This window comes from Peromyscus leucopus, unplaced genomic scaffold, assembly GCF_004664715.2.
Source record: "Peromyscus leucopus breed LL Stock unplaced genomic scaffold, UCI_PerLeu_2.1 scaffold_188, whole genome shotgun sequence".
Taxonomy (NCBI): domain Eukaryota; kingdom Metazoa; phylum Chordata; class Mammalia; order Rodentia; family Cricetidae; genus Peromyscus; species Peromyscus leucopus.
Genome location: NW_023505061.1, coordinates 524781 through 596869, shown reverse-complemented (window position 1 = coordinate 596869; position 72089 = coordinate 524781). Strand labels below are relative to the sequence as shown.

General features: G+C 40.7%; 1 protein-coding gene across 1 annotated transcript; it reads right to left on the bottom strand.

The window, feature by feature from the left end:
• Positions 1–36161: 36161 nt before the first annotated feature.
• Positions 36162–41572, bottom strand: LOC114691997 (protein LRATD1). Its single transcript, XM_028867606.2, has 2 exons — positions 41282–41572; positions 36162–40231 (listed from the first exon to the last, which is right to left on the bottom strand). The coding sequence occupies exon 2, from the start codon at positions 40193–40195 to the stop codon at positions 39317–39319; it is 879 nt and encodes a 292-aa protein (XP_028723439.1). The 5' UTR covers positions 40196–40231; positions 41282–41572; the 3' UTR covers positions 36162–39316.
• Positions 41573–72089: the final 30517 nt, after the last annotated feature.

Here is a 72089-nt window from a genome sequence, read left to right as displayed (position 1 = left end):
AATAAGATGTTGTATATACCTTGCTACACTCAGCCCTTAATGAAATGCCTTCCATCAAAATCCCTCCCCTCATGGCTCATTGAACCCATGAAAGGAGACAGAAAGAGCATTCTTTATTTATATCATGGCTTCCAGTTTTAGTGTTTTTATGGGATTCTTGAGTGTGCAAATGATTGGGTATCTGTTTCTTGTACTTTCTCTTGGGCTCTTTTCCTTCTGTTTGTTTGGTTTGTCCAATTCTGATGTGTTAGATTTTGTTACTTCTTATTTTCTTTTATTATTATCCTATAAGAAGCCACTTATTTTCTGATGCTAGAGAATGGAAGTGGATCCAGTTGGGAGAGGATCAGAAAGAACTGAGAAGAGTAGAGGGAGGGGACACCATAATCAGAATATATTTAAATAGAATTCTATTTTCAATGAAAAAATCTATTTCAATTAAAAAAACATAAAAAATAATTTAAAATGTCCAGTTGGGGGAAAAAGACATTGTCTACAGGGCTGCTGCTTTTTCTCAGGGCTGAGGGGGCAGTGTCTGTTTCATGTCTCTTTCCTGAATTCCAACCTCTGACTGGCAGCCTTTTGGTATTCCTGGGCATGCATCAGCAGAAAGCTTGTCTCTACCTTCAACTTCATTCGGTTGCTCTCCTTGCCTGTGAATCTGCCTGTACATCTACACTTTTCCCTCTCTATATGAATACCAAACAAGTTGCATTGAGCTTCTATTAATGACCTTATCTGGATTTGCTGGAGGGGTGGGGGCGGGGAGGAGGCTATTGCCAAGTAAGATAATAGATATCCAGAGGTTAGGACTTTACAGCCAGCCATAGCCTGGATCCTTGAGTGAAAATACTGTGGAATATGGCCACAGTCAACCCAGACTGGATATGAATTTGAACAAAACTGGAAATCTTTGCTGTCAAGTTAGGTATTGTTTATTGCCCCAACAAAACAAATAACAAAGACCCCTGTGGTGTGATTATGAACATGAACTAGATCAGGTACTTGGTAGAGTCTCATGACTTGCTTATCTCCATTCGGAACGGAGGAATAGGGTGGATTTCTTCTCCAGTACCTCCTGTTTCACAATAGAATCATACTTCCTGTTGCTGAGATCCTCAGATGATTGAGAAGGAAAAGCACCAGCTCGTGTGACAGAAGGTTCTTCCTATCCTGGATTCACCACTGCTTGATTTTAAACTATGTTTTCCTCCCTCTGGTTCAAGTTCCCCATCACCAAGCTAAGGCCCCATGCCACTCAGTCGTTCGTTGCTCACATCCACCACTGGTGGTTGGGTGAGATCTCCCTAATTTGGCTTCGACTCACTTAGCTGCTCAATGTGTGGCTCTCCTGGGCATGTTGCTTTCTGAAGGGCAGCTGTGTCTGAATAGCTAATGGATGTAATCAAAGAGGCAGTAAATACTGCCTCATGAGATAGGGCTGTGTCAACGGAAAGGAGTTTCATTTTGGAAATCTCCATCCCAGAAATGAGTGGAATTGTCTCTTTGAGTCAGAAGTAGCCCCAGTGATTGGCATTTATCTGAAGAACAACGTGCTTGTGTAGAAGTGTCCAAGCGTGGGCTGTTCTCACAGAAAATGGGCAGCCTTAGAGCATTCAGCCCAAGAGCCACCTGGAGCCATTTCAGTCCTGATTCCCATGACCTTTATGACCTTCGAAACAACTTCATATCGGAAGCTGCAATTTGTCCATCTGAAAGTGATCTTTAAAACGGTTTGTAGGGATCACTGGAGCTCAGTTACATGGCATGGTTGTGAAATTTTAAATAGTGCAAATGTAATTTTTAGATGGTGTCAGTGCCCTGAAGAGTTACCTTTTTGAGTAAGGTACAGTTTTAATCCCAGTTCCCTTACCTAGCTGAGAAAAATCACTTAATGCCTAAGAGCTCAAGTTTACTCATATATAAAAATGGGCACACTGGGTAATAAGTGAGCTTGCCACAGATAATGTCATCAGAACTCTTTATACCTAACTGATCATGCACCTTCTACATCCAGTGACTTTGGTAGACTGACTCTAAGTCATACATAAAACTAAATCTCAGACATTTTCAAGCTTCTGGTTTAATGATGAAGGGAAGTGAAAATGTAAAGAAAATGAAATGTCTCCTTCAAGGTCTCACAGCTAGAAATGCAAAGACATTTGAGGCAGGTGCCCTGTTAACCTCTGTTGATAATCTTTCCACCCCACTATCTTCCTGTGAACATACTTTGTTTGTTCTAAAAATAGTAAAACAAAAGTGTCATGGTTGGACATAAAACTTTCCACCAGTGAGCTCATTTGTATGATCACTTGGTACTTAGATGGAGGCAGTCATCTGAAGAGCTTCTGGCACCTTTACGAGATGCAGCGTAGCTGAGGAAATCGGTCACTGGGAGCCAGGCCTTGAGGGTAAGAGGCATAGCCCTGCCTCAGGCTTTAGTCTCTCTCTCCTTGTGTATCTGCTTCGATGGGAACAGATAACTTTATCCACTTTCTGCTGCAGCTGTGAGCTATTCCCCATCATGTTGGTTTCTGTAGAATGACCTGTGCCCTCCGCCCTTCAGCTGGATAGACATCATGCCTTCCCTCATGTGCCTTCTTTGTCAATCATTGTGACTAGGCCATAATCTCCTTACATCGTTTTCTAATTCAACTCAGTTCATGGAGAGCTTATCTTGGTTCTCCTTTAAGTCTTGGCAAATACTATACTTTATTTATTAATATACACATACTTTATCACAGAGAAAATAGCTTCTGCTTTGTGTTCCTTTCCACTTGAAGTTTATTTCTTGGACTTTGAAACATTGAGAAGATATATATTGCCTTTATATTTAGCAAGGAGATTTGGTGGGAAATGAGGAAGTTGCCCCTGACTAGGGAAATTTTTTACAGGGACTATCACCATTATTTTATGCTCTCTAGTGTCACTGCTAGTCACTCTACCCCAACTCAACTCATTACATCCTGAAAAATTCATGAGTTTTTATGGGACACTCCAGAATTTTGCTATAGAGTCTTTAATTTAGAAGTATGTGTCAGACAGTAATACTATATTCACTCTTTTCTCCCCAGTGTGTCCTGCTGGCTCATGTGAAAAGAGCTTCCAGTTTGGGAAGCCTAGGAGAAGATACCTATCATTTTATTCACTTCCTCTGTTATCGCCAGGAGAAATGAGGCTAACCTGATTAAACTCAACCTAGAAATAGGCCATCACCTGAAAAAATTCTTTCATTTTTTCTCTTGCCTATGGAAATACATATGTCTCCAGTTTCTCTATCCATATGATAATCATCTAAGAAAATGCTCTTTGCTAGGTGGAGGATCCTAGATTCTCTGAAAGGTGCATGTGGGGACCAAGTGAGTAAATTTAGCTATAAAGGATGGAATGGGGAGAGCTCCTCACAGGAAAAAACAGAACAAAACACAAAACAAACAAAACAAGAAAACAGGCTGTACCATATGGAGGGCATTCGATCCAGATCAATTTTCTTCTGGTTCAATTTGATCAGTAATTGAACTGATATTTTTATCTTGACTCCTGTTTATGGTTTTTTGGGTAGTTCCAATGAGTGTAGATATGCCCCAAATTAGGTACTCCATCCTCCCCTTTTGCACTGAAAAATATGAGGAAAGAGAGAAAGCTTCCAAATCTACTGAGCTCGGATCATGAATGATTTCCCAGACATTCCAAATCATCCGTGTTAGGAAGTTATGACATTCTGTTAGCAGGAAGTGTAGATAGACACCGAAGGGCAGTCTGTATGTTTTAGATACACACCTTGAAGGGTCCTGCTCTGGTGTAAGTATCAGTTCTGAACAGCCCAGTCTCATTTCTTGGGTGACACAAGGCTCTGGTTCAGGGCCCACAGGACCTTGTGTATTCATCCTCTGTAGCTCTAGGCATTCTTTAGTGCAATGGGAAACTAGTCTCTCCTCCTGAGACTTCTGTGCCCCTGGCATTTATATGCAAAAGATGATGTTTTTTTTTAATATAAATCTAATCAATGTGCAAACAAAGTGCAGGGGCAATTGTATTAATAAATAGAGGATGGAGAGGACAAGTGTTATGAAAGAGACCGCTAAGGCATAAATTTCTTACTTAATGAGAAAGATTGTAGCACAATGGTCCAATAAGGATCACAATGTGGAAATCAAGTACAGAAACTCAAGCGGCTCATTATTCTCATTTACTTAAACAATGTTAGATTTTTTTCCCCTCATTTAAGGATCCAGTCATGGTAATTCAACTTTTATATTTTCTTGTCAACTTCAGCCTTTCCTATTTCCTGCATCTTATGTTTTCTTCAGTATACAAACAGAATAAGTGATTTTATAATGTGTTAAAGAATGAAGCTTTAAAAACTATGATTACATGGAAAAAGTAGGACCTAGGAAAAGGTGTAACTCCCCAAAGCACCAGTTATTATTCTAGAGTTATTATTGTCTAGATTATTATTTATTATTATTATTATATTATTATTATTATTATCTAGAATTAGTCATGAACTAGAGCCCCTCTGGTTGGCTGTGCAAGGGAAATGCTTATTTCTTGTTTTGGGGGTTGTTTTATGGTACAGATGTGACTGAAACACCTCTCCCTCCATATTTTTTTGTTCCTGCCTTTGCCTAAGAACAAGTCCACAAATCTGTGGATAGGACCTGGCCTAGCTGACCAAGTTTCTACCAGCCTGTGAATTTTCTGTCCATGTTTGTGTCTTAGCTGTTCTATCCATACACACACGATCATTTGCTCAAGAAAGTCTAGCCCAGATTCATAGAGAGACCAGACATTGTCGTGTGAAGTTGCCGGGACAGTGAGGAGTCAGAAAACTGTATTGGGTACAGGGAAGTGACGTTGGGTTGCCGTCAACACAAAGCGGGGATAATTAGGGATAGTCTGACCTAAACGTATAATCCAAAATAGCACAGGCTAAAGCAGTGATACAAGTGGAGCCTGGGTTCTTTCAAGGAATGACTCCACAAGCTTATAAGACAAGCTCATAGATACTACTTATTTATTGCTATTTGTTTTTCTACTGTGTGTTATCTTTATGAAGTTAACACAAAATTTACTCTCCGAGCCTTACTTTGCCATTTTTATCTGATGCCTCCTACTCATCAAATCTGTAGATCTTAGCCAACTGCCCTGACCTGCTATAGCTGCATGAGCAAACTGATGAGCAAATACTTTTTTTTTTTCCAAATCTCACAAAATTATATAGCTGTAAGGTTGAATTTCTATTAAAAGCATTTTGGAAAATACCTAGAATTTTTTTAAAAAAAAAATATAAATTTAGATTTTTTTTTGGTATAATTTGCAATGTCCCAGTTTTAATGAACAACATTTCACATTTGTGTAGGACCAAACTCTTGACAGTGTATTTTCTAATTTATCATTCTTTTTTTTGTCTAATTGAAGTCAAAAAGGGTCCATGGACATGGACGTAGTAGGAGCAGGAGGCTCTTTTTACTCTTTCTCTTGAAGATGGACAGAGACCTCTCCAGACGAGGGAAACAGCTTGTAAACAACACCTTTCACTTTTGGAGTGTAACTTCACTAGCCATCTCTAGCCAGCCATGGCATCTGGGTGCTCACATGGTGAGGTGCTGGGTGTCACACAGTGACGTTGTGGTTGCTTAATCAGTGAGTGTTGGGTGCTCACAGAGTGAGTGCTGGGGTAGAGAAAGGAAGATGTGATTAGTGGGTGAATTGTCCATTGAGTCTTTGCTTCTTTTCAAAAAAATTAAAGAAATCAATACGAGTATCAAAGGTCTTAATTTTTTCCCCCCATAAGCATTAAAAGGCCTAGCCTCAAGGTTTATAGGTAATCAGCTAAAGAAAACTCTGGATAGTTGCAAATAAATTCTTTCTAAAAATGTATTTACATTTATTTATTCTCTGTCTCTGTGTCTGTCTATCTGTCTGTCTGTCTGTCTGTCTGTCTCTCTCTCTCTTCTCTTTGTGTGTGTGTGTGTGGTGTGTGTGTGTGTGTGTGTGTGTGTGTGTGTGTGTACATGTCATGGCATGCGTACAAAGTTCAGAGGACACCTTGCAGAAGTGGATTCTCTCCTGTCAACATGTATGTTCTAGGGATCCAGCACATGTCTTGGGACTAACTCTTTTAACTGCAGAGCTGACTCCCTGGCCTAATACATTCTTAATAAGCTCTCCCCCGAAGAAACTATGTTGCTTATTATCTCTTCTCCTGATGGTATAACACTAGCCATAAATGAAAACTAACAATAACAATGAAAAAATAATACTACTTAAAAGTAAAACCCAAACAGTTCCTGCTTAAATGAAACAAAAATACAATATGCTTATTAAAAACATAATAAAAAACTCCTGGGCAAAGTAGAGAATATGGAAAAGACTATATTTAGAATGAAAAGAATAATATGGAATAATTTCTTTACTGAAAAGACCAAACACAATGAAAACAAATTGAGTTAATTAAGCACAAAATTTAGGAAGTTTTATTATGAGTAGGAACAATAAAAAAATAAAGAAAATGTCAGAGAAGGCCAACACATATAGAAGCTAAGAAACTTATAAGCCAAAGAGAAGAATGGATAAACTGAAAATATCATTTTATTGATTGAGGCAGCCAAAGTGGTACTGTGCTAATATGTGTGGGAATTAAACATAATCAAATGTGTGTGTGTGTGTGTGTGTGTGTGTGTGTGTGTGTGTGTAAACAGAAAGGATCAAATGTATTCCAAGAATGAAAAAAAACCCTAAATAAAACATGAAATAAAAAAGGACTGAGAAATTATGCTGCTGAATGGTAACAGGTCCTGATAATTTTGTGCATTCTATTTTTTCATAGAATGATTCTATGACTGTATGGGGGTCTCAACTGGGGTTGTCATCTCTGCTAGTTCAAAAATTCAAGAGTAGGAAAATTTTGAGGGTGACAGGTAGCAGAGGGGAAATTCTCAAACATATCAGGGAGAATCCACCAGCAGAAAAAAGCTTTTATTAGGGGTGAAGAGACACACACACACCATGGGAGGAGGTAGGGAGAGAAAAAAAGAGAGGGAGATACACAGACAGACAGATGACAGACAGACTATCTGTTAAGCAGAGCTTGGAAACAGGAGCCTGAAACAGCTATTCTCTCCTTGAGGCCTGAAGTTTTCACAGTCTCTCAAGGGTCTTCCTTCCCTAGTTTGGAGATGGTCAATTTAAACAAAGACCGCATGACTGGTTGACCTATAACTGTTGTCTAAATGGGTCCTGAATTGGCCTTGAGCTTGGTACCCTGGTCTACCAGCATAGTGTTGGTTCTGCTGGTGGAGCAAAAGATATTGACCACAACTTTAAGTAAAAGTAACCACAGCTTTTGTCTAAGATCAGGAGGGTGAGGAAGAAGTCAGCCAGCCGTCTTGGAAACTGGCCATCATTATTATCTAGTCATAGCCCTTCTTCCTAGGTGGCTGCCTATCAAGACTCTAAATCTTCTTCCCTCAACAAACATGCTATTGGAATTATTGCTAGGTACAGGAAAACTAGAAAATACCACACATTGGTTTCACCCAAACCTGATAAGTATAGAACAGTGAAGCCATGAGTCACCTGTACTTTTGAAAATAAACAAGAAAGAAAAAGAAACGAAAAACATTTAAGTAATGCCAAGAAACTGACACCTAAAATCACTTTTAAAGATCAGTGTAATGTGACCACATGGTTGTATTATTATAATAAAAATCTTACATGAAATTGGTTGTATTATTTTTAGTATATCTAATTCATAGATTGAAAAAGAAATATTTGTCAGTCATTTAAGGAGGCTAAAAAGTCATTTAATGGCATTAATGTTCCATTTCAGATTAATGAGTAAAAGTAAACAACCCCTCCTAACAATGTGCAGCAAACTGGGACTATAAGGACATTTCTTCAATATTATAAAGAATATGTAAAAATAAAAAAACTAATTGCATATCACTTGATTCATTAGAGACATTTCCATTAAAATTGGGAGTAGGTTAGGCTTCACAAGCTCATTATCACAGTATTTCAAGAAGCCGCAAGTTAAAAAAAAAAAAAAAATCCACCAAGTCCTCTGAAACCTAGAGGATCTGTATGCGGGACAGTGGTCATGATGTCCCTAACTTCCAATGTCTCATATTCAGTTAATTTAACCTTTCACCACTTCAATTTAGTTCTTTGTAGACATCCTGACGCCATCAGAATAATAAATAATTTGAGAATGCCCTGTCCTGTGCCTGTTTATTGCTATTCCTGCCTAGAAGAAAAGACATGAGTAGTAGATGACCGATCACCATCCTGTGCTATCCTCTTTGTCCAGTACAGTTTTAACCAGTTTGCTGTAAGCCTTTTTGTTTTTAAAATCTGTAAAATGAGAGTATGGGTCACCAGTTGGAATGTTCTTATTCTGGATCACGACAATTTATCTGTAAAAGCCCTTTGTTCTCATAGTTGGCATGGCCCAACTTGCCTCTTAGTTTGACAAATCTTAGATAATTCAGTCACATATGATAAATAAGCATTTCCATGATTAGCTGTGATATCCAGTTCCCAAGGAGAGCCTAGTATCCGGAATATTCAAGAGACCCAGCCACCTTCTGGAATAAATATATTGATCTTAGTAATATGCTTGATTTTGAAAAAGTAAACTGCTTATATAGCTATTAGATATTACTAGGTAAAAGTTATAGGGTTGTCTTGCCCGGCCCTGGCGTGAGAGTTTGTGCTAGTCTCAATATTATATCTTCGTATGCCATGTTCAGTTGATATCCCTGGAACGCCTGTTCCTTTCTGAATGGAAATGTAGAGGAGTGGATCTGGGGGAGACATGAAAGTTGGAAAACTGAGAGGAGTGAAAGTTGGGGGAAACTGAGGCCAGGATGTATTGTATGAGAGAAGAATAAAAAAAAAAGTTAGAGGGGAAAAAATTAACCTATAGGCCATCAAACAACAGCAATGATGAAACTAATGTTAATGGGCTGGAGAGATGGCTCAGAAGTTAGAGTATTGGCTGCTTCTTCTGGAGGACCTGGTTCAAGTCCCATCACCCACATGGCAGCTCACACCTGTCTGTAACTCCAGTTGTGTGAGATCTGACATTCTTCACACCAAGGTATATAAAATAAATTTAAATTATTTTTAAAAATTAATGTTATGGAAACCGAAATACCCAGAAATAATAAGAAACATGTAGAAACATGAGAAGACTAAGATGTTTGCCTGAGGACACAGAAGACACGGGATGACTAGATAGCCACTTCATTCCCTTGGTTGAGAAAATGAAAGATTGAAATTAGTTTTTATTTAATTGTATTCCAACTTTAAGAATCCAGTGTGTTGCGTTTTATGGCCTCAGAATTGTTCTCAGAAGGATTAAGAGCAAAGGAAGTTTCAAGACTGAAGATATCTTGATTACTTCTTAACATAATAGCCAAAACTATGCACTGTTATTGTCTCATAATGGCAGACAAAAGTTGGTTAAACTGAGGTAGTTTGTTAAACGGTCTTTTGAGAAAGGATAGACAGATTTTGGAGACACCATCATGAAATTATATAGAAGGTGTAGGGGGAAAGTCACGGACAGTGGGCATCCTTATACTAGAAAAAAAAGTGAACGAGCATTCTGGAAATGAGATTTGGAGGAGTGGAAGAAAAGGAATGCCCACAGTAGCCAAACTCTTCCAGGGGACAAATTAATCCAAAGCCACGTGTCCAGGAAGCAGAGGCAATTAACACTGCCAATCAAACACCCTCCCTCCTCTATCCCCTAAACCTAACCAGAAATGAGGGAGCAAAACAGCCCTTCACCATCCCTAGGAGATTGCCTGTAGGAGATAGATCATACTGAACAAAGTAGCTAGATTCTGAGAGTAATTCCTGCATGGCAACGGACATTATCTCACAACATGCCAAAAGCTGACAATGGACCTGAAGGTAGTCTACAAATATCCTCTCACAGCTATTGATCCAACCATATTCATTGAAGTACCTATTTGATGTACAAGGGCATTAGTATGGTATAAATCAATAAGGAAGGCAAGATTATTGGATAAATGCATTAGAAAATAGTAGCACTTTGGAAAAATTAGATTAGAGCTTTTGCAGGACTGTGCAAATGGAACTCATTTGGCACCCAGCTTGGCTTCTGGTTTATGTCACAGTGAGAGGAAGCTTAAGCCCACTGGGCTGTGCAGCCCAGGGTTTCAAAGCAGATTCTGGAGCCCGACAGTTTGAAGAGCAGTTTTAGCTGTCATCCATCAGCCCTATGATATTAGGAATTACTTAGCCTCTCTGTTCCCCAGTTTTCTTACATGCAAAGTGAGAAGGATATTATTATATATTCTCATAAAGGTGTTGTGAAAATTAAATTATCTGTCTACAAAAAGCACTTAAAATAATGCATCACATAGTTTCTGCTATCATTAGAATCTTAGACTTGATTTTTGTCCTGTAGATATAATTATGTATCAGAGAGTGGAATGTTAACTATGTGGACAGCTGGGTCTTGGGGAAGGGCTACTGCTGTGGGGGGCTATACCACATCCCCGGTTGGAGCAGTGGAGGGTTTCTCAGAATGCACCCATAGCGTTGATTTGAAGATATCTTGTTCTTGATTATGTAGTATCCAAAATGGGCTCCTTGGTCCTTTTGTTGAGTCAATAACTTCTCTTAAACTCTGCAAAAGGGTCCTTCTAGCATAAGCTAGTTAAAATATATTGGCTGTTTGACTAGTGTAGATCCTTGTCTCCTGCCAGACAGGTAAGTACCTGATTATCAAAACAAAGTAATTTAAGTAAACAACAAAACAAAACAAAACTAACCCCCAACAAACAAAAACAACTAAAAGGACACTTATGAGATGAGATCTTAATGGCCCCAGCTTGGGAAAAAGTAAAAGAACTGTCCATTTAGGGAAAGAAAATCCTTAAAGATGTTATTTCATTGTTTCTATGTTAAGTATCATTCCAGGAATCAAAATGCACACAACCATTCAAGAAGAGAATTTCAAGAAGGTAGGTAGCTGTACTCTTAAAAATTAGAATTTATATAAATTATTATAAAGTGCAAAGTTGTAGCATAATGAATCAGGAAGACACTAACAGATACTTTGTGTGAAGCAATGATGTAAAGCTTACATTTACTAGTAACAGTAACTCAGCAACAAACAAAAACAAAGAATCATTTTTTTTTCTTGGCCAGGCCTTGGCCAGAAATAAAATAAAACATTAAAGAATTTATCTTCAAGTCAGGAGCAAAGTAGTGATGGACTGTGCCCATTCCCTGTTGGTGAGAATATAGATTGGCGAAATCAATCTGGCAGAAGATTTGGTAATATTTACTGAAGCTTTATGCGTCCCACTCCTGGCTCTGAAAGCTGTGCTTCAAGCTGTGGCTGGAACATGGAAAACAGCTTGAAAACAAATTCTATTTTCAGGCAATTGCCCTCAGCCACTCCCTGACTATTCCTGACTGCCTGCTCCCTGCAAATCTCTCCAACCACCAACCCCCAGCTCCAAGCCCGGATTGTGGATTTGAGAGGGTTTGAAACCTGGCTAGTGCCAAACTGTTCAAACTTCTTTGGTTGTCAGATTGTATGTGCATTTTTTTTTTACCCAAACATTGTCATTTCCCCATGTCACTTTTACATCTAGATCCAGACACCTCACCCCACCTCATCTTGCACATGCTCAGTTTTGCCATGTCTAGCTCTGACTAGCTCCAGCCAGACTGCTCCCTTGCATTCTCTCCTCATCCTTCCCTGCTAAAGATTTGAACACCCCCCAATTGCATCCAAAGTTAATTCAGTTTTGTTGAACAAGAAAACTTACAAACAAGCTTTATAATCAGCACGATCAAAGGTTACTAACTGATAAATTGTGTTTTTCTTTATTTGCTATTATTGCTGTGGCTGAACCTGTTAGGTGTTGCTCTTGTTAGCTACTTTCAAAAACATAATTTCTCTGACTGCATCTTCTGGAGCTTTGATATAAACTTGCTAGGTGATTACTATTCTCTTTCAACAGTTTTGGATCCTTCCTTTTCCAGGGAAAGTATAATTCTTTTCTTCTTGTTTAAGAATCAGTTGAATTTTGTAAATCATGGCTTCAGCAATTTCAGATCTTCCTACCTACTTCCCCTCTAAATTTTGGAGAAAATTTGAATTGTCTTTAAAGAAAAATTAGAAAGGGTACTTTTTGTATTCCTTCCCTGTTCTTTGCTGTGACTCCACTTAATACAGGTCATTTTGTAATAGTTAATTCTCTGTAGAAATCAAAATGAATTTTGAAAGAGATAGTGAGTGGGTTAGATTAAATGGTAAGTATAGACAGCCATCTGACTTTCTCATTTCAGCACCTGTAATAGCCTTTCTGAAGTATTTGAATTGACTGTCCTGGGGGAGACATGGCAGTTGGGTATTTATCTGAAGATTGCCTACTTATGAAATTCAAATAGAATAACAATCCCTCAGAGTGACATACTTTACTTTCTTAAATGTCTGTCTCACCCACACATATACATGGTAACACACACACACACACACCACACACACACACACACACACACACACACCTCCCCATGGTTAAAGTTTCCTTAACTTTACCAAATGTTCTTATTTATTACAGAAATCAGACCAGATGCCTGATGGTCTTAATATCCACTAAGTTTAACTTGAATCAACAAAGCAAGACAAAGAAAAGGAACTGTTAATATATTGCACAGCCAGACAATACAAAATATGTTTGCTCATTAGAGTTAGAAGGATATTAAGTTTACAAACAAATGTTTGTTTAGTATTGTCTATGTATCACTCACTGAAGGCATTAATAAAACTACGGACAATCAGCATGCTAGGATAGAAAGAAGGAGTTATGAACTGCAATAGAGTAATGTCACTTTTGTGATGGTCAGTGTTGCTAGGTATGGGTAGGATGGAGCAGGCAGTTACCAACACCTGTGAGAATTCAATGGGGCTTTATAAAGGACATTTGATGTTGAATATAGATAGACAAGAAAATCCAAAAAGCTAAAGGAAAAGTTTACTGAAGATGACAATCTAGAGGGTGAAAATGGCAAGGTCAGGGCAGAATTAAAATTTCTGGGTGTTAAAGTAATATTGGACCTCTTGAATAGTTAAGTTGATTGACAGCCAAAATGTGTACACATTTTTATCCAGCATCATTCTTAGAGAATATCTCAAAGAAGGAATGCGGAAGAAGTGAAGAAAAAATGTTGTGGGCTATTTATGTCATGTCTTTATAATATTAACATATAAGAAACACTGCCAAGGTCTGACTAGAAGTCTATAAACAGATTTAATTATTGTAAAGCATTTAAATTGCATTTTCATTAGATACAAAAACAATTACCCAACATAAATCTGAAACAATGTGCCTTAACAGTTATAATTGTGTGAAGCACAAAAACAAAAGAATTAAAATAAGACTCAATTCTAAAAATGCCACAGCAGGAAATCAGATCATGTTATTTAAATTTTTATGAGGTTTTAAATTCAATAATACCTCTTTCTAAAAGACCATACTCCACAAAAAATAAAATAAAATAAAAAGGGAACCCAGGTGTAGAGAACTTTAAGCTACTCTGCTTGAACTGAACTTGTATCTGAGTTTAAACTTCTCATTTGATATGAAGTCTAGGAACTCAAGCTGGCCTTGCAGGAAAAGTAGATATGAGAAAATCAGAATTTAAATGAAGTGAGTTTTAGTCACAGTATAAAATCATGATAGTTTTTTTGCTGATGCAGAGGTTGGTGTCCTGCTAATTTGAATAAGGGTTCATCAAGATGGCTTTGCTAGTTTGCTATAAGACACTGGTCAGTCCTTCATCTTATTGGCTGAGAAGTTAAAAAGAATTCAAGCTATAATTCAGTTATAGCTAATGCCTCCTTACTAACCAGTTTCTCTTTGAAGCTGTGGTAAGAACGATCTTCATCTTGCTTAGTCTACCACCTTGGGCTGATAAGATTCATGCAGAGTCTTTCTAACTGGAAATCTAGGACCACCCGTGGGACCGCACCAACAATCACTAGGATGCATAGAGGAAGCTCATCCTCGGATGCGGAGAAGCCTTGACAGACTTTTTTTTTTTAAACAGTATTTTTGTTCTTCTGTTGAATTTTTAATCTCTGTATTTTGCATGACATCCACAGCTTGCTCCAGTGAATAATGTCAGGATTTCACAGAGAATCAACATAATCTCTTCCTGTATAACTAATAAACATAAAGTTCTACACTTGTCTTGTTCTTGGCACCACTGTTCTCACAGATTTTACCATTAAACTGTCTGCAGGACTCCTACTCTACCATTAGCTTGCACTAAAATCACCAACTCTTTTTAAGTAACATTAAAAAAAAAAAAAAACCTTTTACATTCATCACTCTATTGCTTGTCTACCCATCCCTATTCCTTCTTCCAGACAACGGATTCCATGTGGTCGTCTGGCCTAGTATAACAGGTCCTTCATAAAAACTCCTGGAGGATGGGTTTGCTAGTGACGGATCTGACCAAATCCATTTCATCTTCATTCACGACATGCATCTTTGCTGGATAAAACTTCAAAAGCTTCAGCAATTTATAATCTGCCTCCCTTTGCTTCCTGTCACTGCTCTCTCTACGTTTATTGCCCAGTCGTTATTCTTATTCTAAACACACTGTATCTTTTATTTTACCCCAAGTTGCCTTCATGATTTTTCTGAAAATTGGTTATGATATGCCTAGATATGGATATGACTTTCTTCATGTTCATCTTCTGTGAGCCTCCCAGACATTTCTGTGGTTTACAATTTTTGTCAATTGGAAATTTTTCGTTCTTCAGATATGGTTGACTTTCTACTTACTTGTTCCTTCTTTTACTTTCAGTTATATGCATAATTAGCCTGCTAAATTCTTACAGGCCATACAGTTATTTCATAAGTTTTCATACAAAAAAAAAATGCTAGAGAAGAGATGCAGGAGTCGGAGAGGATGTCATCATGATAAAAGACCTTTCTCAATAATAGGACACATAATCAGTAAGGACGGCGAAAATTTTGAATCACACCATTAAATATCTTGCTACTAATTGACATTAAGAAAATCATTCATAATAAAAAAGGCATTGTGCGAAACAGCTGCAAAACGAACACCTTTTTGAAGTTCATATGACAGACTCACAAATAAATAATCAAAGACAAAGAAAGAAAAGAATCCATTTTTAACAAAAGGGGGAAATAAAACTGTTTTTAAGACCCCAAATAAAGTGAAACTGTGAACTAGATTTATAAAACACTATCATTAAGGATTTAAATGTGCACACAGTGCACAGGTAGATATCAATATGTGAGCCTTCCAGTCAAAGTAATTTTCTCAGTGTCTAACTATTTTTTTTAAACCCACATGTGGTGATTCTTCATCGCTATCCCATTTTACACCTGTATCACAGACATTTACAAATAAGATACAAGCATGGCTATGCTACAATAAAAATTTTATTGTCATGTAGACAGTCCAGTGAATGTAGTTCCATGGTTCTAAGTTTTATATTTTTAGCCTAGATTATTGCTGAATTCTTTTGGGTAAAATCTTAGCTGAAACAAAATATGAAAGAAAACTCCATAAGTTATCTATAGAATATCTAAAAATGTTCAATATATTTCAAAATATTGCTTGGGTCAATAAAAAAGATCCATGAGCCCAATGATTTACGAACTAGTTGCATCAAGTAAAAAGTAAACAAAATTTATCACGAGCGAAAAGAGTCAATTACTGCAGGCTCTACAAACACATTTTTGGCAATAAATACAGATTTGTGCTAAGTTCAACAGCTTATTGAAATGGAAAAATCATCTAACATCTTCACAGGTGATCTCTGTATACAGCTGGGGAACCACTGTCTGCATCTAAAGGATGCTGTGTCCATCACCAGCATTGGTCTGTCTTGTCTGTAGTCCGCCAAGACATGTCTCCAAGGATATGGACTATGGGCTAGAAGTGAGGTTCCTAATCTGCAGGACAGCACAGCAGTTGACTTTCTTCCTAGGCTTACTCTTGGGGTTCAGCAGGGTTGTGTTGCAGCCATAGCTCTATGGATGAATAGTTCATAGATTCATAGCTGCATTGTCTTTCTTGGCATAGGAGGGCAGGCAGCGGCAACCCTGGCATAGATGTCATCTGTACTTGAAAGAGTTCCTCCCCAGAGTCTCTGCAGCCACTTATTACTCTGTTCGGCGAGGTCATCTCTGTGTTATGGCTAGCTGCCACTCCCTCACTTAGCTCAACCCTGTTCAAATATCATAAAGGCAGACCCCAGCTTCCATTCTGAGCTAGCATGTTTCTCGCCCTTAGCTCACTTTCCCTTCCTGGTCCTCCAGTATGAATTACTGCACTCAGTGGCACTTCGCCTTCTCTCATCTCAACTCTTCATGATACATTTGGTTTATTGACTCTTCGTTTCTCTTATGGAATCATAATGATGGCCAACTTTTTGTTCACCCAGCTATCCAAAGAATACACAGCATGAAATGAATGGTGAATCAATCACAGATTTAATGAGTACAATATCCCCTGTGTCCTTTTCCCTCTGTGGTCATAACAGCAGAGGGTAAATGTGAGTAAAGATGTTTATGTCCTTCGAGAATTTATTATACTTAATGCAGATCAATTTGTAAATTCCACAGCCCCAAAGACTAATTGATTCTGCATCACTAAACTGTTTATAATCCTCTTGGTCTTTTCTAGACATTACTCTCTCTGCTTTCTTTTTGTCTTATCATTTGCTTCATCTGTTGCTTTTCCGGTGGAGAAATTCAAAACACTTTAAATTATCCAGGGCAAAGAATACTGCTATAGGTTTCACTAACGGATGACTATAATGAGTTCAGATGACAAACCTGGACATTTTTAATTGCCCTCTTTCCAAATTTCTTCCTGTGACTTCTCTGAAAACTGTGGCCCAGCCCTGATGGTCTCTGTCTTGCAGTGTTGAGCCTCCAGTGAGCTGTAGACTCTGCAGTGTATGGTGAGGCTGAGAAGACAAGGGAAGCCTTGAATGTGAACCATACATTTAAAAGCCTTGGTTAAGAGGGCAGTGCCTCCTCAGTACCTGCATCATTGATGCTTCCTAATCACCGAGTTTTGGTCCAACAACTTATCAAGGGTGTATCAGGTAGGGTATAGTTTCAGGGCCTTGTGTCCCAGCTCTTAACAGTGATTATAAGGTGATAGATGCTATTCTACTTTGCCTTCCAGACGTTAAGCATCTGTGGTAACTGTGGGCTGTGGGCTTTGCTCTGAAGTACAACTCCAGCATTCCTAATGTTTTTATTGTTGTTTACAGTCTTAGGATGCACAGTTCCTCATCCCCATTCCAGATGGTCTGAAAGAGGAATGAAAGGCAAGAGCATATCCCATTCCTCAGGAACACAGGGAGTTGAACAATGCTTTGTGTCACACTTTATCTGTCAGAACCTGGTCCCATGACCAAATCTAGCTGTAAGGAAAGCTTAGACACTGCTCCTGGGAAGATTTGCAAACAGCTCAACTTCCTAACTGACTACTGTAGGAAGGGACAGTGGTCAGAGCAATACAGATCAGTGTTCTCAAAGCAAAAGGGATAGATTTGTTCTGTTTCTCCAAATCTTCAGTGTCATCCTTAAACATGAGACCCCACAGCAGAGGATTTGACATTCTCATTGAGCAGTCTCATAGTCTAGCTTGAGTATTCTAACATAATTAACGGATCATTTAGATAGTCACTATGGCCCACTTTTCAATTTTGCAAGCCCCAAAAGTAAATGGACATAGGTTTGTGCCAAAGAAACATTTGTTCACAGTCTAAAGGTTTATGCCCCTGCCTCCTTGATGCATTCATAGAACCTCATCTCAAGATGACAGTGCTGAGTAATGGGCCCTTCATGAGATTATCCATTTGGGAATGTGAACTCCTTTTAGAAGAGATCTCAAAGACAACCCTTCCTGTAAATCATGAGGATTAGAGTTTGTGTGTGGCCACCTCAGGAGTACAGAGTCATGCTAAGCATCCAGCCTGCTGGCACCTTGATCTTAGATTTTCCAACTTCTGAAAGATGATAAATAAATTTCTGTTCTTCATAATGTATCCAGTTTCTGGTATTTTTGTGTTAGCACTGTGCACAGACTACAATATTCTCAAAAGGCCGATATATATAAGCCAGAAAAGAACTTAATTTAGAAGGAGAAAAGTGACTATTGATTTTCCACAGGCTGTTTATGTTGAAGGATCACAGATGAAGCCACAAAAAAGGATGAAAGAAACCCAGGAAGATGATGCTTGAGTCTAAAGAACAAAGAAACCAGATTTCCCTAATAATCAATACAAGAAACTTAGGAAACTTCAGGGAGAATCTTATTTTACAGAATTGTAGGACTTGGAAGTATTAAGGATTATTTAGTTCAGTCTTCATTTTTGAGAAAGTAGGAACAGAAATACAAACTAAGGAAGTGACTTGCCAAAAAAAAAAAAGAAGAAGAAAAGAAAAATCTCATAGCTCATTAGAAGCGGAACAAGTAAACAAAATAAACACAACTCCTTATTTCACAGTAGGATGAGCCCTCTTCAGTTTAATTTACAGCACATTTCAACCATCACTTCATTTGTTCATTCAATAAGCTTAAAATATGTATATTTATTTGAGCAGAGAAAAACCACAATTATAATAATCACCCAAATCGAGAAATATAATGTTATCAATGGCTTTGAGGGCTTCCGAATATCCCTCAGATTCATCAGTTAGCTTAGATAAAAATCATTTAATTAATCTTTTAAGAACCTATGCAAAGGTAGCTATTATCTTTATGCACATATCATCTTAGATTAATTTAGTCATTTTCTTAAGGTAAACAGTAATATGTATGTATTATTTTGTTCAATATTATGTTAATAACATTTATCTATATCACTGAATATAAAATTATTTATTTCATAGCACTAGTGTGTGTCTCTGTTGAAAATATAATACATTATTTATGCTCTGTAGTATTAAAATTATTGTCCACAGCTTCTAGGAAGGCTAACAATAGTGTTTTTAAGAGTCCTGTACATATCTTTGGGTGTACTAATGTATAGATACTTGGGATGTACTGAACTTCTGATTCACAGCAGTGCAGTGCTCTAAGCTTCATAGAAGTGGTCCAGAGGACATTGTCAATGACTATCAGTAGTATTCAAGAATTCTGGGTGCTTTGTGTCATAACAGTATTTAGTCCTAGCATTCCTTATATTTTAGCTTGCGGTTGATGTTTATTGAGAAAAAAAAGGTGAGAACTCCCTTAATAAAAAGTTTCTACTAAAAGCTATGAAGAGTCTCAAACTTCTGTTAAAGTTTTAGGAGTTACTCCTTTGATATCACAAGCAATACAGAGATACTTGTTACTATTACTTCTACTTAATCTTGGGCTTAATATTCTAGCCAGCATAGTAAAGCAAATGGGTAAGCAAATATGGTACTTAATTCTGATCATCAACTTTGTGGATTTAAAATCACCATGGAAACAGAACCTCTGAGCTTATTGTGTGGATCATCTAGATTAGGTTAGCTGAGGTGGGAAGATATACCCTAAGTGTGTATCAATCCATGAGATGGGACCAGTCATGGGGAAGAACCCTACATGTATACCAGTCCATGAGATAGGGATCAGTAGTGGGAAGAACACCCTAAATGTGTACCAGCCCATGGATGGGGACCAGTAGTGGGAAGAACACCCTAAATGTGTACTAGTCCTTGGGATGGGTCCAGTAGTGGGAAGAACACCCTAAATGTGTACCAGTTCATGGGCTGGGGTCCAAATATAAAAATAAAATCATATCCATATACATGCATTTCCTAGGACATAGGAAACATTTCAAATTCTCAGAGAAAGATGGCTACGGAATGGATGACTATAATAATAAACATAGACCGACAACTATGCTAGAATAAATTGTATCTTCAAATCTAAACAAATGAAAATATAAACCTACTTTATATTTTATTATTTCATCTATATTATATATAGATGAAAGCAGGAGATAATTCATTCGAAAAATGAGCCTTTCTAAATATGCATGATGTTTGACGAAATAAGATGTTGATGTGTTCTATCCCATAATAATAATACGGCCAAATTCACTATGTCATTGGTGCAAGTGTATAAGACTTAGGCGCAGAGACTAATCCAGTCTTTCAAAAGGAGAGTCAACCTGTTACTGTCTAGGGTTCCTGGTTGTGTTCATTTAAATTAAATAATTTAAAAGGCAGGAAAAAAGTCTCCATTGCAACAGGTAACATTAGCGAAGTTCTTGAGCACAGTAAACAGGAGCAGACAGAGTCAACTGGCCAAGAAAGGCTTTCACAGGGGTGAGGAGACACAGACAGCGAGCATACAGACAGGAAAGACTCTACAACCCCAAAGGGTCACTCAGGAGGCTGAGGGGCAGCCTCTCCTTGGGGGCTCTACTTTCTTTGTTTGTTTTTTTAAGTCAGTGAAGCACCTTCCTCAACTGAATTAGGCTTGATCTGTTTGAAAAAAGACAAGATGACTGATTGGATCACAGTTATCCTGCAAGCAGGTCCCGGACTGGTTTGAACTAATTGATCCACTCTGTCAGCAGTGGCCCCCCTGGCAGGAGAAAAATCCTGTCAGACCTTTGTTTTCATGTTTTTGTTTCAGGTCAGAACGGTGAGTAAGAAGCCAGCCATCTTGGAATTACATCACCTTTCTTACCCAGTCACGGCTCTTCTCCCCATCTGTCTGCCTATCAGGAATCTGTCAATCAATAAAGAATATGTTTCATATTCTATATTAGACTACTGAAAATGTGTATCTATCTGTCTGTCTGTCTGTCTGTCTGCCTTCCTGCCTGCCTGCCTGTCTGTGTCCTTAAGCATTTCATATTACCTCTTAAATCTAAATCCAGAAGTATATTCTGATGGGGTAACTAAAAATAAAGAAAAATATTTACCCAGATATTCACAGCAACATTTTTCAATGTCAAGTTGTGTAAACTATGCAAATGTTTGATAATGAATAATGATTAAATAAACCATGGGATATCCATTAGTACAATCATTTGCAACCACCAAGACTTGTTTACATGGAGTTTGTATTGACATTAGTGATACTGGCAGTATATTAAGAAATGAAATGCATGAAAAGAAATTGTTTTGTGAATACAATGGAAAATAAGGCATGCCTTGAAATATTATTAAAAATGATCCACTACATGAATAGCGATTTTAAATAGTAGGCAGGACTATATACAATTGTTTCTTTCTCTTCAGCTTTCGGATTTAATTTAGTGAATAAGTACTACTTCAAAAATGTAAGGCAGATTTTACCAAGAAAGAAAGAATTGTTTCCAGTATAAATACAAATATGTTAAGAAATTGGGCAATTATGTGCTGTCAGTAGTTTTCCTAAGTGTACGGAAACAGAACAAAGTTACAAAGCCACTGAGCTTCTGGACTGGTGGACCCCCAGTGCATGCTGGTTTCTTTAAGTGGCAGAATGTTAAAGGGATGCTTTGACTAAATCAATTTGTAGAACAGAGATGGAGCACTATGGAGCGAAGTAGGGAATTCACTGTGGCATGACAGAGGACTTGTTTAGACAACCTCAAATCAATGCTGTAGTTTGTTTGGACTGCTATAAAAAGTACCGTAAACTGAATGGTTTATAAACAGCGCACATTTCTGTATCCCATTTCTGGAAGCTGGTAAAGTCACAATCAAGGTGCTAGCAGATACCGCGTCTGGCAAAATGTCTTCCTCTTGGTTCATAAATAGCTTTCTTACTCTGTCATCTCATGGTAGAAAAGGTGTGTCTCAAGAGCACTCATGAGTCAGCTATAAAAATCAGGAAGCTTTCTGTATTGAGTTGCTAATCATGGTATCCATTTCCCAACTGCTTTACTCTTTCTCCCAGCATCCCCTCTGCATGCCACCCCCACAATCCCCCACTCACATGCTCACACCCTAAAGGTCTTGGGAATCACTGTTATTAACATAGAACAATACATGGAAGGTATTTTATATACAAAACACTACAGATAACTATTTTACAGACCACTGATTCTCAACCTTCCCAGTGCTGTGACCCTTTAATACAGTTCCTCATGTTGTGGTGACCCCCAACCATAAAATTATTTTCATTGATACTTCATGACTGTAATTTTGCTACTGTTATGAATCATAATGTAAACATCTGTGTTTTTTGGTGGTCTTAGTTGACCCCTGTGAAAGGGTTGTTCAACCACCAAAGGGTCCTGACCCACAGGTTGAGAACCACTGTTACAAAACATTCACTGCAAGTTCATGTTGTCCCTTTAAAAAGGAGGGAATGGATGCTCAAGACAATGGATCATCTGATGCCATACCCAAAAAGCAATGAATTAGATTCGTAGCTATAGTTTCCAAAATCCTTTGTTCATTCTGTTATACCACTCTTCCCTCCCACAATGATGTGATGACTTGGTTTTATTTGTTGGGATCTGTTTTGTTCTCTAGTCAGTCCATTGCTCATAAGCAAGAACTCATCTCATTCAGAATGGAAATACCACATGTTGAGTCATCAAATGTTCTTTCAAGAGACTGGTCATAGATAAACATTGATTCATGGCAGCCTCTCACAGGACTGCTCTCTTGGCTAAGTTAAACAGGCCTCTGTGCACATTCAGGGGGCCTTCAGGCAGCTTCATGCCAGGCCTGACTATTAGGGCTAGGAACAGGAACATTTTTAATTTTGAAAATTTAATTAATGTATGCAGTGTTTCTTGATCATATCCATACCTAATTTCTATTTTATAGCTACCTCTACCCAATATGTCTCCTCCAAATTCCTTGTCTTTGTAAAGATAACTCACTATGTTCAATTAGTACTACCTATTTGCACATATGTGTGGGGCCATCTACTTAGACATGGGCAACACATCAAGGGTGGTTGCTGCATGCCAACAGAGAAATTGACTCTGCCTACAACATGCACACCCAGCTCATCATCTGTCAACTTCCATTACCTCTTCAGGGTAGGAGTAGGGAAGCAGGACTCATTCCCTGTCTTTGCTGGAATTTTTAACTCTTTTACCTTGTAGAGGTCTTGCATGGATAAGCATAGCTGATATGAGTTCATGTGTATAACACCCATGTCATACACCACCCAGCATTTCAAAGCACTCCTTCCTGTTCCCTGGCTCTTACATTCCTTTTATCCTCTCTTTCTCCATATTCCCTGGGTCTAGGGAAGAGCTGTTGATCTAGACGTACTTTCATAGCTGCCTATTCTCAGCATTTTAATGATTCTTAACCACTCCACAGCTTTTGCTTCCCGACAAAAGTTGGGAGCAGCACAATTCAAAGGATAGAGACATAAATATTTAAAATCAAGTTTGGCAACCTGACCATTTATTTACCAAACAACGTCATCTGATCCTTATACATTTACTCAGGCTTCCTTGGCTCCCACAGGCAAACAGGAGCGATGGCAAGAGCCTACATTGTTTTGGATACCTCTGGAACCTCCTTGACCAGTGGCTTATAGGGAGGTCACCTGTACTTGACATTAAGATTTTCATTTAATAGCTCATGCCTTCTGGGAGCAGCATTGTTCAACCATGTTGGATTCCTATGTTTAAATTCCTTTTAAAATTTTGAATTATGCCTTAGTTGCTTAAAAAAACTAGTGGGATTTCATATGGCTTCTTTAAATATCTTTAGTTTTGGTCAACTTACTGCTACCCCTTATTTCCTATCCCTCTGCTCCTCATCCCTGCTTAAGCCTTCAGCTTCCAGTATCCAGTATTAATTATTTGTATCACATGTATTCTACTATTCCATCCTACTGTCTTTTCACGTGGGTTTTGAGAGCTTAGGTCCCCAGGCCACTTCTTCATTCACACTTCATTTTCTTTAACTCTTTCCGTGATCCCTCCTTTTCCCATCTTTGTCCCTCCACTATCTGCTGCCAGCATCCCTTCTTTTTATGTTCATCTCACATTAAATCTACTGTACCACTTCCTTAAAGGCATCTCTGTACCATTGGTCCATTACTAATTTCCTGGCTAAACACCCAAAGCATAAGATTCAAAGTTAGCAGTCACATATGAGAGACTGTGCAACATTTGTCTTTCTGATCCTGGGTGACCTACATATATTTTTTTCCCATTTCCATCCATTTACTTGGAAATATCATAATTTCACTTATTTACATCTGAGGAATATCCCATTGTGCTTATCTATCACATTTTCCTGATCTATTGATCAACTGATGGACACTTAGATTGATATAATTCCCTAGCTTTTGGAAGTAGAGCAGCAAAGAACACGGATGTGCATTGATGTAAGATATAAGGTCTTTGGGAATATGCCTAAGAGTGGTGTAGGAAAGTCCTATGTGATTCTGTTTCAAGTTTATTTGAAAACCTCCAGACCTATTTCTAAAGTGGCTGCACTAGTTTCCATCCTTAGCGACAGTGTGGAAAAGTTCCTCTTCCCCTGCATCCAGCATCAGTTGTCATCTGTATTCCTGAGGATGGCCATTCTGACTGGGGTCCGATGGGAATTTCAAGTAGTTTAAGCTGTATTTTCCTGGAACCTAAGGATACTGAACACTTTTTGTTTTTTGAGACAGTGTCTCATGATGTAGCCCTGCCTGCCTGGCTTTGACCTCATAGGAATCTGCCTGCCTCTGCCTTATGTGCTGAGCTAAAAGGCATTCACCAGCATGCTTCCTCAAACTCTTTTTAGCTGGCAAAGATTTTTCTCCCATTCTATTGTCTCATGTGATTGACAATTTCCTTTGCTGTAGAGATAATTTTCCATTTCATGGATCCTGTTAGTCACTGGATGTTATTTCCTGTGCCATTGATGTCCTATTCAAAAAGTCCTTCTAAGGTTACTTCTAAGTTGAAATGTGCTTCCCCACATTTTCTTTTAGTAGTTTTATGGCATCGTGTCTTATGCAGAGGTCTTTAATCCATTGCAGTTGAGTTTTGTGCAGAATGAGATGTGCGGCTCTAGCCTCACTTTTCTGTATGTTGAGTTCCAGGTTTCCCAGCACTGTTTGTTGAATATGCTATCTTTTCTTTACAATATATTTTGGCATCTTTGTCAAGGACCAGGTAGCTGCAGTTGCATGAAGTTATATCTGGATTCTCTGCTCTATTCCATTGATTTATGTGACTCTTGTGTGGAGGGAACCATGCTGTTTTTACTACTATGGCTCTGTTGTACAGTTTGAAATCAGGTATGGTGATATATCTCACCATGTTGTTTTTGCTCAGGTTTGCTTTGCTCTTTTTGATCTTTGTGGCACTAAATACATTTTTGGATCTTTTTTTTTTTCATATCTGTGAAGAATGGCATTAGAATTTTACAGGATTTCATTGACACTGTAGGTTGTTTTTGTAGGATGAACATTTTCACATTAGTTTTTCTAATCCCTGAGCATGGGAAGGACTTCCCATCTTCTGGGGTCTTCCTGAATTTCTTTTGTCTGTGTCTTAAAGTTTCCATTGTAGTAGATGTCTTTCCTTTCATTGTTAGGTTTATTCTGAGGTATTTTAGGGTTGTTTGTGGCTTTTTAAAAGGAGTTGTTTGCCAGGCACTGTGGCTCACACTTTTAATCCCAGTACTCGGGAGGCAGAGGCAGGTGATCTCTGTGAGTTTGAGATCAGCCTGGTCTAGGGAGTGAGTTCCAGGACAGCCAGGGCTACACAGAGAAATCTTGTCTCAAAAAACAGAAAACAAAAAAAAAAGTTGCTTTCCTGATTTCTCTTTCAGTATCATTTTTTTTTTTTTAATATATGGGAAGGCTACTGATTTTTGTGTGCTAATTTTTATCTTACCACTTTGGGTACTGCTATTTCAGGATGTGCAAAAAAAATCACTGAAACCATATAATACTTTATAATAATATTAAAAAAAAACTTTTATAAGAAATTAGAAGTACAATATGTTGTCATATATTTTCTGTTTTATAATGTTATTAAATAAACTCCTATGGGGGTATGCCTGCCATCAAACACTAGGAGATGTCAGAGGACAACTTTTCAGGGTGTTTTTTTTCCCCTTCCACTGAAGGTTTTGAGGCTAGACCTCAGGTGTCAGGTTACACAGCAAACTCTTTTTTCCACTGAGCGGTCTCATTGGCCCAGCTCCTATTATTTTTTGAAGGGCTTTTTGCCACAACATGATAAACAACTTAATATTTTTAACAATACAGGGGAAACCTGCTGACTGAGACCTTGGTCCCTGTGACAGACACAGACACCTTGAATATTGTCCAATAGATACATCTTTGATTCTGAAGCCCGGATTAAAAACAAAAACAGCCTCAAGATAGAAGCCAGATTTTAACTCTGATATGTGCTTGTACTTGGAGATTTTGCTGTAGGAGGCTGACAATACAGCCTAGGCGATCTGTATATCTATTACATAGTTCATCCAGTGTTTGCCTGGATTTAAAAACCCTAAGGACTATTTTTTATGCACATTGTACAGACTGCTCATTTCATTAATCACATTATTTTCAGATTAAAGGAACTTATTGTTGTTAACCACTATCTACCAGAGGTTTGGTATAAAGGCTGTCATAAAGGCTGTCACTACATAAAAATATTAACTATGTTTTGCTCTGTAAGAAGAAAGAGCTAGGAAATCATATAAAGCAGGTAATAACTTCAGATTAGAATACCTGGCTGAAAGTGATGGTGGGTTACTGTAAGATGCATAAGCATTTGTTTGTGTGTGTGTGAGGGGGGCGGGTATATGCAGATATGCGTTCACATAAGTTTCTCTGTGTGTGAGAGGTGGGCCTCTCATGTTGTTCCTCAGGAGCTGTCCAGCTTGCTTATTGAGATAAGGTCTTCCACTAAGTCCTGAACTAAAATGGAAGTGAGCTCCAGGGACACTTTTGTATCCCTCTTCCAGTGTTTTTATATAAACATGTGCCCACAGCACCTGTCTTTCTATGTGCTTGGGGTCACGCTCAGCTCCTCATACTTGAGTGACAAGCATCTTATAGACTAGCCATCTCTTTAGCTCCACGATGTGATCTTGAAATGAGTGTTTGCCCTCAACCAAGCCTCAGTGCTCCCATTTGTTCACTGGTGGCAGCAAGACCCCAGTTGACCTAAGGTTCACTGGGAGAGTGACAGCTGATGACCTCAGCATCATATCCATGGGTCTATGTCCACAGTTTCCTTCCTGATGCTGGGGACTTGTCTTCTTAAATTAGTTCATTATTATAAACAAATACATTGGAGGCACCTTTGTAGATAGTAGAGTTTTCCAAGGAAGCAAAATCATTCTAGCCCTGTAAGTTTGGAGAGCTAAAATATTATGGTAGAATTTTCTGCTCAAAGTTACTCTGATAGGTGGATTCTTCCCCAAAGTAGCACATATTAAATTCCAAATGTAATCCTACTGTAAAAATAGGGCTCCGACATCAGCCACCCTCCTTTGGGGCTCTTGTCATATTGACAGATTTGACAGGCAGACAAATTTAATTTATTAAAATATTCTGTCTAGCATTTTTAAAAGACAAGGGGTTTTTAGACCACAAATGGACTGTCTTCACAGGCTTATTAAAATAAATGCATAAAGTCAGCTGTTTTTCATTGGAATTCGTTAACATAAGATTCGATCTAGAAGGAACTGGTGTCCAGCCCTTGGCACACTTCTTCCTGAAATTTGTAGGAAAGTTTTCAACCTTTGCATAGATTATGGAATTTTCCTTTTTCAAACAAATGGGAATTTATGTAAGAAGACACATCTTTGCTTGTATAATGTTCTTAATTCCATGGAGATATTTGCTGTAATTAGGAGAGGCATTTAGGAAGCCAAGGCCTTCCTGCCAAAGGCCACTTTCAAATTATGAGACAACTTAGTTTCTTTGGACAATAGGCTTGGGTTTGATTTATCTGAAAGTTATTTTGTATTTATGGAACAAATAAAGTATCACAACTCATGGATTGCTTTTTTCTTTGAACAGAGGCCATTTTGAATTAAGCATAATGGTCTTTATAATTGAGTGATTGTATAAACTGTGCAACAATATCACTTCTTAGAGTGGCTAGTTCTGGCTTAGCAACCGTCCTAACTCAAGTAGTGATTTTACTTTGATTAGTGAGTCTTGATCCTAAAAGACTTTTTGTATCATGCATCTGACTAGTTCACAGTATCCTGTGGCTGTCCTGTCTCTCCTTGAATGAGATTATTCTTTCGCAGTTCATAACTGCTTTGGGCTCAGCTAGCTCCATGAAGCCTCAATGTTTGCACATCTTTCCATTACATAATTTATCCCAACCTTGTGAACTAAGTCTTAATAACAAACCAATCTACCCATCAATCAAAGATCCTGTCTACAGTGCACGGTAAACTGATTGGTAAATTATGTGCTTAATAGCATGGTAATTGTGATAGTTCACCAGCAAAAGGGCTTTGCCGCTGCACATTTAAATTTCCCTTCTAAGCTATTTTAGGATCAAACTTCAGCTACAAATAGACTTTTATGTGGTAATGGCAGATGATAAGCTATTATATTTAAGTAACAAGGATAAAATATTTATTTCTATTCCCCCCAAACTACTAAAGATCCATCAGAAAGATGTACTTATTTTAGAAATCACCTGAATCTTCCACGTCCTTCAATGCCTTTTAATGTATATATTCTCATGCCTTTTTTCTCAGACTCTAAAGAATTAAAAATAATTGTACATTAATAATTATCTATACTATAGGATGTAGTGGATTAAGGTTAATGATGTTCCTACTTCCATCACCATATCTCTTTCTAATTAATCAATTAATATCAGAGTCCAGTTAGTGCCATTCATATGCATATAGATATATAGGTGGGACACGGGGCATGAGGAATCTACCAACATCCTACTCCTAAAGATTGTCCTATTCCCCATCAGCAACATCAACTACTGTCAAGAGCAGCGTCATTTGGGAGCCCCACCACATCTAAGTTGGAAATTTTAACCCACTTGATCTTGTATAGATCTGTGTGGGGTAACTAGTGTTGGCTGTGCAATAGATGTGTTATATCTAAAGTACAACCTTTCCCAGCATCTCTCCATATTCTGGCTCTTTCATTTGGCTTTCTATAATGTTCCCCAAGCCTCGAGGAGAAAAGGGTTTATATAGTCATCACATTAATGGCTGAGCACAAACTTGTTGCTTATTTTGATCACTTTGGATAGTAACATGTCTCTGTGGTAACCACTGCCTTTTGCTTGGAAGTAGCCAAAATGGCTATGAACAGAAACAAATATATAGGCAAGAGTTTGACAATGTCACGTTGTCATTTAGCTAACCAATACCAATAGTTTCTCTCCCCTAGGGCCTATGATTTTCCTAGCTGTGAGTTTTGACCATGTTTTATAGTACCAGAATGAATTCCCTCCTGTGGATCAGGCCAGGCCATTTTCATTGCTTTTGGTTGCTCATAGTCACTAGATGGGAAGACCTTATTGTTAAGACACACACACACTTGGTTTCAGGATACAGAGAAATCAGTCTTAAACTGACCAGGAAACTCTCCCTACTGGCTAGCTTTCATGGTGTTAGAAGGTGCTCTCTGATGGATGATAGGGGAAGAAATGGCATCACTGGCCTTATCCATTGCTGGACCCTGCACACAATAGTGATAAGCTGCAAGGTAAGGTGTGTCCACTGGTGGAATAATGGCAAGACTATTTGTGGGATAACTAGTTGCCTCTAGATTGGATTTGAGGTCTGCTTTACAGTTTCAGTTCTTGAAGTTTGACTATACTTTGTAAACACATGGCTGAAAACAAAGGCTTAGGCTCAAGCCTCGGACCACATAAGCTGGATGGTGTGGTGGCACATTCTAATACCAGCAACCGGGAGAAGGAAGAAAGAGGATCAGAAGTTCAAGGTCATTTTCTGTCCATAACAGTTTGAGAAGAGTCTGGGCTGTATGGATCCCGTCTCAAAACCAATAACTATGTGAAGAAATTTGTAGATAAATACAGGATTTGCTGTTGTTATAATAGGCTTGTTATTTTTGCATAAAGTTAACAGAGTTGAGTCATATCAGCACTGGTTGAGCATCAAATGTAGACTACTAAATCAAAATGGCAGTGCCATAGTCCTGGCTCTAGAGTAAAGCTATTTCAAAAGGCAAAATGGTTTCTATTAACTTAAATTGTGTTTAATGGAACTTGGGGCCTGAAAATTGAATATCATATGGCTGAAATACATGTTCAAAGTAGAGCTCCATAGAACAGCCTGAGGGGTAGCCAGGCACTTACTAAGACTCAGGACAGAGATAACTTTGAAATAGGACCAGCTAGGAGAGAAGGATTTTCTCCAGAAATGAACCAGATCATGCAAAGGGACACAGTGACAAGTTTTGGAAGTCAGGCAAGGTCTCCTGCTTATGACTCCCAGTAGTTATAGGTCAGGCGTGACATTTCACAGGTCAGTGATGTTGAAAGGGCTCTAGAGAGGCTGAGGACCAACTAGAGTTTAACTTTCATGCTGCCTAGGAGCCATTTCCCCCCATTAAGTTATTGCAAGTTCTTAAAGGATCTAGGAAGTAACAGGCAGAAGAACTTTGGTTTCAGTGACTTTTGTTTTGTTTTGTTTTGTTTTTGATGTACTGAGAATAGAGGAAACTTTCCATAGCCTGTTCTCTTTTGTCGATCCTGTCTCATAAACCATGCCCAGATAAAGCAGAGCGCTGAGATGACAATGGTGAAAATGCTTAATGAAAAATCTCCTCCTCCGTCTACTTTGGAAATTGGTCTTTGAGAAAAAGCCATGCTTCACCAGTATCCCCGATTCTTCAGATCTCCAACATCAAATTAGTATTTGTATTTCATTCTAAAATACGTCATTCTTGAGTCTTGGCACTCCCTCACCTTGCACACAACAGGATGTATACCTTTAAAACACCAAGTTGACATGCCTTTCCTTAGGTACTGACTACCATAGCCTGCCCCAAACCATATGAAATTCTGTTAAATGCCTGGAGGTTCTAAGAGAATAATAACTTCCCGGAAAACTCCAGGGTACTCTTCCTAAGAATTCTGGGGGAAAATATTAAATATAGAAGCATATATATTTCATAAGACATTAATTTCAGCTACATTTTTAGTGCTCAACTTCATTTCAAATTATTCTAGCTGCTGAACCAGCCTGGAGGTCCAAAAGACATCAGTCAAAGGAGACTGATTTTTTCTTCACACCCTTCCACCACCGTATGAATGTCAAGCAAGCAGACTTTCCCTTTTTCACTCATGAGTAGTATAATCGCTTGGGGTAAGATTGGGAGAGATTTACCTTTGCAAGAAGCAAAGAGGAATTGGGTTTTCAGCCAACTTTTCCATACTGACTGAACATCTTGGGCAGTCTTAGCCAGTAAATCACATTTAACATTCCTTGTCTCATGTCTATGTCTTGAAATTCAAATCCTTGGTTGCCTATAAAATTTGCAGCTAAGTTGTATCACCTAGGCAGAAGTTAAATTACCAGAGGGGAAGAATCTGTATTTCCAAAGTCATGAAAATCATGAAGATCATTCATGAAGAAATATATTTACTACTGTGCTGAAGACAGAGAAAACTTTTATACTATATATAGCTAATCTCTTACCATTTGCAATATAGCGTAATATGAAGCTTTCATCATTCAAACTGGTTTCCTAAATAGGAACTAGTTTCTCACTGAGTGATGTGTAGAGAGAGTCACATATAAGTTCACCTTCAGTTTTTGGTGATTTTTTACCCTGGGAAGCCATCTCAGTTTTTTCTCAGGTTTTCCCATCCATTCAATTAGACTGGATAGTGCTAGGCTTTGCAGCTACACAAAATGAGCAAGTTACACAATCTCCTTGTCCCCACAGACCAAACAGATGTGAGAGGAAAGACTCAACTGACATTTATCACAGAGGAAAGAGTGTGTGTGGGTGTTCCAAGCAAAGTGCAATGGAAACTTCCAGAAGAAAATAACCAAAATCACTCTATGGGTTTGGGTGGATTTGGGTTATGAAAGGTGGATAAATATGGATATGTTGTTCCAGAACTGAGACAGGAAAGCTGGTAAAGTGGACGAGACAGGAAGTCATAGAAGACTAAATGGAAATTCCATGTTATGCAAAATGTAGGTGGCTTGTATCTTACAGTTGTGGGACATGCAGCTGGGACAGGACAGGTTCATACTATGCGGGACTGTGATTATCCTACTAACACACATGGTGATGACTCTCATGAGCAATGAACCTGTGTGGAAAAATCACCATGGCCACAGGTGTTCAGAAAGAGGAACCATGGGGTCGAGACAAGTGAGGAAGCCATAGGAGTAACAAGGTATGAGGTGGGCACCCAACTTGAGCAAATAGCAGATATAATTAAAGCAACTGGCATCCAGGAAGTGTTCATCACAGCCAGAAAAACCAATGGCATATCCCATTAGCACAATCAAACGGAAGGGTAGATGGAGATACTTGAAAGGCTTTGGCCAATCCTCTTTCACAGAGACACATCCCACTCCCTCAGTAATTATAGGTCCTATAAGCTAGTCTTCCTATGTCTCTGAAATCTCTGCTTGTTCCTGCGTGTGAACACAGTTTGGGCCCAAAAGACACATAAGGAATGTGAAAACCCTAGAGCTGTGGGTCGGAAGTCTGCCCTTAGTTTGACAGCTCTAAACCTCAGGATCTCCACTAAAGTGACTCCTTAGAGATGGTACCATTCCTCCTGGATGTGACTGTGCACTGTGTAACCATTTACAGCTAGTTTCACTAAGCATAATTTCCAGCATGACTATAGTGTGACTATATTCTCAATATAATATGATGCACATATCCTCTAACAACTATTGGACATTTATCTGGAATTCTAATCTAACCCAAGCAGCCTATAGCTTTGTGAGCTATATCCTGCAATACTACCCTGAGCCTTGCTTCCTTTCAGCTCAGAACCCCAACCCTAGAGACATGCTACCTCTGAGAAGCAAATGACAGGAAGCGTGTGCTGCTAGGGGTTGCAACCTGTTAAAATTATCCTCAGTGACTCTCACAGTTTGTGGGCTGATTAGGAGAATCCGAAATCTGAAGACAGTGGGCTTCATACTTAGTGAAAAACTAGCATGCTGCAGAACTATTGGAGGGGGGGGGGAGTAGTTGATTTATAATAACTTATTTGTTAATGCAAATATTATAAAATACTCTCATGTTTCCTACTGGACATGTATAGAATATTAGTATCTGTCTTGATGTCACAGACATATTGTTGCTGGAAGCAATAAGAATAAGTATGTAAATAAATAAAAAGAAAGGAAGGAAGGAAGAAAGGAAGGGAGGGAGGGAGAAAGGAAGGAAGGAAGGAAGAAGGAAGGAAGGAAGGAAGAAGGAAGGAAGGAAGGAAGGAAGGAAGGAAGGAAGAGAAAATCCAGAAGACAAATATGACCTCACTTTTGTTGTTTGAACCTTGGATTGCCGTTTTGATGCACTCTCAAAGTGTAGCTCCGGCTGGCTCAGGATTACATTTTTCTTGACTCAGCATCCAGAGGTTTGAATGATAGGTCTGTGCCTGGCTTACACTGACTTTTGGAGCATTTATTTTGAGTATTGGCTCTTGGCTCTATTTGTACCAATATAAGTATCTACTGTTCAGATAAAACTAAGTTCAAGACATACATTCACACACAAAAATAATTGGGTTATAAAAGCCAACAAGCATAGCAAATTATTTTAGTGTATATCAATGAGTAATGTTTAATAAAAAAATAAAGACAAAACACTCTGACCAAATGGCATCCCATCTAATTATTCCAGCAAGGTAAGTCTGTCTTCTAGTCTTAGTCTACAAATGGAGAACATTATTATTCTTATAATTGTAGCAAGAGCTATAATAACAACCTTCCTCTGAAGGAATAATCCTGTGATTGCATGCTGGAAAAGTCTCACCTTGAGGTGAGAGAGAGAGAGAGAAAGTGGATGTGGGAGAAGTCAGAGACAGAATTACTAGTTTGCTTTCATCTTTCCGACCAAAACAAGAGAACAGCTTTTACTTTTCTTGGATCCCTAGATTTTTCTCGAGGCAAAACGGAATATTCCGGACATCCTTGAATATAAAGCCCCCAGGCCTAAGCTCCTGAGAAGGAGCTCCATGAGCGCTCTGAGGCACCTTTGACAATTTCAGCTATGGAAGCTTATGTCATTACCTAAGGCAAATGGTATGATCGCTGAGTTTCTGAGTGATCAAGAATTACTGAAAACCATCTGATGAAGACACCTGTTGTACCTACTATGTGCCACATACCATCATCCACCCGAGAAACTGGTAAAAACCTACAGCTGGAAGAGGGGGGGGGGCTGCTCCATGAATTTTCTGCCACTCAAATCATGGATCTTAACTCGCCCTTCTAAGGAGGCAGAAAGTACCATTTGTCACCCCAACACATTCAAACACTTGAAATACTTATATTGAGGCATCCAACGAGGTAACATTCAGCCTCAAAGGTAAACTTGGAGTTATGCAGCCGGAGACCCTCGTACGTTATTAAAAGGTTGGAAATTAGGCTCTTAGGTTTTCTCCGGTGTCTTCAGTTGGCATGGAGAGCTGTTGTTGCCCATTGTAAAGCTCATTAGCTCATTAAATTTTATAACCTCCACAGTGCATTCCCATTCTTACTCTTTCCATCGCCTCCCCACCTTTTCGGCTTTCTTTTGAATCTTGCTTTTGATTTTTTTTTTTTTTTTCTACTTCGAAAAGTGAAACTAAGCTGGATTCAGTGGTGCATGCCCATCATTCCAGCACTCAGGAGGTGTAGGCAGGAGGGCCATTTTGAGTTTGAAGCCAATAGCCTCATCTACACTGAATGTTCCAGGCTAGTCAGGATTACATAGTGAGTCCCTGTTTCAAAAAACAAGCCAAAATTTAAAAATAACTAGCTGCGGGCAGCAGTGTGTATGTTTGAGCGGGTGGGGGTGGGGACTAAAAGCTAATTGCATAAGTCACGCACTGGTTTGTTTGATTATTTGTGCTTGGTTTAGGCATAGCACTTTGCTGCTCAACTAACCATGAGCTGTGTTAACCCTTAACCCCTGGACATTCTGCTTTCTGTTTTTATAAATCTTAAGTCACTTTTCATTCTGGTCTTAAAAAAAAAATCTATGTGTGTGTGTGTGTGTGTGTGTGTGTGTGTGTGTGACACAATATTTAGCTACTGGCAGAAATTTATATAATATGCAATTGTACATGGACATTAGTTTGAACAGGTGCATAGAGTATTCTTCTAATAACTAAAACTTTTCAAAGAAAATGAACTGACAGAGTCTTAGGAGAAATATTGTCCCATTGGAGCTCTTTACGTTTCAAGGAGACTGGAAGTCTGTGTTTTTCATTTGTAACCTTTTGTGCATGCAGCAAAATGTCTCTCAAAAGCAAACACGAGCCATTACCTTCATTTGTTGTAAGAAAAGGGGTGATGGGCCATAGCCCAACCATGTCTAGGGCCCAAGTTCAAGCTCAGCACCAAGGGCAAAACAAAATAAAACACAAAACACAAAAAAACCCCAAACCAAACCAAACCAAAACCAAACAGCAGGGAGCTTTGAAGACATGCATGTGGAGAAGAGAAAATTGGAGGCTTCCTATTGCTGTGTCATTTACCATTAATTTGACTTCATTTTTGACTTTCCCCTGTGTATTAGGTGACTTAACCCTTTAATTCTCAGAGATGCTGAAGGCAAAAGAGAAGCAGTCACTAGAGGATGCGGGAAGAGTGTGAAGATAAATAATTGAGGTCTCAGAAAATTCACTATTTTGTACATATTAATAAAATACTTTTCTGAAAAATGCCATCATTCATACAAAAGTGTTCATCAAAGAAACATGATATTGAAGGTGAAAAACGTGAATTTTTTTTAAAAAATCATGTAACATCAATGAACTTAAAACTTGCTTCTGTGTCTGGCAAGCTATTATATTTTCTAAATGCAGATTAATATTTGTAATTCTTTTGTTAAAATATGGACATAAGGGTCTCTTACATGTTAAATATCAGAGTACATTTTATACATACCAATTTAGCTCATTGATACAGCTGATTTTTTTTTCTTTTTAATGTAGCACATACAACTCCTACAGATTTCTTTTTCAAATGAAAGAATGCACTTTCAGAGTAATGGCATTTGAGGCTTTATTGGTCAAAAGTATGCCCAGCCCACCTTTCCCATCTGTTGTTACTGTTTTTGTTTTTTAATGTAATAAAGCTCTCTGAAAAACATCTGCATTTTAAATTTCTCTCCTTTTTTAGGTAGTGGTTTACTTTGGAGATAAGCCCATTCACAGGGGAAAAAAGACAGAGGTGGCCTCTGCCTTGGTGAGGGTTGGATAGAACACAGCTTCACACCCTCCACTTTATGGAGGTTACCTTAGCTCCCTCCAGGACAACAAAAACTAAAGCTACTTTATTGTCCTTTTGCAAATGATAGGAGACTCATGGCTTAATTCCTGTCACCATACAATCTAGAGGAATGGCATTCATCCATAAGAAAACTCAGGTGGCACCTACAAAAGGATCTTCAACTTTGTGGATCTTGCAACATCCTTAATAATGCTTTCAAATAGAAACCCCTTTTCATGATGCAGCAGTTAGATAATATCCTCTCTACCATGGACTCTTTGTGTTCACAATGACCAAGAGATAGCAATTGTTTCCACAGGATCATGAGAAACCTCAGAACCCCCTTTCACATTTCTTTTTTTGATCAGTGTTTTATTATTGTGAATTTGTAAAACTATTATCATCCACCCAGTCCTTGGTAGATAAATCTCCCACTCATGTTAACATTGCCATCAAGTTTCCAGCAAGTATCAAACCTGTAAACCAGTCCCCTGTTGGCATGGCACATAACTCTCATCAGAGGACTAATTCAGTCTGGGGTCTGATATAGACTGATGCATTTCTCCTGTCCACTCACTGACAGGTGGAAGACACAATGTCAAGAAGGAGTCCCATTGGAGCAAGTGCTTAGGATGGTGTTTAATTCAGCAGGGAGCCAAGATACAGTAGTAGGACACAGGAAAGGATATGGGTGTGTAGACACAATAAGGAATTTCTGTTTATGGTCATCGATCTGTCATTTGCCAAAAGACTAAGTTAGAGAAAACAAATGACTTCCAGTTCTCCATACATGCAAAGGTTAATTTAGTTCTTACGAAAAGTTTTGCTGTTGTATGTGCTGAAAGAAAAGCATAAACAGTTTTAAAAAATAAATCACTCATTAATTGGCTTCAGAAAAATACTTTAGTTCATATTTCATTGATTTGACCTTTTGACTCAAGATCAGAGAATGAATCCAGCATGAAAACAAAATGGAACAAAATAAAACAACAAAAATCCCCACAAAACAGAAACAAACCATTTAAACCATGGAAAAGGCATTTCCCTGTCAGCTAACTTCCTCTAGTTTTTATTGCCTTATTTTCAAATGCCAAGAAACTGGCTTTGGACCTAGTATTTGCTGTTCAACTAAATCAGAGCGGTCACTATGCAATTGCTCACAACCATTAGCTCAACACCATTATTTGACAAACTCCCCCGAGAGACCGTATATGTCCTCAGGTGTGTCTAGCACATAGAATCAAGTAAAGACCAGTTAGGCTGCGGCTGTATCCCTTGGAGAAAATCCACAAACTCTTGCCCACAGGAAGGAGCTTCAGGTAACCATGTTTTGAAAGACACACATTCTGTCCTGATTCTAAGAGTGCTTCTCTCTTCTCAGAAAAAAAAACAGCAGGACAGGCTACGGAAGTGGGTCCTAAAGCCCACCAACTCTAGATTCCTTTTGAAGGGGATCGAGAGGTGATGAGAGAAGAGATGCAAAGATGATGATGATGATGATGATGATGATATACAATATATGGAGAAAAGAACCCCCCTGGAACTTGCTAGCAATCACCAAAGCAGCAGACCCTTGAACTGACAAAAATTCAGTACAATATACACATTAACGAACAGCTCCACCATCACAGGGCTACTTCGTAAAGCCAGGAAAAAACAAAAACAAAAACAAAAGTAAATGATTATAATGTCCCCAAACAGAATTCTCATAAGAGTTGAGAAAAACCAGAGTGAAAGGCAATGTCAGCTAAACTCTTAGCTAAATTCCACTCCTAATGGCCCCCAGTATTTAAGCTATCATGGATTAAAGCCATGAAAATAAAAATTTCAATTTGAAATTTCATTAGCATGTTGCTAAATATGATCAAGAGAAGCATCATCGACACTGTAGGCTTTGTTGACATCGTTGGAAAACTGCTGTTTCGTTTTAAAAAAAACAATCTCCACCTCCCCCCCTGCCTTCTAAGATCTTCTTTTAATTAGGAAAAGCCAAACTAAAGACACTGGCTAGGCTGTCCTAATGCTGGTTTCTGGAATGTTGTAGATCCTCCCTGCCTTCTTCTCCTCCAGTCCCTTGGAAAACAGGACTCTCTGAAACGCAGAGTGAGGAGGGAAGCAATCAAGGGATTGCTCCGAGCAAAAAGCCTCCTTCTCCTTCCTACATTCAAGTGCCCACACACCAGGTGAATTAGCTCTTTTTCCGGAGCAGGCGGGCCCTTCTCACTCTTAAGAGGTGCTGCGCCATTTTCCTCCGGGGACCCTGAAGGCTTCCTCTTCTGCGGAGGGGTCGGTCAGTCCCGGATGGCGTCTGCTTCCAGCTGTGCCAATAGGGAAGTCAAACCTATCTAGCTCAGCCCGGAGCCTGGAATGCATTGTTAGGAGACCCTGGGTAGGAGAGCTGTGAGACAGTCCTTGGCAACCTCAGGGTGACCTGGAGTCCCCGAAGTGCTCCCAAGTACACAGGGCAGGCTCGATTTCATGGGAATTCTGAGATCGGGGGACACATCCACTCGGGAGTTGAACTGTGCCCTGCAAAGAACAATTCTCACCTCTGACTGGTCTGTGTGCGAGCGTCTGGGGGTGGTGGTGACTGTCCCCTCTCACTAAAGGGTATTTGCCCTGTCTGGTGAAGAGTCACTGACCATTGGCTCGCGGGAAAGGTCGTGTCCTTGCTCCCCTTTACCCACTCCCCGTTTCCCCGTCACAACCCAGGGCCAAGGCGCAGGCTGGGTAACCCCGGCATGGTCACTAACACTAAGGGTTGTCTTAGGGGCGCGCATAGCTGCGCCCGCCCGGTGCCGGTGTGAGTTCCTGAAGCTTCCAGCCGCTGGCCCTGGGCGGGTGCGCTAGGGGGTGCGGGGTGCAGAGCTGCGGGGACAGGAAAGGAGCTCCGGGAGTGAGAAGAAGCGCGCAGGGCTGCTGCTCTGGGGTTACTCCTTGTCGTCCACGAAGTCCTCAAGCTCCTGCAGCACTCGCAGGCGGCCACTGGCGTCTATGCGGCGCTTCTCCCGGATGAGGTCCTCCAGGCTGTGGAAACGGGCCGTGTGGACTTTGTTCTCCTCCAGATGCACCTTGAGATAATACTGCTGCTGCGGGGGTGGCGTGCCTGCGGGGACCTCCCCGCCAGCCTTGAACTCGCGCTTTCCAAAGCGGCACCAGGCGGCGAAGCTCTCGGAGTTCGTCCAGCAGATCTCCTCGCTCTTGAGGCCCAGGTGGCCGCAGGCGTTCTGCACCACCAGCTCGGCCACCAGCGGGCGGTAGCGGTACCAGCTATTCACCACCCGGCCCACGTTGGCCGCGCCCGCCTGGTACAGGCTGTCCTGGCGGATCTCGCCTTGGTGCAGGTGGATGATCTGCCCGCCGCCCACGTAGACGGCCCAGTGCGGGGCGGGCGCGGGCTGCTCGGTCGCGGGCTGTAACCACAGCAGCTCCAGCAAGTCGCCCGGCTCGCAGATCGCGGGCAGCGCGGTGACCGCGTAGACACTCAAGTCGGCGCCCTGAGGGCCGCCGGTTACTTTGGAAAAGATGCATTCCTGGCCCCGGAAGGCGGAGAACTGAGTCTCGTTGAGGACGAGCTGGTGCAGCAGGTGGTGGTGGTGGCGGCTGGGGCTCTCTGGGCAGGGGCTGCAACCTGGGGGGCCCTTCACACCAAACTTGTCCGGCTGCCCGCGTTCGTCCAGGTCCTCCTCCTCATCCGAGAAGAAGTAGGCAACCCCGACCCGCAGCTCGTCCTTCTCAATCCCAGATGGGTCCCCAGTGGGCAACTCGCTGTAGTTGAGGTGGGTGATGCGGTCCAGTTGGTTGCCCATCAATGACGCGGCGAGGCCAGGGCCAGGAACTGAGATCTGCCGAGGGAGGGAGACAGGACAGACACCATCAGAGTCCGGGCTGACCCTCCTGGTGTCCCCTGCCCAAGGCGTTCAGTTCCCCTGGGGCCTGCAGCTTGCCTAAGCACCGGCACCAAAGTCGCCTGCGCCCGTCAACTTTGCAGGTCGTCCCTGGGGTAAGAAAGGGGACACAGAAGAAGCCGCCAGTCTGGAGGGCCAGAGCAGACACCATACCGCTCAGCCAGCCTCCGACACTGCCCGGGAACCCTGCCCTGTAACTTCCACAGGAGAAAGCACGGGCGGGCTAGAGAGCATGCGAGGTTCAAGTGGGCGAAGGGAGCGCAGGTTGTGGCAGGGTGGGAGATGGATACCCAGACGGAAGGGTGGGTGTCAAGAGAAGCCGTTAGGCCTGAAGCTAGAGCAAGCTGAGCTCACATTGTGGTCGCCATCCTCTGCAGCCCACCTGCCCATTTTGCACTGGGTCACACCCCATCCCTGGCAGCCGCTTGCACAATGACAGACTCCTTAGGTGCATTCCCTGGACATCAGCAACATTTTGCAGACTTGGAGTCCAGCAGACACTGACAGCCTGGTACATACACCCACAGTGTTAATGTCACACACCCACAATGACACATCTTGGCGACCACACATTGGCACCCTCTCCCCCAATTCCTACACAATTCCGGACGCACGCCTGCACACTTGCCAAATGCACGTACACTCAAGCACCGGGGCACACCTGCCCACGCAGGCAGGTACACTCTGCCCTCTCCTTGCTTGCCTTCTCGCTAGTAGAGACAATCGGACTGCGCCAGGGCGAGGCTGCTCTCTCTAAAATAACCTAACAAAGAGACAGGGGAAGCAAGGCGAAACCGATGGTGAGTATTAGTGCGTGCGTGTGTGTGTGTGTGTGTGTGTGTGTGTGTGTGTGTGTGTGTGTGTGTGTGTAAAGAGGTCTACTTTCAACCCAAAGAGCCCCCTCTCTCCTACCAGCACACGATCCACACAATCGGACGAAGAAGAAAAACCATTTTTTTTAAGGCAAAGAAAGCGGCTTATCCGTACCCGTGATTTCCCTGCTCCCGAAAACCCCAAACTCCTTTTAAAGTCTCCAGGTCCCCATGGGTGCTGTGGAGGCGGCAGCGGCGAGTGGGTCCTGGCGGCGCGTGAGACTGCGGTTCAGATCTACCCGGAGGCAAGCAGTGCGGTGAGGTGCCCAGAGAGGTGCGGGTGCGCTCCGTGTCTACGCTGGCTCGGGCGTCTGCTCCACCTGGCAAGTCCTGGCTCCACTCGGCTTTCTACAGCCGCGCCGACGACTCTTAAATCGCCTGAACAGCCGTTTTCCAGGCCCGCCCCGGAACGCGCCCATTGGTTGGGACAGATGCCCGAGCCCTGCCAATCTCTGCTGAGGGTGGGATCAGGGGCGGGTTTCCTTTGTGCTCCGCCCTGCCCAGCCCCCAGCATTTTCCCCAGCCTCCCTGCTTTGGGAGCGTAGGTGTGAGCGCCGTGGGGGAGCGCACCAGGGGCGTGGCTTGTGCACCCAGCTGCTCCTTTGCAACCGAGTCCCTGGCAACTGAGAACACAGTCCGCCCGCGTTTGTGTTCTGTATTCCAAGGGGACAGATTCCAGAAGGGAAGCTGAGTTTGGGGGTGGAGGAGGAAAAAAAAAAATCCACGCTGCATGGTTCAGGCACTGCCAGTGGCTGGGAACCGCGTCTTTGAGGCTAGCACTTAGGGCTTTGATGGGACTTCGGAGTCTTGTTTGGCTCCTGGCTGTCGCGGAGTCGCTTCTGTTCCTGTCAGTCACAGACGCCTTAGAAATTGCAGGATGGCGCTCAGTGCCCGTCCTTTGAGCCAAGTGAAAGTGCTGACCCAGCGCCGGCGCCTGGATTTAAAAGGAGAGCCCTATAGGTGTCAAAGGCTACCAGAATGTCTGGGCTTTAGCTGCCCCCTTCCCTGAATGCGCCTGTGACTTCAACTTCCCATTCCCCATGAAAGGACTGAATCTCAAACTCTAGTTGATACTAGTGCACGAAACTGCTTCAAAATTCCAGAACTAAGGAATTTTGTTTGGTTTTGGACGTGTGTGTGTTGGGGGGGGGAGGGGTTCGTTTAGTCCTTGAGGACAGAAACTCAGTGAATGAACATGCTAAGGATCGGGCGAGATGACTTTCATAAAAGGAAATTCTAGACCAACAGTTTCCAAATTTTACTGCCTGAAGTTTTGGAAGAGTTCTTAGACTTTCTGGTTCCAGGCTCAAAGCTACTTTCCATTGTTTCTATACAGCTCCCCTTCTCCCCCGCCTTTCTGCCCTCTGGGCAGCTTAGTGCAAACTCAGGGTCCTTTTCATTTCATTCCAAACCTGCTCCGATTTACCTGCGGAACTGAATGTGTGCTTTAGGCTTGCAGACCACACAGCTGAGTTCTGTGCCTTCCTCCCAAGGGCTGACACAGGATGGGCTTCTTCACGAGTAGTAACCAAAAGGAAAACTGACGACAGTATCCACCTTCCCTGTGCTGACAGGGTTAAGTGGACAATGTAATCTCCAGGCCTCTATAGGGTCTTCACTAACATCTGATTTGTAGCAAATGAGGAGAAATCCCAAGGTCAGCCAGCACCAACAATCTATTCAAAGATTATGGGAAATCTAGTTAGTTTTTTTAACAAACGGCAGTGTTTGTGGGTGGGCTAAATCTTGTGTCACGATATGAAAAAGAACAACAACAACAACAAAAGCAAGTGTTTCAAAGAAGCTAGCTGTTTGGCCCAAGTTCATAGGAGAATGGTACAAGTTGTCCACTTCCCTCTGCTGGACTGCCTGCTCAAATCTTTTCAAGGTGAATAGCCTCCACTTCAGGTTCTGTTTGCATTTTTTTTTAAATGACTGTTGCTGTCTACCTTCATTACCCCCAAGTGTAATGATTTATCAAAGCAGAAACTTAGTATTGATGAAAAGGATGATTTTAAATCAGCCATCTGTGTAGTTGTTTTTGCTTAAATCATTTCAGAAAATTGGCCACTGTCCAAGTGATGGTTTGAATAGGAATGGGCTCCGTAGGCTCATATTTTTGTATACTTGGTCACTGTTGGTGGAACTGTTTGAGGAGCATTAGGAGGTGTGGTCATTTTGGAAGTGATGTGTCATTGTGGGTGTGATTTGAGGTATCAGAAGCCTAGGCTATTCCCATTTCTCTCTCTCTCTCTCTCTCTCTCTCTCTCTCTCTCTCTCTCTCTCTCTCCCTCCCTTTCTCTATCTAGATAGATAGCCTGTCTCTCTCTTTGATGTAAACTCTAAGCCTTGCACTTGTGGATAAGGATGTAAATTCTAAGCGGATGCTTGCTTGCTTGCCTTCCTGAAGCCATGTTCCCACCATGATGGTCATGGACTTTAACCCTCTGAAACTGTAAGCCCCCAAATAAATGCTTTTGTTTTGTAAATTGCCCTTTGGTCATTTTGTCTTTTCACAGCAATGGAAGAGTTTACTAAGGCAGACCACATATAAGTTGTTTGAAAACAAATTGTCCTCCTTGAAAGTACTGACTGCAGGTTTCTATAGCCCTTTTAATATTTGCCATACATAACAAACAACTCATTTCTTAGCTAGGAAGTCAAGAGGGTTTTATAAGTAATTTCTGAATCAAGAAGGGCTACTATTCTTGTTATCAAATGGAGTTTGGGATGTTGGGGAGATGATGTCTTTTCTGATATCCGAGATGAAATCATTAAATGTAGTGCAGCCCTTGATTTTGAATAACCTTAAGTTTTGGTATTCCATTCCCAAGGTCAGTGTTGCACACCTGTGTAGCCTATCATCCATTCAGTCCTACCTGTGATGTTTCATATTACCCCAGAGTGCAGAGTGAGCAGGCTGCTCTCTGTTTCTTAGTGTCCTAACTCTCCCAAGGATATTTCAGGTAAAATATTGTTACTGCATGGATATGCATATTTTGATTCTCTCTCCATCCTGTCTCCCTTGCCAGGATAAAAAGCTGATTGTCTTATTCACAAGGGGGAATAAATACCCAGAAGGGCCCTTGGAAATAGAATGAAACTGGGAGAAGAAGGGAGCTAAGAGTAAAATGATGTCTATATGTCTGTTCTGTGTAAACTCTGGCAATTACAAAGAGAAGAAACAGAAAGAATCTCACATTCACCGGAAGATATTATTAGTAGGTTGGTTCATGTGTTAATTTTTTTTTTTTTTTTAGCTCACATCCCCTGCTTCTACACAGAAGAATTGCAGAGGCATCAGAACTAGAAGATAGTAGTTAAATGCTCAACAGGAAGCCAACTAGGTTTGAACTGTGCTTCAACACTTGGAAGCTTACTTGACTGTTGGTTTATCATCTGTAAAAAAGATAGCTAATAATAGTGTCTGCTTCATGGGGCTGTTGCCATTTGTGGATCTTAGCATAGTATCTGGCACACTGATCTTTCACCAGTCCTATATTATTATTATTATTATTATTATTATTATTATTATTATTATTAGTGGTAGAAAGAGTGAGAGAAGCTATGCCTCAGTTACAGTAACAGCTACAGCCTGGGTGTCCAAGGTTGTCCCTACCCCCAAGGTATGGGATTGCTTCTAAGGGTTTGAAGAGATTGCTTCTAAGGGCTTGAAGAGTCTTGTGAGCTCCTGAGAACAGGTCCATATCTAAAACTCTGTGCATTTATATATGTGAACTCTTGAACTCGTCACACCTGGGTGGCCAGAAGACTTTGAGACATTTCAGTGAACATTTCAAGTGTGAGTAGTAAGGAGGAAATCTTAGGGAGACTTAAGAATTGTCTATCTGTATGTTACATTTTTCTGTTGACGTCATTTTCCTTCTTTTCCTTTTTGTTCCTTCTTCATCACCAGAGAAGAGCCTTTCCTGTAGGTTTTACCCACTGAGCCCTTGGGTCCTTGGGTTTTTGGCTTCTTGGATGAGCCTGTCATTCATCCCTTCAGCTGACTCTGGAGGAAACGACTCAGCAGTGTGTGTTTTCCCTGAACACTGATTTCTATCATTGTTTGCTAAGCAATGCTTTTGTTTTTAATTATCTGCCCTACTTTTAGCATGTATCACTTAGTGAAATAAACTGTCCCGTTTCCTGTCCTTGGCTTCCTTAGGCGGTTGGCATGCTTACCCTGATCTGGACTAAAGGATACTCTGTAGCCACTTGGGGACAGAGGCTGCAGCTTCACCCACACCATTGCTTTCTTGAGGGCATCTTGCTAAATGCAAAGACCAGAATGCAATTTGAATGGATGTAGTCGAAGCCATTCACTCTCAGACTGATCTCTGGTTAATGTCATTGTCCTTGAAGGATCTATGATAGAATTTCTAAGATCTAGATGGAAGTATCACTAGGTGGAAGGGAACTAGAGTTCTTGAACAGCTGTGTACAGCAGATAATGTCCTTTCCCAAACTAATGTATTGGGCCGTGGTAAAAGAAATAAACCATATTGGGTGGTGAAGACTCTGGAATATTAGTGGTTATCTGTAATAACAGTCACTCTATAGAGATCGCTCATCTCAAAATAACAGTTATTTCTACATTTCTTTTTCTGTTAATATTTTCCTGTTTTCAAGATTGACTTGCCTGGAGTCCCTGTAGCGTTTCAGCAAGTTTACATCACTCAGATGATTTGGGGTGGTAGTGGTGGTAATGATGTAGCTCAAACTCACATCTTCACACACACACAGGCCTATGATGATACATGTCAGAATGTAAGGAATCCACAATGGCTGCCTTGCCTTCCTTAAGTCCATCTCAGGTCTCCTACTGTGCTCTCAACATTCTTGTAGCTCCCCTGTGACTAACTTATCCATGTCTTCTAAATATTCTGCTTTCTGTCCTATTATTTTAGACTACATGAATGGTAGGGTAACCTTATAGTGAAGAGTGGCAAGAATCCTGCTTCTTTCACCTGTTCTCATGTATGACCATTCGAATGTTCTACTTTTCCTTAATTGGCCTCCTGGGAGTTTGAGTTTGACTTCCACCATTTATTGTTATTTTTGTTTGTCTGTTTCTTTACAGTCTCAGTTCTGTCTGTAAATGAATGTTCTTATTAGAGTATCTTTAGTGACATCTTACCATTGAATTCCTAAGGACTCATGAATATTCTCCGGAAAAGCCTTCAGCAATTATGTGTTTAATATTTTGCAGTGTTTAGATTATGCAAAGATGTCTACACCAGGATACCTCTTCCTGTGTGTCCTCCTGCACTCTCAGGCATGCTTTGGGTGAGGTTTTCTATAGCTTTTTAGGTTTATCCTGGGTTGCTACTACACATACACAGTTGTTTGTTTGTGTCCTTCTTCATCCAGCTTCCACTCAAAGTGTACAGCTCTTTCAAGTGTCAGATATTCTAATTTTATGTCCACTCCACCCATTCTAACCATGACCATCCTTTGTGTTCCCAAACACTGTGTGCGCATTGGCCACAAGATGTCGAAGATGTCAAACACTTCTTCAAAGCCACTCACATTATAGAAGGATTTTCTATTTCTTTTTTTTTTTTCTTGGACAGACTAAGAATGCTTGAAGAAAAACCCCAAGAATAGTCAAATTTGCATGCCTTCTGTCAAACATGAATGAGGCTTGGTGGCCTACTATAACTTCACAGAATTGGCCATGGCGGTCTCTATCTTAAGCACTCGCTTTCAGTGTTTGTGTTTATTTCATTTTGCACTACCTTGAACATGCTAACACCCAAACATGTTTAAAAATAGATCGCGGTACATGAATGCTGGCTATGTGATATGTGGCCAGGGGCTTTCAATGGTTCTCCAACATCATCAGTATGGCTGAGAAAAATGCTGTTCTCTATGCTGGAGATGGTTCAGTGGGCAGAGTACTGTTGACAAGCATGAGGACCGGAGTTCAGATTCCCAGATTCCTCCTAACATCCAGGCATAGCCAGTACAGTTGTAATGTTAGTAGGGAGTGGGGGTAGGTGGGCAGGATGTTGAAGAGAAACAGGATATCACTGGGCTTGTGCTGGCCAACCAACCTAGTAGAGAGAACAGCAAGCTCTAAGATCAAGAAGAGGCTCTGTCACAGGAGAATAAGGTGAGAGCAATAGAGACAATTGACCTCTCCTCTGACTTCCATAAGGGCACAATGTGCACTTTGTGCACATGTGCACAAGCACATACACACACACACACACCACACACACACACTCCATATTCATCAGTATTCTCTAGCGGAGCAGAATTGATAGTCACAATGGCTGTCTACCATCAGAACAAGAATTCAGTTGTAGTAATTGGTCTTAATAAAATCTGAAGCCAGATTTCGGGGTAAGTGCTGAAAGATGAGAGAGACAAAGGAACAAGCCACAGCTACCTCACACCTCTTCACTCTCAGGCTAAAAGAGGACTGAGCTCTTCTCTACCAGCCATATCACTTCTCTCTCAACCTCCTAGTGCTGGGACTAAAGGTGTGAGATCCTAAGTGCTGGGATCAAAGACATGTGCTGCCACTGCTGACTTTGTTTCTCTTTTAGACTGAATCAATCTTGTGTAGCCCAGGGTGGCCTTGAACTCACAGAGATCTTCTGTCTCTGCCTCCTGAGTGCTGGGATTAAAGGTGTGTGCCAACATTGCTGAACTCTATGGCTAACTAGTGTCTGTTCTTTGCCCTCTGATCTTCAGGCAAGCTTTATTTGTTAAGCATACACAAATATCACACATTTAGTAACTGTTCAGTCCATGAGGCTGATGTCTCAGCTGGTTTTCAGTATACCTGGGATCTGAGAAGTAGGCTTTCATGTCAGTGAGGAATGGACTTGCAAAGAGAGCAGAGCAAGCAGGTAAAGAGCAAGGGCTTCCTTTTCCATGTCTTTTATATAAGCTGCCAACAGGTGGCCAGATTACAGGTGGATCTTCTTACTGAAAGGATCTGGATTAAAGGTGGATCTTACCACTTCAAATAATTTAATTAAGAAAAATCACTCATGGGGTACCAGCACTTGGGTTTTGTTAGTTCCAGTTGTAGTCAGTTGGCAACCAAGAATAGCATCACACACATAAACACACACACACACACACACACACACACACACACACACACAACACACACACAGCTACCACCACAACTATCACCACAACCAGCACCTGCAACACCAAATGCAGATTCCATCCCAGTCCATTGAAACTTATTCTCAGAACTGGTTATAAAAAAAGGGGCTGGAGAGATAGCTCAGCATTTAAGATCACTGGCTGCTCTTCAAAAGACCTGAGTTCAGTTCTCAGCAATCACATGGCATTCACGTAACTCAAGATCTGACACCTTCACAAGGCAAACCAATGCACATAAAGTAAAAATAATTAATTTAAAAAGAAAAGGAAAGAAGATGCATGCTGGACACTGTTTTATAGTCATTAGCAAAGCACAAGTCAGGTGTAGGAAATCCGTTTTTAACTCTCTAGTACAGGGACAGCCCTTCAGGAAGTCGCTCCGAAATAAACACTTGGTATTTTGCTCTCCAGCATTTTGGTCCATTTTAATGGAAGTGAGAGACTTGTTCACACTAAGTTGATTTGAAAAGATAACAATTTGCATTCCAAATCAGCATGGCAAGTCTGGGCTGTGTCCCTTTCCCTTTCCACTCCTGCTCTGGCATTGGTCTTTCCTGTTGATTGGCTCTGTATCTGAGTGTGTTGTGAGAGTCCAAACTCATTAGAGGGCCCATATTTGTAATGATCACTCTGTTACTCCCATCAATGAATGCTATCTGGGAATCAGGCAGAAGGTTAATCACATTGGTGCAAAAGAATGAAATTGCCAATGCTTTTTTTTTCTTTCCCACTCATATCCCTCATTCCCGTCGCCCCCCCATCCTTCCCCTCTGACCATCCCATCCCTTCTCTAAAGGGTAAGGCCTCCCATGGGTGGGGACAGTAAAGCCTGGTTCCTTCAGTTGAGGCAGGACCAAGACTCCCCCGCTGCATCAAGGGTGAGCAACAGTCAGGATTCTCTCCCCTTTCTTTTCTTTCTGTTTTTCCTTTCCCTTTCCATTCTCTTCCTTTCCCCCTTATTCCTCCTTCTCTCTGCCTCTGTCTCCATCCTTTCCTCCATATCTTCTTTCTCCCCTCTCCTCCTCATCTCCTTCCTTTCTCTACTTTTCCTCTTTTTTCCCCTTCCATCCTCTCTCCCACTCCTTCCCCTTCCTTCAATTCCCTTATCCTCCTCCTCCCTGTCTTCAAATGAATTCCTTTTACAACCTGAACCTCAGAGCTGGGAATCTGGGGCAGACTTTAACAACTGTATTACTTATTGACAGAGACATTTGAATGCTAAATCAGAAGTGGATAATGTTATTCTAAAACAGCGGAGAAAGGGGGCTGCATGGATGTGTACTTACTTGCTCATCAGAGAGTTTTCTTCTTGTGCATGGGATTTTTTTCTAACTCTCCATGGTGATTGGTTTGTTTCTTGCTTAACATTTATCTTTCTCATAATGATGTATTTACATGTTCCGGAGGTGCACAAGTTTGACTCTAACCACAGACAGACAGCAGGTAGTTAATACAGTTTCTATTTAAAAGTTTATATTTCGTAATGACTACAAACACATACTCTATGTCTGCTTCGCCAAGGGCAAGGAGCTGAATTTACACATGTCCTTCTTATTCCGATTCCATCATTCCTCTAGGGCTGATACTGTCTTAATTGTCTGGTGTCTTTGCCTCTGATCCTAACATCAGAGCATGTTCTCTTATCACAGAATGGCTTGAGCACAAAAGGTTCTATTTTTCAGACATAGTTTCAAGTTGCCGTCCTGCTGCTTGACAGCTGTATAGCCTTGCATGAGACACTTGATCCCTAATTCACCTTACCTATAAAATACAGAAATATAATATCCTTTCTATAGGGGGCTTTGATCAGCCTTAAATGGGAGAATATCTTCATTTATTTAGCACAGTGTCTGCACCGGAAGAAGGTATCAGTAGTATTAATTCTAATTAAAGATTCTGTCTTACTCATCTTTAACAATAGTCAGTATTATCTCTAATAACAATAATTTAATAGTAATTCCACAGTGGAGAAGAACATCTCTGTGAAGCCTTGAATTATATGGGCAGAGAAAGCTGGGACATTGAGAAATGCTTTTCTAAAGAAGCTAATGGAAACCAATTCTAATGTAAAGCCCAGAGGAGGGAATCATCAACTGTGCGAGCATTCAGGATAAGGCTGTTTTGAAAGGAGATATTACACACATAGGTCATTTCTGAGCAGGAGAGAAGTGTCCACTCCAAAACTCAATGTCGAAATTTAGTTGTATTAGATTCCAAGTCAGGACTGTAAAGAAGACTCCACCTACATGACAGATGAGTGTCTCCATTGTCACTGGGAGTCCTTCCTGTTGTCCCAGTACTCTCTGGCTTCCTCCCTCTCTATCTCACAGGCTCATCTGACTTTCTACTATCCTATGGGACAAGCAGGTCCCCAAGAACCTTTTCTCTTGGACTTCTAAGCTTCTGGGATTGTGAAGTTTATGATGTGTTCTAGCTGTAATAGTCTATCATAGACTAGAAGTCACATATGTAAATGTGTGCATGAGGCTGTGTGGTGTATGATTGATCCTGTGTGAGTGTGAAATAGGCACAGTCAGGGATGGACCTTCTGGGACACCATGTGTCCCAAGTTATACTGAAGCATAGGCACTAGAGGCCTGGTATTAGTAAAGGGATATTGGCAAGATCATAGGCGTCTTAGTTACTTCAGAATGCATTAACAAAGACCATAGAAGTTACCAGCAACAAAGGCTTACTTCTTTGTAGGAATCTGGAATTCAAGATAGGATCCTCCTTGGGCCTGGTATAAGCCCATTGCCTGGCTTATAAACTGTCATTATCTTACTATCTGTTTACCTGTTGAGGAACTGGGAGAGTTCTCTACCCTCTTAGAAAAACACTAACCCTAATGCAAGCCCTATTTTTATAATAATTACCCTTCCAACACACATCATCTAAATTCAAAATACTGCCACACTGGGAATTATTATTTCAATATGAGTTCTGCATGACATAAATGTTCAATTGTCAGTAGCCAGGAAGCCAACCTTAGGGCCTGGGAGAAAGCAGAGGTATTGGGCCCGCAGAGGAGTATGTGCGTTTGAGATCTAGGTAGAAAATAAAACCACTGTGGATTAATGACTATGTGGGTAACTGGTTTGTGGGATGAGTTCAGGAGAGTGAGTTACCTGTTTCCCCAGCCCCAATGCTGCTCCCCTGAAATACGGTTTTGCTCTTTTTTTTTTTTTTAAATTTCAAAATATGATCCAGCACTAAGTCCTTAGGAATACTTTTTCCCCATGTTTCCCCCACTGTTCATCAGTGCCCTTTAGCCACCATTTAAAAAGACACCTCTACTTTCTACATCCTGCATGCTGACCTCTGTGCTTCTTCCATATGATACAGGCTCTGACATTTCCACTAATTCTATTCCTGAAATCAACTCTAATCTTACCCCTTGGAAAAACTTTGCCCAGACACAAAGAATGATGTTACCCTCTTCCGTGTCTGATTTTTACAGCACATTTAATCTCCTCTGTGTGACGGACTTGTCCCTTCCTGGTTAGACAAGGAGATTGTGCAACTTCGGTCTCCTGTCATTGGAGTTATAAGCCTGTGAACCTCATCACTGGGAGCATGAGCAGAACTGACCTGTGTATCACTTTGGGCTTGGGCATTTGGAACATCTCCTTGTTTTCTTCTGTCCATGCGTTTAGAAGGAAGGACTCCACTATGATGAGGTTGAAAGGGAAATGGCTGAGGATGATGTCTCTAATTTAAACTTCATATGAGTGACCCAAACCAAAGCGGCATATGAAATCTTATCCTGGTTAGTGCTTGTGATTTGGGAGTCAACTTTTTATCATAGCTAGATGTAGTCTGTCATGAACAATCAGACTCTAGCTCTTGGTATCTTCTTATGGGATATAAACTAAATTAAACATGGATCCATTTTTTTAAAAAAAATCACATTGTCTTTCTTGATTCATAAATACATCTCATGTATATTTATGTAAATACCATACACTAACAGATTGTATCACTGGGGTACCATATGGATACATTTTGAATAGAATCATATCATATATTTTATTATCTAATGAAAATAGATTTTCTCAGATAGGTGCTGAGTTGATACCCAAGTGTTAGCTTCATCCCATTTCTATTTTCCTGTACTTTAAAAATATCAATTTATTCTCTGGTGTACTTGACTTTACATCCTTATTTTAGGTCAGAAAATGGACCATGTTAATTATGGCAGTTTGAGAAGCTCTTAATCCTATTCTACTGACTTACACTTTGTGTTCATGAGTATAAAAAAAAACAAAAGGAATGAACCTTGTCTAATTCTGACCATTAAGCTCATTTGGGACATGCAGGATGTCCAGAATCTTCTAGATGTGCAGAAATGCCAACCCCAGATGACATATTGATAAGTGTTTCTATGGTTCCACAAAACCCGGCCTCAATTTACCCACTTGCTTTTAACCATGTCTTTTATGCATTTTCACTTAATATTTCTGTGTTAGTGTGATGCCACCAATTTAAAATGTGTATGGGTTGCCTCTTGCTCTTGTGCACTGGTTCTCAACCTGTGAGTCTCAACCCCTTTCAGGGATCAAACAACCTTTTCACAGGGGTCTCTCGGGAAACACAGATATTTACATTACCATTCACAACAGTGGCAAAATTACAGTTATGAAGTAGCAATGAAAATAATTTTATGGTTGGGGGTCACCACAACACGAGGAGAACTGTATTAAAGAGGGTCACGACAACATGAGGAACTGTATCAAAGGGTCACAGTGTTGGGAAGGTTGAGAACCACGGACCTTGTGGCTCTTTATCAAAAGGAGATGTGTTAACTAAAATGAAACAGTAATGGTTCCTCCTGCCCTGCTGTTTATTTTACAATAAAATCCCCATGCATCCATGGGAGTTTGATTTTTAAAATGTATTATCACCGAGTCATTTTAGAAACATTACAAATAATAATAGCACATGATTGAAAAGCAAAGGGGAATTCCATCTGGATGACAGCAGCCATGCACAAAAAACCCTCAAGTAGTCTCCTTGCAGGCTGAGATATTGGCAGAAACTCTTACCTAATTCGCAGGACGATTTAATAGAAAATTGCAACTGCTGCGTGTTCTGTGTCTTTTTATTTTCTTGCTTTCCAAAGGAAGCTAAATGTTCAGGGAAAATTCTCCCTCCTGATTATGGCAAATATATGCTTTTAAGACTTTGAAAGTATTGCCTTTTTTTTTTTTTTTTCTTTTAATGAGAGGACCTGGAATAAGAAACAGAATCAGGAGATTTGAGTCATTCTCAGCCATGAAATCTCTGACTGACTGGCTCTGAGTTGCCAGTGTGTTTTATTGGAACTCTGCCTACTGTTGAATTAAACAAGTGTCTGACGCCACTGCCGGTCTCACCAGGAATACACATTAGAACAGAGAGCATTTAAACATCCTTAAAAGTAACACTCCTCCGGTCTGTTCAAACTTAAATCACAGTATCTAGGAGAAAGGTCCTAGGCATTTTTCAGTTTTGAAAGTTACTATGCATTCTGTGGACACAGGCATCCATAAAGTAGAAGCTGTCTGAAGCGTGGTATGGAACAGGAAAACAGACCATGGGGAAATTTTGCAGTCAAGATATCCCTGAGTGGCTGGATGTCTGTGGCAAAGGATTATCACAGTACCTGGAGAACCAGTGAGAGGTCTGCAGAGCTAAATATATCCTGTGATGGTTAATTTTGTCGACTAGACAAAATCTAGAATTAGGGAGTCAAGCATCCTGGCATGCTTGTAGGAGATTGTCTTAATGACTTAAATGGGGAAAGACACATGTTAATTGTGGTGAGATCACTCCTCCGTCATGGGCTTCTGGACTGTATAAAATGGAGAAATGATCTGAGTACACAGGCGTGCATGCACTGTTCTTTGGTCCTTGTTTATGACGGGCTGAGACCAGCTCCCCGAAGCTCCTGTCACTATGGCTGCCCTGCTGTGATGAACTGTTACCTGGAACTGTGAGAAAGTGAACTCTTTCTCCCTTAAATTTATCAGAACATTTTCTCACACCAGAAAAGAAACCAAGACACCTCTGTTCCCATTCTGCCACGCCCGTATTTATTGGCTTTTGACTAATTGCTTTATGGTATTGTGTGTGTGTGTGGTGTGTGTGTGTGTGTGTGTGTGTGTGTGTATCCCTGTCTGTATTTGTAGTGCTGATTGTTGTTAGAATACATTCTGGGTGTCTTTGCAGTCTCCCAGCTGCTCTGTGGGGAGTAAATTCCTATCTTCCTCCTAGCCACATTCTTAGTTTAAATTGATTGCTAATAGAAGTACAGGGATATGAAGAAAGACTGAAAATTGGCAAGCCTGGCCTTTGTCAGGCAGTATTCCATTAAATTTATCTATATCCATAAATATCAGAGGTTATTATATGCAGTTAAAGTGTACATGTAAATGTAAGGCAAAGGAGGGGGTAAATTAATGAAACAGTTTAATGTCTTTCTGGATGTCAAGAGCAAAGATAGATTTACAAAACTATAAGATAAGTAGAGGAGCTGGCAGTACTAAGAAAAGCAAGAAGGAACAACAAGATTCTTAGAAGCTGCCAGTTGTAGCTGGGAAGTGGGAGGCTTAATTTTCTTAAGCCTCTAGAGGCTTTCCAGAGAAACCCAGAGTAGAAATCCCCAGTGCTCCTTGGGGTGTCAACACAAAACACAGCTCTCAACTCAAAAGGAATCAGAGACAGTTCATTTTGGAGCCAAAATATGAGTGACCATGGCCCAGGAACACGGAGTCGGTTATCTCAGGTTCCATGTTCCTATGTGGAAGCAAGTTCACGAACTTTTATGGTAACAAACAAAGCAAGTTAGAAATCAAGGCATTTAAAAAATACATAGGTGGAAATATTAAGTAGACAGAACACAGTGGAGAAATCTTAGATATGGCCTTAGATATAAACTGATAATCTTAGTCCTTGGACTGGGAGTGAATAGACTTCTGTATAGTTAATATATTCCAAAGGTGGTTTTTTTTGGGGGGTGGTGGTGGTGGTGGTGGTTTCTTATTATATATATATAAATCATCTTGTTGAATAGTAATTGGCCTTAGAAACTGCAAAATCCCAACCTTTCACACCTTTGAAGTTTTAATTAGTCAATCAGCCTATGTAGACGGTACTTTCCAGGAATTTTCATTCACAGGAGCATAGAGGGATGTTCTAATTATTATTATCTCCTTCATACGTTCTTTCCCACACAGGAAGAGAATCTGGCCTCTTAATGGACTAATGAAGGTGACACATCGCTTGTCACTCTTGCTTTGTAAGGACTCTCCTGTCCCTGCACTATTCTATGACGTCTTGTCTTGCAGTTCTCTGCTTCTTGAAGGCAGGGAAGCAGTCTTTCCCTTCCGTGTATTTCCTCTTCCCATTGCACTGTGCACACAGTAGTGCAAAGCTGTGCCAGTTAAACAAATAGAACTATGATCAATGTAGATCAGTGGGATCAAAATTGAATAATTAATGGGGGTATTGGTAACCAGAATGTGTTTTAGTTGTTTTGAAGACATCAGGCAGCGTTCCTATCTGTAGATGCCACAGGAGCACCCAGCTCTTCAGGAAGGCACAGGATCTCCCTTTACAGACAGGGACACTGAGATACAGAGGTCCAGTGGCAAAGTAAAATCGCACAGAGTGCGTATTCGATGGTGAACACTGGTGAGGACTTTTCCTGTTTCCCATCTGCGGATGGCATGGGAGGCACTGGGTCATATGTTTTTTTTCCCCCCAGGTGATGACAGGAGGCTCAGAGAGGGGAAATTTCACGTGGAAGTTACCCGTGGAGATGGTGAGCTCTGGCAGATAGCGCCACAATAAATAGAACACTTTCACAGATGCTGATGGACCCCGGGCAGCCTACTCTACAGGAGTTGCTTAAGTGCATACAGGTCAGAGAGCCTCTCTAATGGAAGACAAGGGGGTTGACTGGGGTCACTGGGGCAGAAGAGACATGGAATTCCTGCGCTTGAAGGTTGGTGTCCGTTCTGCTTTCCCGGTGGATTTGTGACAACTGGGAAAAGTTACTTCCCTTTGCTTGGCTTCAATTTCTTCATCCCTCACCCCACAAAAGAGAGCTGAGCTGGGTTAATGTATAAGGTTCCTCACAGTTGAAACATGCTGAGTTGAGTGTACAGAGGTATCACATTACAGACATCATTTTAGAATAGTAGCGTATTTACCAGTGATTCCAAAAATGCTTTAAGATAAAACTGCATTTAAATCTAATTCTCTCTATAGATCCTTCAATGTTAGAGGTATGTAAAGGAGGAGGAAGACACGAATAACTGTGATTATTCATATCATTCCTCCATGTCACCTAACTATGAGGTAGAGGATAAAGCATGTGACATTGTCTCCCTAGTTCTATCATGTTACCAAGCGTGGCAATGAAGCGGGAGGGTCTCTATGCTTCAATTCAGTTACTTCCTTTAAAAATCAGAGTGAAATGGTAGTCCGGCCACTTCCCAGAGCAATGCCTCGTTGATCATGCATGATATCGGATACACAGGTAGCTTGCAAACTGTAGAGAACTTTGCAAGGTATAGATAGAGTGGGTGCATATAGTATAGAGATGAGGCATTATTATCATCAGTTACCCAGCGACTTCTGGTACATTCACGTAAGGACAGCAAGCTATCCTTGGCTGGGTTGCTCAATTCCAGCCTCAAAGTTGGGCTTAGGGAAAAGAGCAGAGATCTATTTCTGTTAGCTTTATCTAAATCCCCGAAGTGACCTGGCTGGTTTCCCAGAACTTCATCAAAGCAGAGTGTAAACCAATGGGGCTGGCCAGCCTGAAATGTGAAGAAAATCCATTATGGCTTCCCTTTTGCTGGGTGCTTGACACCTTCAAGGGGTTTTTACATACCTGGTCCATTTGCTGCTTGAGTGGTGGATTGCGTGTTTGACCTTGAAAAAGAGTCACTTCTTTTTTGCCTGGGCTGCTGATCTGCAAATTTTAGTTGGGTTGACAGGATTGTTTACAACACCTTCATATAATAAGATTTTAAAATGAAGGCTTTGATATAAACCAGGGTCAGGGCCCCTCCCACACAGACTGTGCTCAAAGTCAGTGTTTCCTTGTGTTACTTGAACTGCTTCTCTCTGGACGTTTTACTTCTGCTTTCTACCTTCCTTTTCCTCTTTCCATCTCTTCTCTGTCTCCATCTCCTCTCTCTCTCTTTCATATATATATATATATATATATATATATATATTTGTATGTATATGAGACACCAACTCAGATCATGAGTGTGAGTTACTCTGCAGTTACATCTGAGACCTCCGGACGCAGGAGTTAAAAAACAAGACCTGCTCGCCGTCTTCACTTCTCACTCACTTCCTCACATTCTGGAGCAGCAATCTGAGCAATTTGAACTTGAATAACTAGGCAAGGCCATGTGTGGGCCTAGGAGCTGAAACCAAAGACAGCCATGGTGTTGTCAACACGATGGCCGAACAGTGGAGTCCAGTGGGTAAGAGAGAAGGAAAAGACACACAGGAAATCTTGGTTCTCATGGCATGCATGCGTGCATGCGGGGAGTAGGGAGTAGGGATGTTACTTTACAATTAGTCATTGAATGATCGCTTGCTGATTTGAATACTTTCCCACGTCTGTCACATGTTTGTTTTGTTTGTTTGTTTGTTTGTTTTTTCCAAGTGTGAAAGTATCAGATAGTGCTGGAGAAGCCTAGGATGCGCTGGGGAAGCTAACCGCTTCCTAAGTGTTCTCACTGGGGCAGCTGGCCTGAGTGAGTGGGCAAGTCCAGAGTGATGTCCCTCCTTTCACCTCCAGACCTCCTGCACTGAAGGGTCAGAAGGCAGAAAATGACACAGTCGGGAGAAACTTTGTTTCCTACGTTCTCCTCCTGTCCTCAAGTCCTCCAGCCTTACTGTCTACACAGTGTGTTTGAACCAGCCTCTCTCTGCTGCCTTTCCTCTCTCTTCCTAGTCTGTCTCCTTACTCGCCCCCTCTTCTCCCTTCCTTTTTTATCATTCAAGGTCCTCCTCCTCTCCATCTCTTTCTCCCCTCTTCTTCCCTCCCTCTCTCCCTCCCTTCTTTCCTCTCCCTCTTCTCCTCTCCTGCTCCTCTTCTCTCTCCTCCCTCCTCCCTTCTTCTGCCCCTCCTCTCCTCCTTTTCCCACCTCTCTCCCTCCCCTCCTCCCTTTCCATTCCCCCTCCTTTCTTCCCTCTCTCCTCCCCTTTCCATTTTTTTTTCTCTTTCAAGAGCCTTGGCTCCCTCCCTTCTTTCTCTTTCAAGAGCTGAGGAGGGGATTTTTTTCCCCCAGCATTTTGCAAAATACATAGTGGGTATCTCCTGGCTCTTGCTGCTTCCTTTCAGCCCAGTTTCTGTCTCCCGGCTCTCCTACGGACACTTCAAATCATCCAAGGCCTGTTGCTGGAAAAATTGGTTCAGCTCCCATCATCCCAACTGCTGAACATGTATACCTGGTCAGTAGGTAGCTGAGCTTCTGCCTCCTGCTTACTTCTCACAAATTCCTCCCTCAGCTCTCTCCCAGGTGCACCTACCATGCCAGGCACACAGCGGATACTCAGACTTACCGAGCTGCCTTTGCCTTTCAGAGACCAATAGATCAGCAAAGTGAAAGTTCACTGAAGATTGTGAGTTTCCCGACTCTTGGCAAGTCACACAGAATACTGTAGAATGTTTCTGTAGTCTTCAGTCCCTGCCAAACTGAGAAGTCCTGTAGGAACCGGTGAAGTAGAACATAGGTGTGGGAGAGTAGGCGATCCTCCCTAGTTCCTACCCATCCCCCTCAAAATTGAGTGGCGACTCTGTGAAGCATGGCAAAATAAAATCAAATGGGATATTAGGCAACAGGAAAGTCTTTGTCAGGGTTGGGGAGACAATGTGGTTGGGAAATGGCTGCTGTGTAAGCATGAGGACCTGAGTCAGAATCCCCAGGACCTCCACAAAGGCTGAGCACGGTGACACACATCTGTAACCCCAGCATCGGGCAGCAGAGCTGGAGCTCACTGGTGTGTTCCTGGAGCTCCTTGGCCAGCTGGCTTAGCTGAATCAGTGAGTTCCAAATTCAGTGAGATAAAGAAGGTGGAGAGTGACTTTGGAAGATGCCTTTGACTTCCGGCATCCATGTATGAGTCCATACTCGTGCTTGTACACCCATATGAACATTTCACGTACATACACACACATACACACATACACAGAGGAGCACTCTTTGTAACCTAGCTTACATTACAACAAAGTAAGGTATCATTATCAATTACCAATGAATAGCTGAGTAAAGACAAATGGACCCAGTGTCTTTAGATAAACATTAGTATGAGTATCATCTCTTTTCCCTTCTCTTCTGCACTCTTAACAGACTGTGGGTCTCAGTCTCTTTGCCAATGAGCACAACTATAACATTTGTCTTAGAGGTGGCAGCTGGCCTCCCAGGCAGAGGCATTGTAAAGCCAGCTTGCACTTCTTCAGCCTTTGTTTATCTTACCTTGCATGCTAAGGTATGGAGGCACACAGATGGGCCAGAATAATTCATGGATTCATGGTTGAGAAGCCACAATGGTGCCACTCTGCCCCACACTGTAATTTGCACCTGTGAAATAGGAACATCGCTGCCATACCTCCAAAGTTTCCGAGTTGTTTGTTCCTATAGCATTACCTAGCTTTCTCTGAGCAATGACTCTCCCAAGGGTCTAGATGATTGCAGGGACTTTCACTGGGAACATCCATGCTTCTGAGTAGAGTGTTCATCCTTGTGTACATCCCTTCCTGTCCTCCTTTACAAACTACAGAGCAGAGTGGCGACCACATTTTGACTTCTCTTGTCTGAGATGCTGGTGATGCCATCTTCAAAGGAGTCATTGGCTACTCTCTGCCTTGTGGTCCTGGGTAGAAATGAGTTCCAGTTCTTTCCCCAGGAAACTGTCAATGATATGCAGAGGAGGAGAGGGTCAACACATGGTCGCTAATGTGATTAATTAAAGTCTTTAGTATAAATGGCTGGTAGTATTTAGTGGTACCTTGGAGGGATTAAAGCTGGTTAAATATGGGTGGAGGGGTAGATTAATGAATGAGTCAGCAGCAGTGAAAGGGGTAGGCTATTTTTCAGTGGAGCAGTTAATAAAACCCCTACCTCCACATTACATGTGAGGGATCTCAGCTTAATCTTTAAATGCCTTCACCATCTGTAATTAGGTAATTAGTTTGGGGAGAATTGTAGCACATATACAAGGAGAGAGGAAAACAACAACCGCATATGAATAAATACGAGCTGTTGATTTCATAGCAAAACAGTGCTGTTTAATTCTCTGTTGGTTCAGCATAGCATTGGTCCCAGGATTGACAGTGGCCTTCCAGAGAGCAAGGGGGGCTGCTTGGTTCCCTGCATAGACCACTGCAGTTACTATAGAACTCTGAACTCTTGACACAACATTAGATGCCCTTGAATTAATTTCCAAGCAGGCATCAGAGGAGAACTTAAGCCCTGAAGGACTTCCAAGAGCCAACAGTTCTGAAATGAGCCTAGTCTTTCTTTATATATTAAAGAATGCCTTGGTGTATCCTTAAACTCCATTATGTCTGGTTCGCATCCTGTCTCTCTTTAATCCTTAGTTATTCCCCTCTAGATGACATTCTGGTGCTGTGACCTTTTCATGTATTAGTGAGAGGCTAGGTGCAAGAGGAAGTTGAACATCTTACCTTTGAAAAGTTTGCTATTTGTTGGTAGTTTGATAAATAAGACATGTGAATCGGTTACCCCTAAGACAGTGAGAGCATTTTTACCAAATCCATTGGCCAAAGGTGAGGGGGTCTCTGTGAGTCTTGGAGACACTTGCTTCAGGGTCTTTTCTCCTTTTTGCTTTTCTAACTTCCTCCAGAAGATATTTTCATTTTTTCCCTCCAGGTCAGCAACTGACCTGTGCCTGCCACACTGTACCTTGGGCTTGGCAACATATTGAAGTTGAAGATTATTTTTAAAATACATTGTCACTGTGACATGTAACAAGAAAGCAGTTGCTACTTATCTTTATGGGAAAGACAATTTTCAATTAGGCTCAATAGCATGGAAAAACTGGATTGTTCTTTGTTATTTGGGTTTCATGAGAAAGAACATCTCATTTTGGAGAATGAACAGAGTGCAAAGAACTTATCAAATAAAGAAATTAGGAGAATTAGGAAAGCAAAAAATTATACCTGGTAGTTAGCCTGAGGTACTCAATTATTTGCTCAATAATGGACAATCGGAGTTAGTGGAATGGGAAAGACAATCCCAAAAGTGATATTATGGGTTGCATTAGTGATGAAAGGGCATGTGTAAAATATATGTTTTGGCCTCATAGAGGAAATTTCTCAAGAAACCGCAATAATTTTAAAATAGATACTCTTCAACATATGAGGGGTTTCTGTTTCAATAAACCCATTATATATCCAACTGCATTAATTTCATATACCCCACTCTATAGCTTCCACCAGTCAGCAACACAGTGTGGTATAGGGGGTATGTGGTGCCTTTGGTGATCGTAGGACTGACTCATTGCTGCTACCCAGTGTTGAAAAGAGCACCAATCCTTGTCATTATCAAGAGGGTATCATCCCACATATCACTGGTCTTGGAAGATATCACAGTTTAAGAATAGCTGAGCCAGGTGGCGGCACACGCCTTTAATCCAGCACTCGGAGGCAGATCCAGGTGGATCTCTGTGAGTTCAAGCCAGACTGGACTACAGAGTGAGTCCCAGGAGAGGCACAAAGCTACACAGAGAAACCCTGTCTCGAAAAACCAAAAAAAAAAAAAAAAAAAAAAAAAAAAAAAAAAAAAAAAAAAAGAATAGCTGATATTGAATGTGTACCACATTTGTAACATTGTAAAGTCCAGACATGGTAAGGTCATCCATCATAAAGTCAGCAAATGTTAGCACTGAATCCCATATTGAATTGTTCATGGTTGATGTCATTCTAGCCAATAATTTTTATAAAGCAATGGAGAATGTACATTTTAAACAAGCTGCATACATTGATGCTCTTTATTAACTACACACCTAAGATTTAAACCCATCCTCAGGAGATCAGTCTTATTCTGGCTTTATAATCCTATGACTAAATTTGGATGTGCCACATGGTGCTCAGAAAGTGAACAGAATTAGTAATATGCACCCAGTTAAGCACAATTTCTCACCAGTTTGGAATTAAGTGTATTAGAAGAGCCTTTATGGTATGTCTCCTGATATAAGAGAACCTCAAGGACTTTCCCCTGTCAGCCGGTTTGGATGCTGACTTCTTCCCCTTACATGGCTCAGCAACACTGACTATAGAGGACTGACATTGTAGCTACATGGGTACTGCTCTACACTAAAGATGAACCAAATTTCCAAGAGCTGATGGTCTGCTTTACAAGATAGAGTACGATGGGGAAAGAAGGATTCAACAAAAATGATTCTGATAACTGAGTTGGCTCACACTTTTTTCAAAATTGTATATATATGGATGTTTCATCGACATGTGCATCTGTGGACCACGTATATGCCAGCAGGCTAGAAGAGCGCATTAGATCCCTTGAGTTTTGAGTTATATGTAGTTGCAAGCTACCATGTTGGTGCTGGGAACTGAATCTAGGTTCCTCTTGAAGTGCTCTTAACAGCTGAACCATCTCTTTAGACCCTTATGCCTATTATTTTACGTGTCTTTGTGCTTCATAGGCCCACCTGCTCCACTATGCCACACTTACCCAATAGTTCTTATCCGTTGACTCCATCACCAGTCTCCATTAACTTTCCATTATTTAGTTGCTTATCTTTTGGTTCTCTATCTTGTTGTTAATCCCCTCCTGTTTGATTTCTGTATTTTTACTTAGTAATCTTATTTTGAACAGGAAATTTTATTTTCATCCATTCTGCATTCCTCTATTCAGGTGGCAAATATTGATTAGCATTATGTTGAGTCCTGGTGGCAAAGACATGAAGGACATAAGATGGAACCTTCAGGAGGCTCAAATTCTGTTGGTTGACTGACTCATGGTTACTTTGAAGACTACAGTGTGGTTGTGTGTTATGGTGAAACTATATAAAAGGAGGCTCAGAAAAAACAAGCTATAATGAGACCAGGGAAGAACACAGGGATAGATGGGTGGTAGGATAAGTAACCCAAATGCCAGTCTATAAGAATGGTATTTGTATCCAGAGCTCTCAGTTTTCCTTTCTCAGTCACCTCTAGTCAAGCCTTGGCCTAATAATGCCAATGTCACAGGGCATAGTCTTTACTTCTTCTTTAACGACTTAACAGTTTTTGCTCTGAGTGTACCTAGAATTATATTAGACAGTATTACAAACATTTTCAAAGGTTTTGAATTTCAAGTTTTAATCATTTGTTCCTAATGTAGAGAAATACAATTGACTTTTATGGGAAAGCCATTCCCAGCAGCCTGCTAAACTGGTTAATTCTAATAGAGAATATTGTCTTTTGTATTTTCTACAATACAATCCTGTTACTATCTACAAACAGACTGTGTCCATGAGTCTATTATTTACTGTTCTGATCAGTTTTCATTCTAATGTTTTTTTCCTCTTCTAATGTTTGGATATTTTTATGAACCAATTATAAATATGATGAAAACTTATTCTAGTGTGACTACATTTCTCTTTATTTTTTCAGCACATTCGTGATGGCTACTTTAAAATGTATGAGCTATCTCTAATTCTTTTAACTCTGTTTCTGTTCAGTCTTTCTTCTTTTAGGTTTTGGTCACACAGCCCGTGGGGTTACATGCTTGTTAATTTTAGTTGGAGTACCATGTCTATGTTTCTAGCCTTCAACTTAGATCCAGGTTCAGTAAATGCATCAGTACCCAATGTCTTTTGTGCCCCTCTGCTATAGACATTCTTCCCTGGAGTGTTACAATTTTTTGCTCATCAATTCTCTGATTCTCTGAGATACATTTACTTGCTTGTTTGTTTTAATCTGTCATTTTTGACTCTTTATGTGGAATAATTACTTTGCTTGAAAATTTCCTCACATCTAAGATACTCAAAGGGTATTTTCAAATTTAATTTAATTGGAGATTTAATATCCTTACCTTAAAACAGTAGGCAGGACAAATTGAAAATAACCAGCAACCGAACCAAGGAACCAATATAATGGCTAATCTTGATTGTTAATTTGACTACATCTAGAATGAACTCAGATGCAAGGAACTGGGCACTCTTGTAAAAAAACTTTTCTTGATTGGATCATTTGAAGTAGGAAGACCACTGAGCCGAATCTGGTCACACCTTCTCTTGGTAGCCCATATAAAAGTTATGGAAGAAGGAAGCTTTTGCTTTTTGCCTGCTTGACCACACTCATGCTGGGAAACTCATCTGCCCCATTGTGGGGGATTCCTTTGCTGGTTTTAGAACCTCCTTGCTGGGATTTCAATGTAGATAAAGAACACAGAAGTGCTCTATCATGCTGGTCCCAAAATGAGATTGCTGAGATGTGCAGTCTAGTGGATGGGACAATTACTGGAATTTGACCTTTCTGTAAAGAAGACTCAATTTTTAAAATAGCCTTCTAACAAATCATATCATATCAGTCCTCTTCTCCTAGATGGCCACACTAACTAATAACACCAAACATTCAACCAACCAATCAATCAGCCAGTAACCAGGCCAGCCTCAATGAATAACTGTGGGAGGGTGGTCAACACAACATCCACATTTACAGGTGAAAACTGAATAAAATAAATTTATGCAATTTTTTGGAATGCATTAGACATTCTGTTGGACCCAGTAGCACAGCTGTGTTTTTCATTATTAAATATGTCTTTGGAAAAGATGTAAATTTTTCTTTCTGACTCCATTTTTTAGGAGAAAAGATGAACAACTTGAACAAAACAACCACCTGGTTCTCCACCATGACTTTAACATCCCAAAAGAAAGAAAACAAAGAAAACAAATTAAACTCTCAACATTTCATGAAGGTAAACAGCCATTTTTCTTTTCTGATTCCAAAGACTCATTTCCTAATTACAATACCGCTCCACTCTGTGATAATGGCTAGCATTATTTTGGGGGAGAAGGCTTTTTTTTCCCTAGGGCTGAGTCTCAATATCCCAGTGTGTAAAATGAATTTGGTGTAAATGATAACAAAACTGTCAATATATTTTTTTTGTAACTCCCTTTATATGAGGGAGAAGCATACTTTTCCTTAAATACACTTTACTGAATATTAATTTACATAATCAGAGTTACCTTTTAAAAATTCTGTATTTTAGTGAATATGAGGATTTCCCCCACCACAACCTCAATGATATTTTACCTCAACCATATGTGTTATCTATAATATTTACTATAGCATGTTAGCCCTAATGCAGCAAATCATCTTTACCTTTTATTTCAAAATGGCAGGAACCACTTTCAGGAACGTTTTTGAGGCTATTATATGTAATGGTAGCAATTGAGCAGAGCTTTGTTCATCCAAAGTGAGGCTAAGTTGATTCGATATCAAGACTGAGCTCATGCAGTGATTAGTTGGATGAAACAGATATTGAACATTTTTTAATGTTTTAAAACTATAATTCACTTGAAACTCCATCTTGTATTCTATTCTCTCCTTCTTTTAAAATTTAAATGGGGTTTGAATCAGACAAAAAACTTTTGATCTCTAACACCTGTGACCACAAATATTCAAAACCATGGATGTTCTTCTATTAGACACTGCTGGATGCCTTCTTGAAGTGGACCAGATGCAGTATAGTCTAGATAATCAGTTTGATGACTCCAGGATGGATTATGAGCTTTGCAGTTTTCTTTCAACAAAACCACAGTAGTATGTAATGGATTAAAGAATTTACAGGGCTGGGATGGATACAAGCCGATCTCTCCTATGGAGCAGTTCAATGCTGTTGAGAACCATTCTTTTCTTTGGACCTGACTTCATCTTTCCAGTGAAGAGGCATGGAAATTGCTAGGAGTTTCATAGTCTATGTGTGATTTTTAGAGGGGGACAGAAAGGGCTCATTGCCACTTTCCTAGGAGCTTTGGAAAATGATGAAAGTACTTTTAGCTGCTCGCATAACTGGTAGAGGTTATTAAAGGCATTTGGAAAGCCTGGAAAGACTAGACAGACATCCACATGGTGAATGATATATAACTGATGTACCCAAAGTTCTTCCCACATTTGGCAGATGACATCTAATGTTGTTGTTCTGTTGTTAGTATTCTTCAAAAGGTTCATATTGAGCCTTATTTCGCCGTGCTCATAAGTTCATACGATTTTCATTCATATTCTAAACAGATTGCTGTAGAAAGTCAGATTTAGGTTGTAGTCTTTGACTCTCTCATCTCTTCTTTATTCAGATATTGGGACACATGTCAGGAATTCAAAGTATTTTTGCCCTGTGATTATGTGGTATCCAAAATATGTAAAGAGACTTTGTCTGGGCATTTTCTCTTTCGAGTCATCTGAACTGATTTTTAGCTTCTTCCTCCTTTCTTTCAAAGGAGAAGGTCAGGAGAAGGATTCTCCGAAGCAGAACTGGTTTCAGCAAGCTAAAACGCCCTTTCATGGTCTGCAACATTCTTTTCTTTTTGAATCTTTTGTTGACTTCCTACCTGAGGCAGCTCAAAGGGATAGGTGGGAGACTGAGGGTTTGGGGCACAAGTGAGCAATCAGAAATGCTTCACTTCCCCTTATTTTATCCGCTTACCTTTCCTGGTTGTGCTGAAGTTGATAAACCTTTTCCAGAAACTTCCAAAAGATGATACCTATTTACAAAGTAAAATGTGTGTGTGTGTGTGTGTGTGTGTGTGTGTGTGGTGTGTGTGTGTGTTGGGGGGTGGGGAGTTGTTCTGAAAAATTGCTCAGGGGTTAAGAGTACTGGATGCTTTCCAAGATTCAGATCCTACTTTCTAGCCACAGTGACTCACAACTATCTGTAACTCCAGTTCCAAAGGATATTATACACCTTTCAGGTGTATGTGGGGGATGGACACATGTGGCACACAGAGACACATGCAACAAAACACACACATAAAATAAAAGTAAATATTATTTTTTGTAAGTCAAGTGTGCAGCTGGAAGTTATCTGTGTCCTGCCCAGTTCTGCAGCCGCTTGGTCCAAGTAAACTCACAGAGGCTTAAATTAATTACAAACTGTATGGCCTATGGCTCAGGCTCATTATTAACTAACTCTTTGTTGTTGTTGTTTTTTCAAGACAGGGTTTCTCTGTGCAGTTTTGCTGCCTGTCTTGGATCTTGCTCTTTAGACCAGACTAGCTCGAACTCATAGAGATCCACCTGGCTCTGCCTCGCAAGTGTTGGGATTAAAGATGTATGCCACCACTGCCCAGCTTAACGAGCTCTTATAACTTAATTCAACCCATTTCCATTAATCTATGCATTGCCATGTAGCTTCATGGCATTACCTGTTTCTCACATCTTGCTTCTCCTGGACGTGGCTGGCAGCTTCTGCTGTGACTCCACCTTCTACATCTCCATCTTCAGTTTGAATGTACTGCCTAACCTTGTTCTGCCTCATTGGCCGAACAGCTTTATTTATCAACGAATGAGAGCAATACATATTCACAGCTTACAGAAAGACCATCATTCAGCAGTGTTGGACAAAGCAAATGAAGTCTGTTGAATCAATCAATCTAGTTTTTATGATTTGGATACATTTTCCCAAGACCCTTGTGTTAAAAACTTTGGTCCTAGCATATGGCCAGTTGTGAATGTAATGGAATTCAAGAGGTCAGAGCCAAAGGGAATAAGTTTGGGTACTGGGAGTATTCCCTCAAAGTGGATATTGAGACTCCAAATGTTTCTTCTTTGTCCTTGTTTCTTGGTCACATTGCGGCTTGTAGATTTCTCCTTCTGTGAGCCTGCTGTGATGTTCTTCCTGCAGACTCAAAGGCAACAGGCCAAGAAGTTAGGGACTGAAATCTGTGAAACCAGAGTTAAACATTCTTTCTTTCTTTCCTTTTCTGTTTTTAATTTTTTTATTCATTTCAAACCACAGATCCCCCCTTATCCCTCCTCCTGCTCCTCCCACGCTCCTCCTCTCCTCAAATGGGTATACAGTCCAGAAAACAAGAGTGACCCTGTATCAACAACCTGCAGGAGACATACTCCTGGACCAGATTAGGCACAAACACACTCAAACACCCTGTGTTCACAGAAGAACCTTTATTAAGCAGGAAGAAAAGTTAAAGTGGCTGCTTTCTGACTCAGGCAGCAAACAGCAGAAAAGACATTGGTGTAGTTTTTAAGAGAAGAAAGGGAGGTCTGTGTTGGAATGGGCTAGGATGTGATGGTAAAGGAGATAGAGGATGAGGGAGAATGGGAAGGAGACAGGGGAAATGTGGTAATATTTTATCTGTGTCCCCAGTAAAGTTTTATCTGAGGATTAGAGGAAAAAGCCAGCCATATTTAAACATAGAAGTCAGGCAATGGTAGCACAGGCCTTAAATTCCAACACTAGTTAGCCATAAAGGTCTGGAGGTCTGTACAGACAGACAGGAAGTGACAGAGCTGGGCTGGAAGAAGAAGTGATGTAGCTGAGAGGAGAGAAATGAGTTGGCAGAACAGAAAGGCATATAGATGTGGGTATACAGGAAGTAGGTCTTTGGAAGCTACAGCGTTGGTGAGGTGAGGTTAGCTGTGGCTTTTCCTATTTCTCTGATCTCTCAGGTTTTAAACCCAATATCTGGCTCCAGGTTTTTTATTAATAAGACCATTTAGCATTTTGTCCTATACACACATGCACATGTACACATACAATGATGATGATAATAATAATAAAATAATATTTAAGTGTTTGGAGCTTTGATGAACAAAATCCGAAGTGTTCTGAAATAGCTTACTCATTTAATAACCCAGAGAGGAATGTCTAAAGAAGTACAAAGCAAGTTGTAGCTATAATTTAAAATTTTCTAGACCCCCAATTAAAAATGGTGATGGTAAAAAGAAAGAGGGGGGTTAACTTAACTATACATTATTATTATAAACTCAACACATCCAGAATATTATAATTTCTATGTACCCAGTGTAAACTTCTCAGTAAAATATTCATTTTGATATTAAAATAAATATTGGGATCTGCTCTGTACTTAGAGAGTGTCTGGAGCTACAGTTGAAGCACTGCATTACTGGACGTGGCTGTTTTAAAATGGATGGGGCTGTAAAGAAGAAGGGTCCAGTGCCCTGTTTGGAGATCATGGCATGAGGTCCCCATAGAACTGCACCCCTTTGCCTTGACCGTCTTTCTTTATCAGTGAGAGAAGTAATAGCTGCTCCAGTTTGCAGTTAGTTTTCTAAAATGGTTTCCAAGAACACTACTCCTAGGAGATACAGTACCAAAAAGAGGTTTTATAGTTGTCTGGTTTCAGAAATACTCTATAGAGGTAGGTATTCAAATATGCAACAATATTTGAAAGACATAGTACAGCAAAGGATCAAATTTCTGAATAACTCATTGCAAAATCTTTTGACTAGGGGATTGTTTTCATTTTGTTCTCTCCAACTAGCTACTCCATGGAACGAACGGAGAGAAACATTACAGGGTGTTTGTATACAAGGTGAGGAAACCCATTGAAATATATATTGATGTTTGATAATGATGATCAAACTTAGGCTAACACACCAATTGTCAGTATTTCAAGTCTACCCTAGTGTTTCAACATTAGTCTATAGATGTTCCAGCACTATACTTTCTTCTAGTCACACACAGATATTGATGCCACCATCCTATTTGCTTATTTATTATTGTGTGTGTATGTATGTGTGTATGTATGTATATATAAAATGCAGAAGAAAACGTTGACTACAAAATTCCTATTTTAAAATGATAACATCCCCCTCATGTGAGAGTAGCCCAAGTGGGTGTTGAGGATCTGAACTCAGGCCCTCATGATGGCACTGTCTTATCCATCCATGTGGGTCTACCCCTTCATGAATTTCCTCCCACTGTATCCATTCCTATCCTAATTCCTCTTTTACTTTTCCCTCACTATCTCTGATCATTAAAAATAGTCTTCTGAACTGGATAAGCAGCTTCCATAGAGTTCTTAATTTTTGAGACAAGACTCATGCCTTAAGTTCCAACAGAGAAGAATTACTGTTCAGAATTCGCTTTCAGCAATGCTGCTTTCTGGTAGAGACAATTCTTGAAACAGTAGATAAGAGTGACTTATGAAAGAGCAGAATCCTCTAGAAGTTACCGGGAAGTAGCCGTAGAGATGGAGTGGCGAACTTGCTGGGGAAGGTGGGAAGAGAAGTGTTTCTGGAACACGCCACTGACCAGAAGCATCAGGGCAAAGGAGAAGCATTTTACAGGAAGTCTAGTAAGCAGCTTCCAGTAGAGTGGGTCAGTGTCTTACTGCAGTTGCAGATGTGAATTGGGACATTCAAATCGTTCAACACTTCATGGAAAACGTGGAGTGAGACTCACACCCAGTGCCCTTTGGGCAGTGACTTCCCAGCATTTTCAAAGCCTTGAACAAGTCGTTGACATTTCCCATGGGGGCTCACATGTCTTTCACTTTTCTTCCTGAAACAAGAGGAAAGAGCTTCTACCTGGCACCAAGTGAAAGGGATCCAGCAAACAAGATCATATTTGTGTTTTCCAGTGACAAGCCTTTTTATTACCGACATTAAAGGATGAAATTTCCTCAGACCTAGAAAAGGGGGTAACTGAAAACATTGACTTTATCAGATGCTGTTTTAGATGAAAGGCCAGGATTCATCTTCATATTCAGCAAGGCATATAAGCAGCTTTCAGGAAAGGGATGTGCTGACAGACATTCGCTCCCTCGGCTATTAAACGTGCTGGAACATATTTTAAAAACAGTTTAGAACTAAAATCATGCCCATTTATGTCTTCCATTCCTTTGAAGCCTTTTAGTGATAGACAAGTCCGAACTGCATTTATTCATGTGGGAGAAGAATTATCTTTGATTACCAAATGCTTTCTGCGTGCATAAAAGCTATAATAAACCACTTTTGCATGTGTTGGAGTAGGTGTGTTCTTGTGAAATGAAAGATGGGGAACAGTTAGGAGAAAGGAAATTTCCTGCGAGCATAAAAGTGCAGTTATTTCCACATCTCTCTTCAGCCCTGTTTTTAATTTTCAACATGCAACCATTTAGAGGAACAGCTTTGAGTTACTTTTGTTGTTGTTGTTTGTTGAATATCTCCAAAGGGGGGGACCCATACTTATGTAGGTGGTTTTCTGGGGTTTGAGTGAGACAGACCAGCCTGTCAAAGCAATTTGCTGAGGACTTGAGTACAGATCCCAAGCACCCACAGAAAAGCCTGTGCTTGGTGGGCGATGTGGGTAGAGATGGGATGATTGCTGGGGAGTCACTGGCTGGCCAGTCAGTCTCTCAAAATATTTGGTAGGAGTTGGGTTCAGTAACAGACCCTTTCTCAAGGGAATAAGATGGCAAGGGATAGGGCATCTTCCTCTGGCCTCTGAGTGTTTAAGCGCACCCCGCCCCCAATGGCTCTCCATGACAGAATTTTTATAAACTGTTACATGGTGAAACAGATATTTAAATCTTTAGTGCTTGTCTATTATTGTCATGGACAATAAAATGGACAACCCTGATCAGCTTGATCAGCCTTTTTAGTCACATTTTGACTCTTCTCACTTGTAGAGATAGACAACAAAGAACCAAATCTCTGATATGCAGAATCATATTTCCATCACTTTGAAATTGTTTTTCTTTTTTTCCCCCATAAAGCAATGAAGGGTCATTACAGACACTTAAGAGAATATGGACAGGTAAGAAGAAGAAACTAGAGTTCCCTGGTAAGA

What these genes read in the sequence shown, in the direction of transcription:
- LOC114691997 (XM_028867606.2), bottom strand. Translation starts at nt 40,195, where the DNA reads ATGGGCAACCAACTGGACCGCATCACCCACCTCAACTACAGCGAGTTG.